The sequence below is a fragment of the Lygodium microphyllum genome, chromosome 11, assembly GCF_053477565.2.
Source record: "Lygodium microphyllum isolate KBCC chromosome 11, Lygodium_microphyllum_v1.1.10, whole genome shotgun sequence".
In the NCBI taxonomy this organism is placed as follows: domain Eukaryota; kingdom Viridiplantae; phylum Streptophyta; class Polypodiopsida; order Schizaeales; family Lygodiaceae; genus Lygodium; species Lygodium microphyllum.
This window is the reverse complement of record NC_141145.1, coordinates 67,219,566-67,291,654: the sequence shown is the minus strand read 5'-3', so window position 1 is coordinate 67,291,654 and position 72,089 is coordinate 67,219,566. Positions and strand designations below refer to the sequence as shown.

The 72,089-nt window shown below is 40.4% G+C and overlaps 1 protein-coding gene across 1 annotated transcript; it reads right to left on the bottom strand.

The window, feature by feature from the left end:
* Window positions 1–23,546: 23,546 nt before the first annotated feature.
* LOC148028910 (uncharacterized) lies at window positions 23,547–25,383 on the bottom strand. The gene is made up of 3 exons (XM_087687675.1): window positions 25,125–25,383; window positions 24,846–25,030; window positions 23,547–24,639 (listed from the first exon to the last, which is right to left on the bottom strand). The coding sequence occupies exons 2-3, from the start codon at window positions 25,000–25,002 to the stop codon at window positions 24,053–24,055; spliced, it is 744 nt and encodes a 247-aa protein (XP_087543801.1). The 5' UTR covers window positions 25,003–25,030; window positions 25,125–25,383; the 3' UTR covers window positions 23,547–24,052.
* Between the last annotated feature and the right edge of the window lie 46,706 nt (window positions 25,384–72,089).

Sequence of the window (72,089 nt, the reverse complement as noted above, 5' to 3'; positions counted from 1 at the left end):
ACTGATATCGTCATCGTCTTCCGTGAAATCTGCATTTCTTCATGGTCTTCATCTTCTGTCGCTCCCAAATAGTTGATGTGAACAATTGGCTTTTTGGATTGACAATTCGCCGCTAGATGTCTAGGTAGATGGCATTTGTAACAAACTATGGGTTTGGCCTTAGACACATTATTGGTAATAGTGGAAAGTCTAGAAATGTTGGGATTTGGCTGGAAAGATGGCTTAGGAATTGGATTTGTGTTTGATGGTAAAGCTGGGGGTCCTGTCCAAGATTTATGAAATGAAGATGGAAGAAAACGATTTTGATTGAGTCTTCGAAAATTTGAATTGAATTGTTTTGAACTGAAGTTACCATTAGTTGAAAATTGTGGTGGTTACTTCTCTCGTCATCGAATTTTGTCTTCAGCATTATGGGCCATGGAAATTGCATCTTCGAGAGTCGTTGGCTTGAACATGTTCAACTTCGCATAAAAATGTCCGAGTAGGCTAGACATAAACTTGTCTTTATGGGCTGCCTTAGGTACATCTTCGAGCATTCGAAGTTGCAATAAAGTATTCCAAAAATGCTTAGTATATTGTGAAATAGGCTCGCGATCCCTCTATTGCAGAAGATCCCACTATTTGATTTCTTTTTCGTGGAATTGAGGTGGAAGAAAATTCTACAAAAATTTCTTTTGAAAAGTCTCCTAAGTAGTAGGACAATCAATGCTTTTGCGGACAACAGTCCACCATAGGGATGCTCTATCCACTAAATGATTAGTGACACACTTAATTTTATCTTTCTCAATATACTGTTCTTCATGGAAGTAATCATCAAATTCACTGATAAAAGTAAGTACAGTCTTTCCATCGCATGACCCATTGAAAGTACGAAATTTGAATTTTTTTTACTTATCTTTGTTTCTTTCCGAATAGATTGTGCTTCAAGTGTCGCATCGATCATACGTCGTATAATATCTTCAGATTGCGGTCCAACTTGGTCGGCGGTAGATCATTGCAGATTGGGCAATTGAGCTTGCAAAGTTTGATGTGCTCTTCGTTCCTCTTGAAGCTGCATCATAATTAGGTCTAGTTTTTGTTCCATCGTTGGTTTTGGTAAATCACCTTCAGCCATAAAATCTTCCATGGTTTGATCAGACATCCTGAAAATCTTCCATAAAATCTTCCATGGTTTGATAAGAATTCATCTTTGTCACAACGCAAGTGTGAATAAGGGCTTGTTGGAGTTGCAAAATCGATTGGGAAAGAGTTGTGTGTGAATTGCTGCTATGGATAAGACTTAGGATTGTAATTTAAAAAAAAAAGCCTTAGTAAGGCTTCAAATTTTAAAGCTTTAGAAGAAAAAGCTTATCTAAATTTTTGATCTGCGACAGGACGTCAGGACATCATTGTCCGAATAAGCACGGTCGAGTAGATCCTGCAACCACAATTGCTAAAATTCGAGTGGTTAAGCTTTATTAGAAATCTTATTAAGCTTTATAATCTTCAAGCTTAAAGCTTAATCAATTGCTCTCTGTCAATAAGACTAGTTTGCAAAGAATCTTGGGAGGTGGTCCTCCGCTTGTAGAGGTTGGTCCTTTGCAATCCAAGTGCATAGCAGGGGGTTCTTCACCACTAGGAACACGCTGGTATTGACGGATTGCTGCGAGACTGACTGTAGAGCTCGATCATTCCAGGAGCTTTGCCTTCACGCAAGATGGTAAGAAATTGGAAGCCCTCGATCTCAACTTCGCTCTGATACCACTGGTGCATAGATCAGATGTATGCATACGTAGTGAGCGCCGAAAGGAACAAAAGAACTCTACTTTTGCACAAAAAACAAGAGAGAAGACTTGCACAACATGAAGCAAAAGACTAATTGGGTACAATCTCCCCCCATGCCTTGTGTGAGCGCTCCACAAAGCATGTATTTGATATATGATTCATCTGTAAGCTCAAAAAATAGCCCAAATTTACAATTAGTACACTTTAGCTTTTGTGTTTTCTTTTGTCCAAATAAAGAATAAAGCGGTTGGATGCCCAAAGAGTTGGACTGTGCCCGAATACAATGTCCAATAATAAGTATTTAAATCGTGCGTCCATACGCATACAAAATAATAAATATATGTCAAGCACTTCAATAAATAAGCACGTCAAAATAAATATTGGCACCAAGCCTAAGATGCACATCCATCAAAAATGATAATTTCTTCTAAATAACTTGAATACATGCTATCGCCCAATGCTTTCCAACGCCACCGGTGCCTGCTCTACACATCACCTGAAGCATTCACAATTGTTAGAAAAATAATAAAATTAAACCAACAAAAGTGAATACATAGCAGTCTTCAGCTACAAAATAAATAAATTGGTTAGAACTCAATCCTAACCTTAATTTATTACGAGTGCGCACTCTAAACTTATAAACGTCCATTAATTTAAATATGTATTTTGCGGAATCACCCGCTATGGAATCACCCACTTGCACATTAAATTAACGAGACGCCTGAAAAGGATAGGCGTCCCCATCGACTTTTCGCACAAGGAATCCACCTTGGGTATGAGCCCCGGAAATAAATATAATTTTACGAAATTCACCGCAAAACCTCACGGAATCCACCGTGGAATATGCCTCCTGGCATCATCATACCATAGGTTACTATACCTTTTCTTGATGATATGCCCATAAAAGGGTGCAGAGAAAGGGTCAAGTATGAGAAATGTATTTAAGGGGGTGTCACAAGTTTGTTACAGAACATATTTTTGATTGTGAGAAGATCTTATCTAGGTTAGAATAGGTAAGTTTTACTCTTTTTGGGCCAAAGTCAGTTCTTGGAGTTAAGGAAGTTTTTACTGTGGAAATATGTGTGGGCCTTAAGATCGGAGGCCTTCTCTAGTAAAGGTTGAAGTCATTCAAAAGATTAAGGAGACTTGTACTTCCATAATTGAGGCTAGACAATTCTTAGGTGCCTATTTTTTTCTATCTTATTTCCATTCCACACTTTGCACATGTAGCAGATGCACTCTATCACTTGTTGAGAAAAGGTCAAAAGTTTCATTGGCATGAATCACATATAAAGGCAATGAGGAAATTAAAACATTTTTTGTTATCAATACCCACACTAAGGAAAGTAAATTATGAGTGTGGAAGGCCTATCATTATTACAGTGGATACTAGTCCAACTGGAATTGGGTGGCCTATTGGACAAGATGATGAAGAGGGAAATTTATATGCTATGCGGTTTCGAGCCAAAGTCTTAAGTCCTCTCGACAACAAAAATTATCCATAGATTAAGAGGGAATTATGGGGAGTGGGCATTGCATTAAAGTCTGATAAAGAATACTTTATTGATGCATCAATGGTTGTCAAGACAGGCTGTCTATATTTGCTTGGGATGATCACTAGTTGCTCAACTCTAGATATTGATATGTTGTGATGGATTTCCTACATCAAGTCCTTGAACCCATATTTTTTCCATATTGTAGGTAAAGATAATCCAATTGCAAATACGTTGTCGAGAGCTAGGTATGAGGATGAAGAAGACATGATGTTGGTACAAATTTTTACTCCACTTCTTATGTTCAATGAGATCATTGTTGTTGTGCATCTTCTCTTGAATCATTTTTTGAAGACATGTATAATGCTAAGTGGCTACTTATTGACTGCTACTTAAGCACTTCGACTAAATAGGAGGGATAGACTGATCACGAGTTCAAGAGAATCGAAAAAAAACATATGATTATTTCTTAAAGAATGGTCATCTTTGGAAGCATCCAAAGCAAAGAAACATGACCCCACAAAGAGTAATATGCAATAAGGAGACTCAACAATAAATTATCAAAAAGTTTCATGAGATTCTTTGGGCTAGTCATCATCGAGGTATGTGGACCACCTTTACAAATATTAAAGAAAGATAATGGTGCAAAGGTATGTAAAGATGTATTGCAGTTTGTAGAGACCTATGCTACTTGCCAAAAGCATTCCAATGTGTGATATCATGATGGTCTACATCCTACCTATCCACCATTAGCCATGCATTACAAATGGGTGGTCGACTCGGTGACTATGCCTATTAAACTTTGGCATATGAAATATATTGTACTTGCAAGGGAAGATCTAACAAATCAAGTGGAAGGCTGGGGGAATTAAGAACAAAGGCTAAAAATGTAGTATGCAATTTTTGCCACAATGGTTGTGTTGGAAAGATAACTCTATAGATCAAGGAGAGTTGGATGTAGAAGAAGCTAGGGAACTCTTCTTGAGGTTGGACATAAAGCTTGCTCCCACTTTAGCACATGTAACCCTGAAGGCAATGAAAAACGTGAACATGGATACCCACCTATCATCGAAGATTTAGCCAAGGCATGCAAAGGTAAAATTTGAGAGTGACCAAGGCTACTTTCATATGCTTTATGAGCTAATCACACTACACATAGTATAGTGACTGGATATATGCCTATTGAGTTGATGTATGGCCAAAATTCTATTATGCCTATTGAGAATGTTATTACTACTTGGAGTGTGCTACCTTGGGAGAATGAGAACCGGGAGGACCTTCTTGCTTTGCGGATTCGATGGCTAGAAAGGAGGCGTGAAGACCGAGATTGCAACCATGCATTTAAAAGAAGCCATGTTAAAGAATAAAGATAGGTTTGATGACAAACACAAGCCTCATTCCAAAACCCATTGAGAAAGGAGATTAGGTGTTAGTCTATGATAGTAGTCTTGATGATCAACATAGTACACTCAGAAAGGTTTTTAAGAGATAGTTTGGTCCTTATATTGTGAAGCACGTATATGATAACATGATATATTCTTTGTGTAACTTGGATGGTATAGATTTGAAGATTCCCATTACACAAGAAAGGATCAAGATTTTGAAGTGATGGAATATAAGTCAACCAATTAAAAACATGTATAGGATGAATAACATGTTTATGTTGGACTTAGATGGTCAAGAGGACGATAAAGATGCAAGGATGGAAGATGAATATATTGATCCAAATGAAGATTAACCATGTGGCACATACTAGAGGATGTGTAGGTTCCAGAGGGGGTGGATGTTGTGTTATTATACAGACACAGTATGAAAAACCTTTGAGTGCATCATCATCCAATTTTTATTATTATTTTGGAGAGTCAATGTCATATTAGTCATTTTTGTTAGTGTCCATAGTATGGATGGTCCAAACTTATGGTACTTTTCGACAGCTTTAGCTTATTTTTAATATTTTAGACATTATTTTCTGTAAATATCCTAGAAAGGTGTAGAAAACTTCTAAAATAGAGTAGCGTGAAAAAAGAAAGTTAGTTTTTAGCTAGTTTTGGAGATCTAATGCAAAAATTAGTGCTTCCAAATTTGTGCCCAATGTGATCATAGTTTTTAGGTAGCAAATAGCACTTCGAACACGAGAAGGAAGAAGGAGCGATCAAGGAGAATTTTGGCCACATGTCTTAGGGTTTTAACCCTCCTTTTGGAGCCAAGAGAACCATTAACACAATATTAGTGAGTTTGGGAATCTCCTAATTCCCATTTTTTGAGTACTAAAAAGGTGGCACCCGGATAACATGCTGATAAGTTTCTCAAAACCATATGATGTGACCTATCTTTGGAAAGAACTTGAAAAATGGAATCTATTAAGCTATAGAGTGCTTGATTTTTGGAGTTATAGTGTTCAAGTTATGACAAATCCAAATATTTGACCATGTATCCCAAACTTATGGGAGATTCCCATATTTCCCAATATGGTGTTCATTAGATTTGTCATCTAAGGAGCTGCAGAGTATATGGTAGTATTTGGTACGAGTTTTTGGGTATAACAGGGTGAAACTAGACACGATGAGGAGAGACTCATTTAAATAGGCTTTCTTAATCAAGGATTGGTCTTGGGATTCTTTGAGCCTCTAATCTCTTGAGTGGGTGTTGTTTCATCTCTCATTGGTCTATACTCTATATAATCTCTATCAACCTCTCTACTCTCATACAAGAATTTTCTTAATCTCTTACTATCGTTAATCCTTGCTTAAGAATCTCTCTTATATCATATATATCTATCCATCCATTACTACTCTTATTCACTTCCACAACTAGAGATCGGATATCTTCTCTGCATATGCATAGATTATCTTGACATCGTAAAGGGTAGTTATAGGGATTTATGCATTCCGATTCATGTCTCTTGTCTATGGTGGTGTCACCTATCATTTCCATCAATAGATTGATGTGTACAAGATTTTGAGGTGTTATCTGTAGCTTTTGGATTATGTTCAATAGAGATTATTCATGTATTAGTGTGATTACTAAACATAGTATCAGTTTCTGTTAGGCTATCGTCCCATTTGCATGTGCCTTGAGTTTTGATAAGCTAAAACAATGTCTCACTAGTGGCCCCATCCTAAAGTTTCCAGATTTTACAAATGAAATTGAGGTCATTATCACAAATCCTAGCATCAAGGTAGTAGGATGTGTTCTTGCTCAAGATAAGCATTTAGTGGTGTACAATTTTCTTCTACCTATTGGACTCTCTAAATGAATGAGTTCTTTAGCCTTAAGTAGTAAGGCACTGAATCTTGAAGGATATTATTTTGGCTTTGTTACACTACAAAAGTATGCCCCATACATGTTCATGAGCTTGCAACAACAAGTAACATGTTTTTTACAAGGCTTGTACCCATCTCTCAATGGGAAGTTAGAAGCAATGAGACCTAGTGACCTAGAAGATGCCTTGATGAGGATACAACTGCTAGCAGCTACTATTCTTAAGCCATATAGTAGGCTCAATAGGTCTCCTTATGCCAAAAGAGCTTAAGTGAATTACCAACAAGGAAACTTTAATCAGGACCACCCAAATCTTACCAGTACTGCCAAAACCATGGTAACAATAATAAGAACAATAAGATTTCGAATAATAAGCTGCATTGATTTAAATACAACCAACTAAGTCACTTCCATGCTCAATTTTCCAATAGAAGAATGAATGCCTATGACAAAACTCATTGTAATCCTCCTATGTAAGGAAACTTCAATAATCAAGGATGTGAACACAAGGCAAGGTTTGGAGTTGTGGATAGGGAGCATGGCAAGGAGTAGGGCATGGAGTTGGAGCTTATTGTTGTGCTATTACAAGCAATGAATTGGATCCATCTTTCATAGAAGAATTCGAAAGAGGCTATATTCATACTTCCATCAACAACTAGGGTGTTCAATCAATTTTATATCAACCTAATCCAATCTAAACATCAAGGCATTGCTTTCCAATTCAAGATTGACTATGAAGCTATTCATTCTTTTGTTTCCCCTAGATATACAAAAGGTTCAATTACAAACTATCTAGGAAACTCATTGTAGAACTAGCAAATGGGAGGGAAGAAATATCAACCGAATCCATTATGTTATATCCAATTTCAATTAGGGGTATAGAAAACTATAGTAAATTTTTTAGTCTTGCCTTTAGGAAATTTTGACTGTTTGTTAGGAATGGAATGGCTACCACCCAATCAATCAAACATACATTGTGGGGAAGTTCAGGTCATGTTCAAAAATCTATTTGGAAAAATGGTTCAATCACAACAGAAAGTAAGTGAATGAAAGATTCATTTAGCCTAGGCTAGTTTGATCCCGAAAGTATTAAGAAAAGGACTTCTTATCTATCTAGTGACACTCAACCAAGCCAAGGATATTAAGGATGAGGATGAGCAGTCATGGCTAACTGAGGTCACTAAATATCCCATTTGCCAAATCTATGAACTATTAGATTGATTGGAAGGGAGAGTAATCTTTTCTAAGATTGATATAAGGTTTGGATATTATCAAATCCAAATAAAGGATGAAAATATACCAAAGATGGCCATCAAAACTAGATATGGCCATTAGGAATTCACTATAATGACTTTTGGAATGACCAATGATGCTACTACTTTTAATAGGCTAGTCCAAGTTATTTTCTAGCCTTACCTAGATGAAATTGTTATCACATTATTTGATTATATTCCCACCTATTCCAAGATAGAGAAAGATCATCTAGCTCATCCATGGATTGTCTTGGAAATTCTTTGAGAAAACAATTTTTTTGCTAAAAAGATAACATTTTCATTCTTCAACAACATGATTAAATACCTAGGATTCATTATCTCAAAGAAAATCATATTAGTGGACCCCGCTAATGTCAAGGTTGTCCAAGATTATTTGCCATCCTAGAGTGAGAGAAATTTGAGGATTCTGAGGTCTCAGAAGGTGATACATGATATTCATCAAATATTACTCGCTGATAGCAACACCCCTCATCGAATTTCCTAAAAGCAAGCAAAAATCCCATTGACATCTCAAGAACAAGAGAGTTTTAACAACTTAAAACAATGTCTCACTACTACCCTCACCTTAAATCTACCACCATATTTTACGAAGGAATTTGAGGTTATTACAAATGCCAACATTATGGCACTAGGATGTGTTCTTACTCAAGGAGGGGATCCAATGGTGTATATTGTCTCCTGCCTATGAGACTAAATGAGTTATTATACCTCAAGTAGCAAGTGCTGACTCTTGAAGGATATTATTCCCCCTTTGTTATGCTACAAAAATATGCACCTCACATGTCCATGAGCAAGGAGGTGGCATGTTTTTATCAAAGTCTTGAATCCATCTTGCAATGTGCACTTGGAAGCAATGAGATCCACTAACCTAGAAGATGCCTTGATGAGGAACAACCATTGGTCTCTACTCTTTCCACATGAGTTCCACATTATACAATAGGTTTAAGAGACTTCCTAATAAATCTTGCCCATTACTCCCCAACAACAATAGCAACAAAAACAACAAGAGGAATCAGAAGTATGAGCCATATTTCTTTAAATGCAACCAACCAACTTCCATGCTCAAAGTCCCAACACAAGAATGACACTACAAGATATAGGCCTTATACCGACGTTAAAAGTGATGAAAATGTAAATAACAAAATTTGCCCCCGTTGTCGCAAAAAGTGTCATTATTGGCGATGCCATAGAACAATCGGTATCAGCATCGGTGTCAATGTTGTTATTGGCGTCGGTATTAGCATTGCAAATGCAACGTTGATACCGACGCTCTGCGACACTAATAATGATGCCAATAATGACATGAGCAGTAAATTTGCGACGCTAATAGCGACTGTAACATGATTTTTCTTTTTTGTGGTAGGGCAGTATTTGGGCCATACAAAATAGTTTCTGCACTGTGTACAATGCTCGTATAAACAAAAACAAAGTATACTGAAATCATAACATTGATACATGAAATAAATACATGATACCATCATGAAAGCGACTGGTACAATCATGACAAGATATCACTACTACATAGAAAATGTCTACACAGATCAGACGACCAAAAAAGAAAGGTGTATGAGCTCCAGGGATCCAAGGGTGAGCTATATATCCTCGCCATCCAAAAGCTCGTCCCGCCACAAAGGAGCATCAAACAGACTCTGCAAAAAAAGAAACAACAACACATCGGTCCACCATACAATAATGCATTCTAATTAAACATGGTAACTACGGACAAGAAAGATGAGTGACTTATAAGGCCGCCACATCTATACAATCGATCAATCAATGCAATGAGACCGTGCCTCTCTGCATATCGAGTCTCAAGGCCGGTTGGATCGGATTTGTAATGGAGTGCTGCAAATAAAACAAAATACTAACTGTTAGAAACATGATTGTCAGTACAAAGGATATTGCAAAAAAATAAACAAGCAAAACAAAAGAAAAACTTACAAAGTCCTCCAAAAAACGTCCTAGAGAATCTGTAGCCTCCTCCCTCAGTCGGCGCCAGTCGTTCGTGTCTAGCCACTCAGGCTTTGCAGGCCCACTCTTGAGTGCCTTGCGTGTGTCCGATTGTCTGTGTGACATATATGCATGCATGTAGTCCATCATCCAGCCCGTAGAAAATCTATCTACTGAGGCTGGAATCGAAAAATCCTCATGCAAGGATGCTACTATGTAGTCCTTGCTCCCCTCCGGTATGTTCTTCCAATGATCTAAGACGTTGTGCCGAAAAACTTGTTGGCACAACTCTCTCATGCGAGCCATCACCCTCCTCTCCTCATCATTCGTGATGATGGCTCCTGACCTATCATCGACTAGATAGGCATATCCCCCTGGGGTATGCCCAAGATGGGTCCTCTTCCACTTACGTCCACGCTCTTGGGCATATCTAGGAGACCCCTGTGCATTCGGTGTACCGACCGAGGTAATATCTGTTGGAGTGGCACCCATAGGGGTGCCACCTGCAGACGGCTGAGCAAACGCCGGAGTAACTGGAGTAGACATCCCCACAGGTGTGACAAATCCTGGAGGTGACGCAACTCCAGCAAAACGACGAGATGGAGACACCGCGTCTGTGCCTCGACAGCATCCACCTGAGCTTGAGCCACGCTCCCTAGAACCACCACGAGAGCAAGGAGTCGCACCTGTATCCCATGCTGACCACGGGCTCACTGCCTCTGTATCTCTGCAGCATCCCCCTAACCTTGAAGCACTCCCTCCCTCTGGCCCAAGCGTGGACCTCGTCTGCTCGAAGCTGAAGCATCCGATCGCGCCAAAGTAGATCTAGCAGAGCGGCCTGACGATGTCTGAGACAGCTCTTGGTCTACAATGTCTCTGAATCTCGGGATCTGGTTTGGAGACTTGTACGTGAATATATCCTGTAACTCCTCATTGCTCATTCCTCGACTCATCCTGAAAATGTCATCTACACAGACAAAAAATGATGTTAGCATAATCAATTTAAATCATACAAAGAATGGTAATATAAATCCTAAAAAAACGATCTCACTTAAAATGTATATCTTATGTACCTTTATAAGTGATTAGTCAACAAATTGAGTAAGTGGATGCTCCAAGTATGAAGTATCTTATGGTCCCATGTCAATCTCCTGATACAACTCTGCATACACTAGAAGGTCGATAGACATGTCACCACAAAAGGATGTGTCCACCTCGTTCTCAAAGAATTCTTAGACTCCTGTATTTCCATCATTGTTAGCCGAAGCTGGCTCTCAGCTTTCGGTGGCCTCCACCCCTTGCAATATCGACCCCTCTATTTGCATATTGTCTTCATCTATGCTCGGAACATCGCTTTGATCATATACTCTCACACTTCGGGGAGCTGAAGGTAAAGCATACCACCATCAAGGTTGTCCAGGGTTTGGATAGAAGATTACCTGTTCACAAACACGTACAAGAGATTTTAAACTACCCTGACATGTACCATGTCGTAATACAATTAACAAACAAACGAGTTCATGCACCTGTTCACAATGGGCTGGCAACACAAAGATGTCTCGCAAATACGTCCATTTTTTTTCGAAATCTATTTCGAGAAATCTAGATGGACCTCGTCGCAAACTATTGCTTCAGCTCCTTCAAGTACCACTTGGAACCACTGTACATCAAATAATATCATGGAGAAGCTAAGGTAATCCACCATAACAATACTTTGCAAGTTCCCAAAATACTCCATCTCATCTATAACCGTGTTTGGATCCATTGCTCGTCGCCAGCTCTCCTTCTCGAACCTTGCCATGATATCGCAATCCATTGTGGAGTGCATTTTGTCAATACGCTCCACGCGAAAATGCCGTCCGTGCAACCATGCTACACTATATATATTGTACTGTACATTGAAACACTCAAATTAGATGTCACATATAAAATATAGATACGACAAATCCTAAACACCTCATCACCTTTGGACTACATCCCCTTGAAAATTCCCACTCCTCCATTGAGATCTCTGCCCCTTCGCGAGATGCTGCAGTCAAAGCTCCATGAAACCATCGCGTTGACATGAACTGCAGCATCTCCTCCATGCCCTCGGGATATCGAGTTGGTCGATGACACGTACTATGTCAAAATTCAAATCACGCTTCCTCCCGATCTTGCCTAGCGATCTGGTACTTGGCGAGCCACGTCTCCATAGAGGCATGGTTCAACATACAAAAGCGATTCACCTTCTCCTCCATTGTAGCATCCATTATTTTTTCTACCCCATTTCCAACCACCACATCTTCGGTTAGTCTATCATCATCCTTCAGCAACCATAAATAAGAAAAGGTCCATCAACAAGTGGCCGCATGGATGGCAAAATAGCTAGCACAATACTAAAAGATCTGTTGCCATCGTGCTACCAGTACCAGCCTCCAAACTTGCAGGAACAAAAGGGACTACAGGAGTATCAACACCATAGAAAAAATTGCAACTGGCTTCGGAGACAACTCAAGGGTATAGCAATAGACAATGTAGAGACACGACAATTGATCTTGGAGTACCAGAGTACCCTTGAGTTGAAACCGGTTGTAACAACAACTATTGGAGTAATGCCCATGATGCCATGCATGCTATCAACTCTTGATTCCCCCCAACTTATGAAGATGAAAGGAAACTAGCCTACTTACTAGGTCAAGGATTTTGACCTCCACTCATGCAATTTCTAAGGCATTTGACACCCAAAATCCATGGGATCCTATTTCTATTACAAACCATTAGGATATTTGTTGGGTCTCATCTCTTCATTCAGGGACTACCTGCTAAAGGTAATCCAACCAGATCGGCCCATTTTACTTGAGCTTGAAGTCGTCCTCACGTCCTATGCTAGGAGGTGGATAACCTTGTGGTGTATGTGTGTCGTTGCTAGGTGTAAACAAGTTGCACCAATTCTGTAGAGTAGTAAAGCCTTTCTATATCTAGACCTCACACAAGGGTATGTTGACACTTTCAACTTAACTACCTAGCATACGGACATCAATGAATACCATTCTAAGCTATAGTTAACTCGTGCAAAAAATAAATGCTCATATATTCCAATAACATATGTACAAAAATGTAACTACATACATTGTAACATAGAATATATCTTAGTAAACAGCTACTTAGAAGAAATACATATCGATGAATTGGACTAACTTGGCTATTCTCAGTAGTGATATACAATAGTAGGAGATGTTGGGAAAATTATTAGGTCTCAAACAGTGTTTAGGCCCAAACAGAGGGATGGAAGAAGAAGAATAGAGGAAGGCATAAGGATACAACATCAAGAGAAATGGGATGAACCAAGAATAAACACCATATTAAAGAATTTGGAAAATTTCCAAGTCCCAATTTCAAATAAGTGATAAATATTTGATCACATGGCTAAATCTTGATCCATATCAGAAAGTGAAATTTGGAAAGGTAGCTTATATAGTATTTAGGGTAAACTCAGCCTTTAAATAAGACAACAAGATTTGACCATGTGGTCAAATTTGGAAAGGTAGCTTATATAGTATTTAGGGTAAACTCCGCCTTTAAATAAGACAACAAGATTTGACCATGTGGTCAAATAATAAAGGTATTGGGGGCTCCCAAAGGGCATGGAAATTCCCAAATTCCCTAATATAGTGTTAATACCAGTGGTAGGACAACTCAAGGGTAGTAAAAATATCCAAAGAAGGCAAAGGAGAAATCCGAATCAAGAGAGAATCCACTTCATGCACTTGTCTTGATCAATAAAGTATGTGATCGAGTTCGAAGTCGTGCAATACTCCATCTAAATACCATTGAGAGCGGATTGGCTATGTATGGCTGTGTGTGTGCCTCTGCCTGCATGTAGGATTCCCAACATGAAGGATAGATATGCATACTGTAATAAGCAAGTTTTCAATTAGCTCCCTTTCTTTGATGTTTTGCTTGGTACTCTCGTAAGAGGTATGATTGAAATGTGTCCATGCATATATCTTCGGATGCCATATCTGGATATCTATCCACTCCCCACCACCAGTGAGACACACACACACACACACACACACACACATAGAGAGAGAGAGAGAGAGAGAGAGAGAGAGAGAGAGAGAGAGAGAGAGAGAGAGAGAGAGAGAGAGAGAGAGAGGGATCATAAAGGAGTAATGCAAATATTCCTAATGTCAGCACATTATTTGCATACATAAATTGGTTCCCACTAACACACTAGGTATCTATCACATCAAGGAATGGAAGGAAAAAAATAACCTTCCTCTCTTCACATGTTTAAACCACAAAACATGACCAATGCAAAGAAATAACCAAGAGGTGCTATATCCAAGTGTAAACTTGGTCTTGGCTACCACAATTCCCACAATGTAAAAATCTCACTAAGAGGGTTGGCTACATCCAAGTGCAAACTTGGTCTATCTTGCCATAATTCCCACAATGCGAATAGCTAATGCAATGCACGAATATCCCGTAATATTGTTCTCATATGAGTTTGGATCTAGCTTTGGGACAATAAAGAGTTTGAATCTTACAAGAAGGCATTGTATTAATATATCACTTTTCAATTATTTAATGTTGATTCAATGTAATATTATACATTAATTTTTCATATTTAAATCTAAAATAATATTTTCAAATCTATTTCATAATAGGTTTATTGTTACTATGTGTTACAATATTTTGTATTATTTCTTATGTAATGAATGGAGTATTCCATGTGACTATCGTATATATTGTCCTAAGAATGGCATATGTGAAAATAGATTGACAAAGGTGTAATTTTATAAGTATATGGCACTACTTTAGCATGTTATTTTCATCATATCTTGTAAAAAAAGATAGACATCACAGAAAATGGTACCTTTAATATAAAATATGATATCAATAATGTCACATAAAATGATTTAAAGAAAGACATAAAAAATGATCATAAATGGTGACTTTTAAAGAATGGTAGGTGTAGAAATTGCAACTTAAGTATTAAAAAAAATAAAATATCATCAAATTGGTAAAAATAATTTGAAAAGAAAATGATAGATCATGTAGGTAGTAATAAATGACAGTTATAAAAGATTGGTAGGTGTAGAAATTGCATCCTAAAAGTGCCATTTATAGTGTTATACGAAATGGTACTTTTTGGTTTCCATTTCTATTATATTTTTTATAGTGTTGCATACACCTTCCCAAGTAAAAGTTGTGAGTTCAAATATATGTACTCTTATGGTGGAAAGTGATATAATGCTATTTAAACAAAAAGGAAATGGTGGAGCTTCAAGGGAGAGCCTTATTTTTAGAATTATACTTGCCAAATAGGATTTTCTTGCATGCGATAAACACAAGGCAATTCTAATATGCAATGACTATTAGGAATATGTGCCCATGGAAAATTCACATGTTAATTTAAAGTTAACAAAAAGCAATGCGCACAATCATGCTATTTTGTGAATTTGTCATGACTATACAAGAGCTTCTAAAGAATATATGCCAATGGAAAGTTTACATTATTCTTCAAAGTTACCAACCTTCAATGTGCATAATCATCTTGTTTTATGAATATACTTGTCCATACGGTCCTCGTTTTACTATTTATCATTCTTTTGTAGAAAAAGAGGAGTAGATTGGTTCATAACACTTTTGAAAACAAAGAAATATTATTCGCATAGATGTACACTAGAAGATGTCCTTGATGAGTGAGGCAAACGTGAAACCTTTCGAAGTGAAAGTGGTGAGCTCAAATCTACACTCCTATGGTGCAAAGTGATAGAATGTCATTCAAATACCCACTCTTTCTAGAGTTATACTCACCAAATAGGATTTTCTCGCATGTGAGAAACACATAGCAATTCTAATATGCCATGATCCATTAGGAATACATACCCATGGAAAGTTCACATTATTTTTCTAAAAGTTAACAAAAAGAAATGTGCATAATCTTGCTATTTTGTCGATTTGTCATGATGATAAAAGAGCTACTAAGAATATAATATGCCAATGAAAAGTTTAGATTATTCTTCAAAGTTAATAAACTTCGATATGCATAATCATCTGGTCTTACAAATGCGTAATCATTTGGTTTTACAAATGTACTTGTTCACATGGTCCTTGTTAGTTGAGGTTTGACTATTTATCATCCTCTCTGAGAATTAAAAGAATGGAGTGTGTTATAACACTTTTACAAACAATGAAATAATATTCCCATCAAGGTTCACTTGGAGATGTCCTCAATGATGCAAACCTAAAATAGTGGCATGAGAAACGACGAAAAGTATCTAGTTACTAGCAAAGCAAGCATATCTCCATCTAAAAGTGGAGGCAGTGGATCTAAATCTACCTTGATGGCATAGGAAGGTTGTTACAGTTATCACTTGAGGGCTAAAGCCAGTTTGAGATCATAACATAAATTTTTGAGAAGCAAAAATATTTCATTAATTTGGTTCATAAGGAGTGGTTTTTAATAAATGTGAGTGATGATGAGTGGGCTCACACATTGACAAGCTATCTCCTATATTTTGATGTACTCTACAAACTTCTCGTGTGAATGATTAATCACCTTCAAAATCCAACATTATTTTGATTGTTTTGTTGAATTATAGTGTCATTCAGCTGTACCACTTGTCCTATGAGCTATTGTATATGAAGTTGATGGGTAGTAATCACATCATGGAAATTTTTAATGGTTGCTTGGCAAGTTGTAAATACTTTGAACACGTGATCATTGAGCGGCATAGTATAACCAAGTAACCCATTTTCACCCTCGCACATATACTTCAGCAAATTTGGATTCCTGAGAAAGTTGGAGGTCTATTGTTTAAGGGGTCAATTGGGTAGATTCCCCCATCAACCCACAAATCCACATGTTTCAATCCCATTTGCCTGTAACTCTACAAAACTTGAGGGTTGACACTGGTACGATGGGTTCTTTTGAAAAATGGGGCATATTTTATCTCTACCTCAATATATAGCTCCTTCTTTCTTATATTCATTTTACTATTAATCGAAATGGAGAGCCTACTTAGTTGTCACATGAGGTAGAGTGGAGATGCACAGAGAGGCACACAAAGGGAAAGGAGGGTGTAAGTAATTCACTCTGTTAATGAAGGTTGCATAAACACAAAGAAGAGGTCACAATAGAGCCATGAGAGAGTATAGATATGGGGGAAAATAGCTCAGAGGGTAGGGATGTCCAGGACTTTTTGTATTTTAGATATTTCTATTTTACCTCCAAAAACATCTTCAAAACACACCAAATTTGACTAGTTGGTTTGTTTTTTTACCAAGCTAGAATATAAAAAATCCCTAAAATATCTTAAAAGGAACTTTTGAAATTTCATTTTCCTTGTTCTTGATTAAAAAATCAATTACCTCGTACTACTAATCATTTTGCATTGAAAGCGAAGCACCACACTCCCGTAACTAACTCCTTTTTTAATATATGGTTGAAAAAAACTTCTTGAATGAGGAGAGAGAAGGGATCTAAGTATATCTTTGTAGATAATATAAAAAAGGAAAAAAGAGATTGCAAAAGTGGAGAGAGGAGGATTATTTTACTATTCTTCTCTTCTCTTTTCCTTGTTTTAAGGAGGAGAGAGGGGGGCTAAAAGGCCCATTTGTGAGTTCATTTTTTTCCTAATGGGGGAATCAAGAGTTGATAGCACTCATGGCATCATTGGCATTACTCCAATAGTTGCTGCTACAACCGGTTTCAACTCAAGGGTACTCCGCTACTCCAAGATCAGTTGTAGTTTTTGCTATATTGTCTATTTCTATACCTTGAGTTGTATCTAAAACTAGTTGCAATTTTTGTTGTGATGTTGATACTCCTATAGTCCCTTTTGTTCCTTCAAGTTTGGAGGCCGGTACTGGTAGCACAATGGCAACAGATCTTTCAGTACTACGCTGGCTCTTTTCTCGTCTATGCAGCCACTTGTTGATGGACCTTTTCTTATTTAGCCCAAGAGGCTTATGTGTACTTGCCAACTTTACTTTTGGTTTTCATTCTCCATTGTGTAACTACGTTGACTTGTGGCTCAGCTATTTGATTTTCACATGTTGATAGCTAGCAATTGAGTCTGCTCCTACCTCTATTGCTTTTGGTGTCATATTGTTGGATCTCTAATGGCCTTCCTACATTAAAAAAACCATTTTTTTATTTAGGGAGTGACAATATCTTGCTCGACCTCCTCGATTTTATCCTCGTCCTTGTGTCCTATGGCAGGAGGTGGATAACCTTGTGGTGTATGTGTGTGGAATATATAAGCCTTTCTATACCAGGACCTCACACAAGGGTATGTTGACACTTTCAACTGAACTACCTAGCGTACGGACATCAATGAATACCATTCTAAAATACAATCAATTCGTGCAAAAAACATATGCTCATATATTCCAATAACATATGTACAAAAATGTAACTACATACATTGTAACATAGAATATATCTTAGTAAACAGCTACTTAGAAGAAATACATATCAATGAATTGGACTAACTTGGATATTCTCAGTAGTGATATACAATAGTAGGAGATGTTGGGAAAATTATTAGGTCTCAAAGGGTGTTTAGGCCCAAACAGACAGGTGGAAGAAGAAGAATAGAGGAAGGCATAAGGATACAACATCAAGAGAAATGGGATGAACCAAGAATAAACACCATATTAAAGAATTTGGAAATTTTCCAAGTCCCAATTTAAAATAAGTGATAAATATTTGACCACATGGCTAAATCTTGATCCATATGAAATTTGAAAAGGTAGCTTATATAGCATTTATGGTAAACTCCACCTTTCAGTAAGACAACAAGATTTGACCATGTGGTCGAATAATAAAACTATTGGGGATTCCCAAAGGGCATGGAAATTCCCAAATTCCCTAATATAGTGTTAATACCAATGGGAGGACAACTCAAGGGTAGTAAAAATAGCCAAAGAAGGCAAAGGAGAAATCTGACTGAAGAGAGAACTTCAAGAGAGTGGAAGTCTCAGGTTCTGGCACTTTGTTCTTCATCCTTCTATAGCTTGCAATCTCCTTGCAACCATAAAGTCCTTCTAACATAATCTTTGACTAATATGCTACCTTGCAATTACTATGCCATTGTTGGAAAAGTCTATGGCCTCTTTTCATTGCCTTGCATGAATGCTCCTTCAAGTTGCAACATAAGCCGCTAATGAAGGAGGAGAAGCTCCGGGACGAGAGAAGGATGAAAATGGAAAAATAAAAAAAGAACTTCCCCCTCTTATACTACATCAATCAAGGTTTTAGGGATAGGTTATTCTGAAAATGAACCAATCATTTTGATTAGGATAAATTTAAGACAAACCATGTGGATTGTGTGGATCTAATTTGAGTACCTCGATTGAAGTATGTATGGTTGAGATTTTTCTATACCTTGACCAAGTTAGGAATGATTCAGATCCTTTAATACATCAATTGAGACAATGAATGGTCACGATGAAGTAGGACATACATACGTACGTACATACGTACATACATACATACGTACATACATACATACATACATACATATGTGTGTATGCATGTATGTATGTGTATATGTATATGTATATGTATATGTATATGTATATGTATATGTATATGTATATGTATATGTATATGTATATGTATACGTATATCATGCTTGCAGCATCCATAAAACTCAAATGAGGTACAAATGTATAAGATTAATTAGAACCTTGATCAATGTGTAAATGACTGGGATTTTCTTTGACATATCTAAAATAAGGTATCAACAAGTTAGGATTAATGATCATTTCTACTTTTAAAAATCATTTATTTTTAAAATCCATGCACATCATGGTTGGTTTTGATTGGCTTCAACACAAGGTCCTTCTTCATGCTGTTGACCTAGACATGGATTCAAGTCCTTCATGGTGCTAAGTTGGACAAACCTAGCAACGTGCTAGACCTCAATTAAGGTGCATAGTGGCACTAACCAATAGTGATATGCAATACTTTTTGAATGCCACATGTACCTTGACCCAGGTCAAAGTCTCCAAAATTGATCACCTTGATCATTCAACCACCCATATATGGCAATGGGAAGTTTCATAATTTTCCAAAGCTAACACAATTCAATGTACATAATCATCTAGTTTTATGAATATGCTTGTCCACATGGTGATCATTAATTTAGGTTAGATTATTTATCATCCTTTGAGAAAAAATGAAGAAGATCATAACACTTTTAGAAAAAATATATTATTCCCATTGGCGTACACAACAAAATCTCTTCAACAATGCAAACTTGAAGTGGCATGAAAATAATGAAAAGTCCCTCATTATTACAAAAGAAGCATATCTTTCTCTCAAAGTGGAGGTAGTGAATTTGAATCTACCCTCAAAGGACTAATCCTAAAATGTTGTATCTTCTAGAGAAATGGATTGATATAAATCATCAAAATTTCACACTAAACCCCAATTGAGTATACAATTTTCCAAGAATAGCAAAAGTTTTGGACGAACATGTAGGATTTAACCTTAGCACCCTACAATATTTGTACCATAAGTAGGGTAGATGTCAACATTTGAACCATAAGTGGGATGTTGCAATAATTAATATGGGATTCTCAATGAGATACCCAATTCCATTGGTGCTACTATCAAAGTTTTGATTTCCCCCTTCATTTGTGTAATTTTTGGAAGGTGATGGCTATGAAAACTAATAGTAACATGCTCAAGGGGTTTACTATATATAGATTATCTAGATCACATGCGTTTAAGGCCTATTTATAAATATCCTTATCTAAAGATTTTCTATGAATAAAACACAATCCTTTTTTATTCAATTTGTAAATATCCCCTTTATATTACCCCCTTCTATATGTAAAAAATACATAAAAATGGTATTTTAAAAATCCCCTATTTTGAACCCACATGATACATACATATATCCATGAGTGACCATGCGAGGTAACACATAACTATTGGGATAGAAACTTGATGTAGTTCTAAATAGAAAATAAGAAATCAAGATAAAACTACACACATGGATATCCAAGACAATAGTACTTAGAGATTTTGATGTAGCTTCGGACACCATGAAAAAACCCACAGAGACACAGAGACAAAGAGTAGAGTAGAGTAGTTTATTATCGTCCATGGAAGGCCAAATTATGACCCATGGGACCTTTCCACATATAAAATGATTCTCCTCCCCTGTGGTAGGAAAGGGTAGCTACAGTGAAAGAACGATCTATGCAGCGTGGTTCTCTCGAAAGCGTAACATGCGGGTGATGAGAGCCCCTAACTTCGATATAGGAGTAGCAGTCAGAAACTGGTGAAGTGGCCCTTGTAAAGGGATATCAAAGTTAGCATGCATGCGTGTATATGCCAAGCATGTCTTAATCATATGCTCCTCTGACTCTACACTCTGTAGTCCACACATCTTGTATAACCTCGTCTCTCTTGCATGTCCACTTCATGCACCTGTCTCAATCAATAAAGTATGTGATCAAGTTCGAAGTCGTGCAATACTCCATCTAAATACCATTGAGAGCGGATTGGCTATGTATGGCTGTGTGTGTGCCTCTGCCTGCATGTAGGATTCCCAACATGAAGGATAGATATGCATACTGTAATAAGCAAGTTTTCCATTTGCTCCCTTTCTTTGATGTTTTGCTTGGTCCTCTCGTAAGAGGTCTCATTGAAATGTGTCCATTCATATATCTTCAGATGCCATATCTAGATATCTATCCACTCCCCACTAGAGAGAGACAGAGAGAGAGAGAGACCGATATCATAATGGAGTAATGCACATATTCCTAATGTCAGCACATCATTTGCATACATAAATTGGTTCCCACTAACACACTAGGTATCTATCACATCAAGGAATGGAAGGAAAAAAATAACCTTCCTCTCTTCACATGTTTAAACCACAAAACATGCCCAATGCAAAGAAATAACCAAGAGGGTTGCTATATCCAAGTGTAAACTTGGTCTTGGCTGCCACGATTTCCACAATGTAAAAATCTCACTAAGAGGGTTGGCTACATTCAAGTGCAAACTCGGTCTTGCTTGCCATAATTCCCACAATGCAAATAGCTAATGCAATGCATGAATATCCCGTAATATTGTTCATATACGAGTTTGGATCTAGCTTTGGGACAATAAAGAGTTTGAATCTTACAAGAAGGCATTGTATTAATATATCACCTTTCAATTATTTAATGTTGATTCAATGTAATATTATACATTATTTTTTATATCTAAATCTAAAATAATATTTTTGAAAAGTATTTCATAATAGGTTTATTGTTACTATGTGTTACAATATTTTGTGTTATTTCTTATGTAATGAATGGAGTATTCCATGTGACTATGGTATATATTGTCCTAAGAATGGCATATGTGAAAATAGATTGACAAAGGTGTAATTCTATAAGTATATGGCACTACTTTAGCATGTTATTTTCATCATATCTTGTAAAAAAAGATAGACATCACAAAAAATGGTACCTTTAATATAAAATATGATATCAATGATGTCACATATAATGATTTAAAGAAAGACATAAAAAATGATCAAAATGGAGGCAATCATAAATGGTAACTTTTAAATAACAGTAGGTGTAGAAATTGCAACTTTAATAGTATTTTAAAAATAGAAAATATCATCAAATTGGTAAGAATAATTTGAAAAGAAAATGATAGATCATGTAGGTAGTAATAAATGACAGTTATAAAAGATTGGTAGGTGTAGAAATTGCATCCTAAAAGTGCCATTTAGAGTGTTATACGAAATGATACTTTTTGGTTTCCATTTCTATTATATTTTTTATAGTGTTGCATACACCTTCCCAAGTAAAAGTGGTGAGTTCAAATATATGTACTCTTATGGTGGAAAGTGATAGAATGCTATTTAAACACCCGTTCTTGTAAACAAAAAGGAAATGGTGGAGCTGCGAGGGAGAGCCTTATTTTTAGAATTATACTTGCCAAATAGGATTCTCCTGCATGCGATAAACACAAGGCAATTCTAATATGCCATGACTATTAGGAATATGTGCCCATGGAAAGTTCACATGTTAATTTAAAGTTAACAAAAAGCAATGCCCAGAATCATGCTATTTTGTGAATTTGTGATGACTATAAAAGAGCTTCTGAAGAATATATGCCAACGGAAAGTTTACATTATTCTTCAAAGTTACCAAACTTCAATGTGCACCTCGTTTTACTATTTATCATTCTTTTGTAGAAAAAGAGGAGTAGGACGTCGGTTCATAACACTTTTGAAAACAAAGAAATATTATTCCCATAGATGTACACTAGAAGATGTCCTTGATGAGTGAGGCAAACCTGAAACCTTTCGAAGTGAAAGTGGTGGGCTCAAATCTGCACTCCTAGGGTGCAAAGTGATAGAATGCCATTCAAATACCCACTCTTTCTAGAATTATACTCACCAAATAGGATTTTCTCGCATGTGAGAAACACATAGCAATTCTAATATGCCATGACCCATTAGGAATACATACCCATGGAAAGTTCACATTATTTTTCTCAAAGTTAACAAAAGGCAATGTGCATAATCTTGCTATTTTGTCGATTTGTCATGATGATAAAAGAGCTACTAAGAATATAATATGCCAATGAAAAGTTTAGATTATTCTTCAAAATTAATAAACTTTTATGTGCATAATCATCTAGTCTTACAAATGAGTAATCATTTGGTTTTACAAATGTACTTGTCCACATGGTTGTGGTTAGTCAAGGTTTGACTATTTATCATCCTCTTTGAGAATTAAAAGAATGGAGTGGGTTATAACACTTTTACAAACAAAGAAATAATATTCCCATCAAGGTTCACTTGGAGATGTCCTCAATGATGCAAACCTAAATTAGTGGCATGAGAAACGACGAAAAGTCTCTCATTACTAGCAAAGCAAGCATATCTCCATCTGAAAGTGGAGGCAGTGGATCTAAATCTACCTTGATGGCATAGGAAGGTTGTTACAGTGATCATTTGAGGGCTAAAGCCAGTCTGAGATCATAACATAAATTTTGGAGAAGCAGAAATATTTCATTAATTTGGTTCATAAGGAGTGGTTTTTAATAAACGCGAGTGATGATGAGTGGGTTCACACATTGACAAGCTATCTCCTATATTTTGATGTACTCTAGGAACTCCTCGTGTGAATGATTAATCACGACGTTACAATACCCTTTGGTGCAGAATTGTCACCTTGTTATACGTACACAAAAGGAGCCCATTTAATTTATATGTCCAATATATAAATCCATACATTTAGGCACAATTGATGTAGGATTCTTCTATTGTGCACTCTATGGGGCTACTATGCATTCCTCTGAGGGGCTACTCGTGTCTTTGCAGAATCCATCAAAAACTTCAATAGGTTGCTTTCATCCATAGAGAGGAGACTTGTGTCCCACTTTGGAGGAGCATGGTCGTCATCAATTGTGACCCAATACGCACTTTTCTTGGTGAAGGACTTGTTAGAGATGAAGAAAAGAGGGATTCTGTTAGCATGGTCAGCAAGTCCCACTTGTTTGAGGCTGCTCAGGAAGCTATTCTCCACATCCTTGCGGAGCCTCATGCTTGCTTCAATGGCGTGCATCTCAGTCGTGGCATTGGTGAGTACATTGCTGACAGCAATATCGCATTTGGTGCGCACAAATGCACAAGGTCTCCCATATTGAAGGGCCGCCTTCACGATCTCGAGGTCCACTTCCAGGAAGCGATCACTGGTGAGGATGAGGATGGCATCAAAAGCATAAAGCTTCTTGTCGGAGAAGTAAGTGGCTGCGGGATGAGATTTTGTGCCAACGCCAGGAAAATCCCAGAATACCATGTGAGGCGCCTTTGGGTGGGGGTAGCTCTTCACTACTTGTGTGCATTCTGTCTGTCCGACGGGTGCCGCACCTACCAAAGCAGAATAATAATTACCGCCTTGCAAGCTTTATTACAGGTGGTAGGAGATCGGCTGCTTAGCGGCAATTAATTTGGCGGACTAGCTAGTATATATGAGATATCGACAGCCAGGATGCATGGTAGAGCTAGGAATACAGGAGCTGCTCATGCATGGAATATGGATGGTCGATCCTGAGCGTCTTATATACTATATATACCTGGACGGTTGTCGGGGACGGATCGGATTCCATTGATGAAGGAAGATTTGCCCACGCCGCTTTGCCCAGTCACCGCAAAGTTGTAGTGATTGGCGCAATCAACTCCAAGCTCTTTTCTAGCCCGCTCTATATTGAGCTCCACTGGAGCTGGGGCCATGGGAGCTGGCCTAGAAGAACGAGGTAAACTGCAAAGCGATCAGCAAGCATCAGCTTGTAAAATAGAAACTCATCCACGTACAGCTAATTCAGCTTCAACTTCAGCTTGTAAAATAAACTCACTGAATGATCGCTGCTGGCCGCAGCAAAAGGTCGGCGAGGAGGGTCCTGAAAGGTCGTCTCAAGTAGCTCGCCTCCTACGACTGGTAAGGCGACTCTCTCCGTCCAGCTCTATCGTAACCCACCATGTGCGACAAGAGGAGAGAGTACACAAATTACAAACTAATTCGATTAATTTCTATGGAGGTGGAGAGAGAGAGAGAGAGAGAGAGAGGCAATGAAGTAGGAAATGTTCTTCCCGTCACCTTTTGTAGCTCTTCACTTTTTTCCTTAATTCCGTCTCATTCTCGGTCATGATAATACGCATCATCCACCAAAGGCATCACTATCCCCATCTACCTTGAATTGACTGACCTCACTCACAAGCACTTTCTCCATTTTCCTTTCCACTCCTAAGGAGATGGACTTCAAGAGAAACCTATGGAAAAAATCTAATGAGTCTTTTTGAGTGAGTGAGTCATGTACATGAGAGTACTTTGTGTGTGTGTATAGATACACATGTCCTTATTTTGCACACTAAAGTCTAGCCATCATGCAAAATTATCACTTCATCATTAATTATATGTCAACCCATCAAACAATATCTTCTCTACAGGGCACTATTCATGAATACCCCATCAGAATGTACCCTGGTGAGATCAATGCGGTGTTTACTCTCTCCTCACTCAAGTATGCCACAAGGGTTGAATTTTCCATCTTTGCTTTTAGGCTGGTTATACACCAAATGGTAGCAAGTATTAACCAATCAAATTACTTCTTTAGGGACTGTTTCGTTAGGGGACATTTGGACTCAAGTTTGGGCCTTGTAAAAAATTCCACCTCAACATGGAGAGAGGTAACTAAAACATTAAAAAAAGGCTAATTTTTCAAAAAAATTAATATTTTTTAAATTTTAAAAAAAATACACAAATTCACCCATAGCCATTAAGTTGTCAATTAGCCTTAAATTAAGAGTTTAGAGGTCAGTTCTTGGAATTAAATGCCCAATGCTCAAAACTTGAAGGCTCGTATATGAATCGATTGGAATTAATGACGTAGTCTCTTTTTATCAAAAGATGAGCCAAAAGACTACGTGAAGCCTTGAGCTGTGCCCACAACATTATATTTGGAAGCTTTCCATGTATTCTCTCTCATTTTTTTGAAAGAAAATTCACAAACATTGCAAACAAGGATAGATGAAGCTAAATCAATATCACAAACATAGATGGTAGGGGTGGAATCAACAGGGATGGCTAGGGTAGAATTAACACCATGAATGGAGATGGTTGGGGTGGAATCAACATCACAAAAGGTGATGACGATGTCTAGATCATCATCAAAGAGATACAAGAGAGAGGCATATTACCTCTATGTCGAGCTTGATCACAAGTATGAGCCATTAAGTAGGAAAAACAAACCACGTCTCATGTCTTCTACATCCACAGAACTTTGTAGGTTGCAAGGAAAAAGGAATATAGATCTATGGACTGATGGGAAACTATATCCAAAAGATCCTTTGCATAACTTCAGGCCTCTCTTTAGGGATATTACACTACAACAAAAAGGCTCCATAGACGCGCTTGTAGACGCAATATTTGAATTGTGAAAAAAAGTGTCGGGCGCGTTTATTAACGCGTCTACAAAATCGCGTCTAAAAGCACGTTTATGATCAGAGTTACACGCACACTTAGATGTGCCTATAGATGCTTGTATAAACACGCTACGTAAATATATAATCATATTTATAAAAAAGTGGATATATTCATATTGTGCGTTTATACACGGTGTATCTACGCGTCTAAAACCGCGTTTACTCTGAAAGTTTTTGACGAGAATAGACGTGCATTTATCCTGCAATTTAGACGCGTTGACAGACGCGCAAAACAGAGGTATGGAAAAAAAACCAGAGAGCATGTGGCTTTGCAAGCCACATGCAAGCCACATGCTCTCTAGTTTTTTTCCCCCCATCAACATCAAATTGTAGACTTAGGAAAAATAGAGAAATATTATTTCGAAGATTGGATACTAAAAACAAAACAATGTATGTAGCACACGAAATTTCATATATATAGATGAAACGTTTTTACATTATGAGTTCTAGTGCTTGTGACATCATGGTCGCAAGCACTAGCTGAAAGTAATACATATCAAAAATGAAAATTACAAGCCAAGGGAAGGCATGCATGCATGGGGCTCCTCTATATCTCCTTAGAAGAGGCATCATCATCGCTACCACCACCGCTACCTGTGCCGCTGCCGTTGCCGCCACCGCTACTGCTAGTCCCCCCTTCGCTATCCTCAACTGCATCAGGGTTCGCATACACAAAGGATTAAAGTATATAAATACCATTACAAACAATAAATTAGAGTTATCTTTACTTTTCATATAAAAAATAAAACATACCTCTTTTGGTGGTGGAATCCTCATGGCGCGATTATATTGCTCCTCCGTGATGAGTCCCTCCTCGTAGAAATACTGCCAAGTGGACGCCTGGTTATGACCTCGATGGTAGCCTACCTCTCTAGGAGTAGGCATCCTACCAACGATATGGAACTATAAAACAATTTGAACATACAACATATTAAAGCACACTACATAATGAAGTGAAAAAAATTACAAAATTTAATTTAAAAAAGAAATCAAATAATACTTACAAACTCAGCCTCCCATGACTCCCTGCCACCCGATCCATAATGCGATGATCCCATGGTTGCCATTTGGATACGTCGCGCCTCTGCATACTGGCGACTTGTCATTTTCTCCATTGCTCTCTTCTTGGCCTCTTTCCACTCCTTGCGGTGGCAATTGGGTGGTTGGCCATATCCAGGGCGCCCCTGCTCTTGTCTCCGCAATGACTCCTTGGCGCGCGTCATAAGGTGAGACCTCTTGTTGTGAAGTGCGTCTCTCACCTTTGACCGTCCCCAATCATCTGAGAATCATGAATTCTTGGGATTAGGGTACCTTTTATGTACTGCTCACAGCACCTCTTGCCACAAACCATTTTTTTGGTGCTTGAAGGGAATCATGCAATCTTTGTATGTGGCATGCACGACACTCCTCAAGTAGGCTATTACTTCCCTCCCCTCGAAGTCATGCAAGATACCACTAACATCAGTGATAGAGTAATACATTTGTGGAGGCTCACCTCTCTCATTTTCCGGTGAGGGTGATCGAGAGCCACCACCCAGGCAACCCCCACAAAGCCCTCGACCTCCTCGTCCTCCAGCACCACTCTCCCTCCTCCCTCGACGTGCACTACCCTCTACCTCACTCGATACACGTGCCTCTGCAGATGTACGTGCTTCGGCCGATCCATGTACCTCAGCTGATCCATGTGTAGGCAAAGATGTGATAGGTGTCCCAGACATCACACTGAAAACCTCATCTGCAGTGGGAGGGCGACCAAGATAATTGGTCATCTCCCCCATGAATTGCTCCTTGTTGAATGGGGTGCTGGAGGATCCAGGATTCCACATGTACACAAGAAAAATCATATTACCCTGTGTAGATAAAACATATTACATACAACATCTATACCTGCGTCTCTGTGCGCGTCTATACCTGCATCTTTGTGGACGTCTATCAGCGCGTGTATCCTCGCGTGTACACTGCAAAGCACATGCGCCCGCACACGCGCTTAAAGACTCGCCCCCAGAGAAATTTTTTTTGCATCTATATCTGCGTCTACACTGAGATGTAGACGCGCTATCAGACGCGCTTGGTCGGCTGATTTTAGCAGACGACCGCCATTATTGATTTACAAAATGAAATACATAATGGAATCACAAATCCTAAATACACAGATAGAGCAGAGAGAGGAAGATAGAAAGAGAGAGAGAGAGAGAGAGAGAGAGAGAGAGAGAGAGAGAGAGAGAGAGTCACCTTGGGTGTTTGGTGTGGTGGGTGGTGGCGCTTCTTCATTCTCCTTCTTCCTCCCCTTGGTAAGTTACCCTCCCTTGATGCTTGCTTCCTTGCTTGCTGCTTCTTCTTGTTCTCCTCTCTCTTGTTCTCTCTTTCTTCCTCTCCTTGGCTTTTCTTTTTCCCTTCTTGTGTGTTTGAAATGAAAGAAGAGGTGAGGCATGAAGAGACTAGGTAAGGCATGAAGAGACTGCATGTCGGCCAAACTCAAGCTTCAGAACTGCAAAAAATGTAGAAAAGAAAAGGCAGTGTTTGAAAAGAAATGATTTAAGTATGATTTGAATTTTGACGTGTGCGTCTATTTTTGCATGTATAAGCGTGTCTATTTGCGCGGAATATAGATGCAAAAGTCGCGTCTATTTACACGCACGTTTACACGCGCTTATAGACGCTGTGATAGATGCACCCGACTTTGCGTGTCTAACATGCGCATCTATGCCTCGTTTCTGTTGTAGTGTTACATCCTTAGTAAGCTTCATTGGAAATGGTTGTAATTTCCTTTTTAGGATACACTCAACATTTGATGCCATTAGCAATGTACACAAGCTACAAAGAGATTTGTTGGAGAAAGAGAATGCCTCTTTGAGGCAAACATTAGAGCAATGTAAGCACCAGTTACGGCAAGACAAGGAGACTATTTTCGAGGAGAAACAAAGAGATCAATCAAGGCTTAAAGAAACAATATTGGGGGTTCACATCAATTGATCAATAGGAGATTGAGATTTTCCTGAGAGGGAGTAAACTTAGCTCAAGTAATATGCAAGCTTTATTGGACGAGGCATGTATATCTAGCAGGGGATACACAACTATTAACAAATCTCTTTACAGGAAGCTGAAGGAGTCTAACCTGCAAGGATCGATATTGCCGAACCCAACATCACTCAAAAGAATGTGAAAATAAGTAAATGATCAATTTTGATAACTCTTGGAAGCTCCATTTCATATCAAAGATATGTATCATTTAGCACAGGGAAGGTGATGGTTTACAACAAATACAACAATATATTTCACAACTTAGAGGTCATATAGTTATACTCTATTCAATAATTTGAGATGACTCTAGATGAATGTGATGGTCTCTTGAAATTTGTACTCAAGCTCAATGAGTGCTAGATTCTGAAGGATAAAAAGCTAGAATGGGTCACCATCACCCTGATGAATAGGGCACTCAATCCAACAATTTCAAAGCACAATCCAAACTGGTTTACACTACAAGATATAGGCCTTATACCGATGTTAAAAGTGACAAAAATGTTTATAAATAAATTTGCCCCCGTCGTCGCAAAAAGCATCGTTATTAGCAATGCCATAGAACAGTCGGTATCAACGTCGTTATCAATGTCACTATTTGTGTTGGTTTCACCGTCGCATTTGCAAACACTAATACAGACGCAAATAACAATGTTGATAACAATGCTTTATGACACATTTTGCGATGCTAATAGTAATACGTGCAATAAATTTACGATGCTAATAGCGACAGTAACAGGGGGGAAAAAAATTTGTGGCAGGGCAGCCACATATAGCACTATGTGCTTTATTTGGGCCATACAAAATAGTTTCAGTAATGTGTACGATGCTCATGTAAATAAAGGCAAAGTGTACTTAAATCATAACACTAATACATGCAATAAATACACGATCGCATAATGAAAGTGACCAATACAATCATGGCAAGATACTACTACTACATAGAAAATGTCTACATAGATCACATGACCAAAAAAGAAGGGTATGTGAGTTCTAGGGATCCAAGGGTGAACTATAGATCCTTGCTATCCGAAACCTCGTCCCGCTGCAATGAGCATTGAATGGACTCTGCAAAAAAAGAAACAACTACACATTATCCACCATACAATAATGCAAAACATAGTAACTACGAACAAGAAAGACAAGTGACTTACAAGGCCGCCGTGTTCCATACAATTGGTCGATCAATGCAGTGAGATCGTGCCTCTCTGTATATCGAGTCTCAAGGCCAGTGGGATCACGATTTGTAATGGAGTGCTGTAAAAAAAACAAAACAGAACTGTTAGAAATACAATTGTCAGTACAAAGGATATTGCAAAAAAATAAGCAAGCAAAAAAAAAAAGAAAAACTTACAAATCCTCCAGATATGTCCTGTGGTCGCCACTCCCAAGATGATGGACCACTCCGGTCTCTAGTCATGCCCTTGCCGCCTCGTGCTGCTGTCTCCAACGTCCTGGAGAATCTGTAGCCTTCTCCCTGAGTCGGTGCTAGTCATATGTATCTAGCCACCCGGGCTTTGAAGCCCCAAGCTTGAAGCCCCACTATTGAGTGCCTTGCCTACGTCAAATCGTCTGTGTGACATGTATGCACGCATGTACTGAAAAACTTATTGGCACAACTCTCTCATGCAAGGCATCAACCTCCTCCTCTCATCATTCATGATGATGGATCCTGACCTATCATCTATAAGGTAGGCATAACCCTTTGGGGTATGCCTAAGATGGGTCCTCTCCCACCTGCGACCACTCTCCTGGGCATATCCAAGAGACCCCTGTACATTTGGTGTACCTACCGAGGTAGTATCTATCGGAGTAGCACCCAAAAGGATGCGACCTGCGGACGGTCGGAGTGATTGGAGTAGACGTCCCGACAGGTGTGACAAATCCTAAAGGTGACGCAACTCCAGCAGAACGACAAAATAGACACAGTACGTCCATACCTCCACAGCAACCACTTGAGCGACGCTCTCTCAAACTGCCACAAGAGTGAGGAGTAGCACCTGTATCCTGAGCCGACTGCGAGCTCATTGCATCCAGATCTCTGTAGCATTCCCCTGAACCACTCCCTCCATCTGGCCCAAGTCTGGAGCATCGAGCTCGTCTGCTAGAAACTGAAGCATCAGAGTGTGCCAAAGTAGATCTAATAGAACGGCGTGACGGTATCCGAGACAGCTCCTAGTCCACCATATCTCTGAATCATGCTATCATCTGATCTAGAGACATACGTGTGAAGACTGTAGCTCCTCCTCACTCATCCCTCGACTCATCTTAATGATCTAAATATCTACAAAGGTCACCTGCACAGACAAAAAATGATGTTAGCATAATGAATATAAATCATACAAAGCACGGTAATATAAATCTTAAAAAAATGATCTTACTTAAAATGCATATCTTATGTACCCTTATAAGTGATTCGTCAACGAATTGAGTAGGTGGATGCTCCAAGCATATGAAGTACCCTATGGTCCCATGTCAATCTCCTGACACAACTACGCATACACTGGAAGGTCGATAGATATGTCACCACAAAAGGATGAGTCCATCTCATTCTCAAAGAATTCTTGGACTCCTGTATTTCCATCATTGTTACCCGATGTTGGCTCCTCTACATACTCCAAGCTTTTGGTGGCCTCTGTCCCTTGCAATATCGATCCCTCTATTTACATATTGTCCTCATCTATGCTGGGAACATCACTTTGATCATATATTCTCACACTTCGGGGAGCTAAAGGTATAACATATGACCATCGAGGTTATCGTGGGTTTGGATAGAAAATTACATGTTCACAATCATGTACAAGAGAGATTTAACTATTGTGACGTATACCATGTTGTAATACAATTAAAAAACACATGAGTTCATGCACCTGTTCACAATGGGTCGGCAACACAAACGTGTTGTGCAAACGTCCATTTTTTTCGAAATCTATTTCGAGAAATCCAGATGGACCTCGTCGAACTTTCACTCTAGCTCCTTCAAGTACCACTTTGAACAACTGCACAATGAATAGGATCATGGAGAAGCTACGATAATCCACCGTGACAATACTTTGCAAGTTCCCAAAATACTCCATCTAATCTATAACCGTATTTGGATCCATTGCTCGTCGTCGGCTCTCTTGCTCGAACCTTGCCATGATACCACAATCTGTTGTGGAGTGCATTTTGTCAATATGCTCCACGCGAAAATGTCGTCCGCGCGACCACACTGCACTATATATTTTGTACTGTACATTGAAACACAATTAGTTGTCGCATATAAAATATAGATACGACAAACCCTAAACATGTCATCACCTTTGGACTACATCCTTAGACTACATTCCCTCGAGAATTCCCACTCCCCGGTTGAGACATCTGCTCCTTCATGAGAAGCTGCGGTCAAAGCTCTATGCAACCATCGTGTTGGCATAAACCGTGGTATCTCCTCCATGCCCTCGAGATATCGAATCGATCGATAGCCCGTACTACGTCAAAATTCAAATTGCACTTCCTTTCAATCTTTCCTAGCTTGCTGGTATCTAGCGAGCCATGTCTCCATAGAGGCATGGTGCAACATATAAAAGCGATTTAGTTTCTCCTCCATTGCAGCATCCATTCTTTTTTCTACCCCATTTCCAACCACCACATCTCCGGTCAGTATATCATTGTCCTTCAGTGACCATAGCATATTGTTGCCTGAATCCATCATTAGTAGCCATTGTGAAATATGCACTAGCACCTCAGACACCAACCAACCTTCAGTCATGCTACCTTCTGGCCGAGCTCGTTGTCACACAAAGCCTTTTAGGGTTTTCATGAAGCGCTCCAAGAAGAACATCCATCGCGTATATGGATACGTTCAGCAATCTCCACTTCATCTACAAGATGCACACGAAGGTGGATTTTTATTGTGAGCATACTGGTAGGCAAGTATTTCTCAAAGAGACAGACCATCTCCACTGCTCCCCCTATCTCATTGATTCAATGGAGGACGTTTTAATCTCCTCTTGTGAGATCCATTGCACTAAAGTTGACAACTTGTAAATTGCCCCGCGTATTTCTGGAGTAAGGCATCTTGCGATCACGATCGGTAGTACAAACTACCACAAACAAGAAAGCATTATGAACAATGACTACACTCTAAATAGCAAAATATGCAGCCACTTACAATCCATTCGTAGTACAAACCTGACATATCTTATGCCAATCATGGGATTTTAGCCCTGATAATTTGTCGTCTTTAGAAAACGCAAACCTGAGAGAACGCATCATACCCATTGGAGTGTGGATAGAATTGACTATTTGCTTCACAATGCGCTCTTCTTTAGTGAAAAAAACCCAAGAAGCGCGAGGTAGCTGCAAGTGACCATCAGCACTCGACTGCGGCTAATGCGTCTCCATCTTGCCTACCTCCTTCAAATCCATTCGTGCCCCTACAGTGTCTCTCTTTCTTATGATGTGGCCCCATAGGAAGCTGCCCACATTCTTGAAAATATGCATGGGATCCAACAAGTGGTTGATCTCTAAGTGGGTCCAATATGGCAACTCGTAGAAAACTGAGAACCGTCGCATTCCGTTTGGATTTGACTCTGTGTGGACCATTTTTAGCTCGTACCAGCTTTGGGCATTCATATGTGCTGGAGGTCGTCCAAGAAAACCTTCCCTGAGTTCATGACCCTCTGGCAAGAAAGCGATGTGTCCTTGATATACCATCTTCTTCATGGTTCGTGACCTTCGGGAGTCTAACTGTGACTCGCACAATGAACATGCATGATAACCTGAGGTAACCAGACTTGTCCCAATACCTCTATCCAGTGAATATAAACTTGAACGAGCTATGATAGATATTACCAATGAGAACAGAAGCCTACTTACCTGAGCACTCTCAAAATCCTGGAATGTCATGCATGGTTCACACGAGAATGGCTCGAATATTGGTGGACCGTCGACCATTGCACTTGCTCATATCTTGCACGGTGACCCCCTCCTCTCACAAAATCTTAAGCTCATCGAATAATGGATGAAGATACACATCCATATTTTTTACTTTGTAGCGGTCAGGAACAAGTAAGCTAAGGATGAGATGTCCTTTCTTCATAGAAATCTTTAGAGGGATATTGTAGTTGACAAGGACTATAGGCCACACACTGTAAGAAGTTGAGCGTAGACCGAATGGGTTTACGCCATCCATAGCAAGACCGAGCCAAAGATTCCTTGCCTCTCTGGCAAAGCCTGGGAAAGTAGAGTCAATGTGGCTCCATGCGCGTGAATCTGCTGATATTTGTTGAACTCTATCTTTGGACCTATTCTGTGCATGCCACGTTGTCAAGCTCGCCATGCTGAACGTACGAAACATGTGGTTTATGTAAGGGATAAGCGAAAAGTGTCTAAGAACTTTTTGAGGGATGGTTTGCCCTTGCAAGTCCTGTCGATACCTGTGAGCACCACACTTTGGACATATCTCCATAGTCTCGTATTCTCCTCGAAACAGTATGCAATCGTTGATACATGCATGGATGCTGTTGTAGTCCATGCTAAGCTTTCATAAAACATGTCGTGTATCATCACGAGACTCAGGCATGGTATTTGCAAGTGGTATTATATGATACTTTAGTAACCTGAAAAAAATCATAAAACACCTTGGAAAAGTACAAATGTTTTTAATGATAGTGCCAAAAAGAAATCAACGAAGCATACGTACAAGGTACCTGAACAAATCGGTCACACTTGTATCACTCCACCTGTATTTTGCTTGCACACTTATGAGTGCAAGCAGTGTCTTCAGGTGAGATACTCGGCACCCATCATATAATGGTATTGATGCTTCTTCTCTAAGCGGATCAGAAGTCTCGATATCCATGGGCATCAATGCATCGATCATTGCCTCCATCTCAAGCTCCAAGATTGTAGGTAAGTCTGGAAGGCTGCATGTCTCCTCTGGTATTGACGGTATAGATTGGATAGTACCTTCCAAGTGGTGGATTGGATCAGGTACTCCTTCCATGGCATGCCCACAAACTCTTCTAACTAGCCGCAAAGGATGCACTCCTTGGGGCGAGATGTCATCTTCCTGGATAGAAAATTTGTCAGCCACACCCAATGTTTTTGTATATGGTATTCAATTAGCTTGCGAATACAATGCATGATTGATATACACTTTTCTTGCCATTTGCTCATAATCTGAGATCGCCTGATCAATGATCTCAGATTGAAACTCGCCGAAGTGTCGTAGGTGTTCTCTAAACAATCGATGTTTTCGTCTAATTGCCAGCTTACATTGAGAGCAAGGACATGGGACACGCTGATTAAGATATGCCTTGCAATCTCTTGAACATCACGACCTTCATTGTTTTTCATTTTGTCTACATTATGACAAACGATTTGTTTTTGTTGTCATTCTTTTTTTCTTTCTTAAATTGTAGCAAAATTAACGTACGTAAAGTCTCCACCCACCCACAAATTAACGTATGTCGGAGTGTTTCCCGTCTCGTGGTGTTGTATTGGACCTCACCGAACCTCACCACCACTCTCGCAAATATTATTGTTGTGTCACATGCTTGTAATATGTGTGTATTCTAGGTTATGTCTGAGAATTTTGAAACCTTGCATTGGATATTCCACACGACAAATATACTCCAAATAATTAGTGAGCAAAGAAACAGGAGAACCTTGGACATGGAAGGATTTGGAAGATTCAAAGTAGAGTGGCATCTAGCATGTGATTTGAAGACTCTAAAGTGCATGTACAATGTCTCAAAAGGGGCCAATTTGAAGAGCCTATGCATGTATTCCATGCATGCTACAAAGGAACTTAAAAAAGGAATTGGAAAAAGGCACTCAAAGATCCAAGTTTGAGAGCAATTTTAAATAATCCCTTATCTTGAGTTCATATCTACACAATGCATGGATTGTGCAGGATCATTGAGAAATTACTTTTCTTGCATATATGTTTTGCTTGGAAAATGCGACTTAGATCTACGTAGATCATGGCAATTACAGGACTTGAGAAGACATTATCAGACATTGGTTTGCATGGTGGAAATGTGAAGATTAAAAGGGACGAGAAAAGATCAAAGGATGGTCGAGACATGCCAAACAAACTCTCTGTTGGGGGTTTGAAAACACAGAGATTTTTATCTCCACCACCCTTAGATAGTCCTAGTCAAGTAAAACATTCCACTCAAAGAATTAAATTCAATAAGTAGAAGTGTATCCACAATGCAATTGTGGACCACATTGACGGTGGTGAAGTACAATCATGCAAGGCGGCCAGTGTTTGGAAGTCTTTAGATACAATCTTTAAGTTTTGCGACATGAAATCATGAAACTCAGATGACTATTAGGACTTTGAAACAACATTGGACAAATTTAAAAATTCAATGGTTAGCACATGGACACATCAACACACTACCCACTACATGGCATGCTATCTTCATAATATTTGATAAAGGATAATTGCTTAATCATAGGTGCATGAAGCATTAATTTGGCGTTCTTTCTTATTCTTTGATAGCACATATTATATAACCACACCTCTTGGTTCACCAAGGAATATGCCCATTTATTAGTGTGGTCAACTCAAGGTATGGAGAAAACCCATTCTTAAGCATGTACCAGCAATTACAGTCATACAAGACATGGTGGAGGTGTAGAGAAAGCCAATAGTTTAAAAGATTTACACCAATGTACATACAGAAAGCTTGTACATAGATCTAATAGAAAAGAATCACTAAGAACATCTAAAAACAACAAAGCAATGCAACATTTGGAGGGACAAAGAAGAAAAGAATCATGGGAGAATTCTCATGCATCAATCAAACATACTATGTGGTGACAAACTAGACAAAGGCTAGGAAAAACTTGGATATCCATAACCAACAATTCCTTATAAATACTTGATGTGTTTGTAGAAATTATGATACAAATGAATACTAATCAATTATCTATTTTTGGAAGAAACATTTTACATAACAAATATACAACTCACTTTGTCACTCCTCTACTCATGGCCTCTTTGAAGATGGCCCAGCTTCTTCTGGTAATTAATGCTCTAGCTCATTTAAATACTATTGATCAATTTTTGGAATTGATCTACTTCTAAGCAAGTGCTTTTTTCCATATTCTATAAGCATATTGGGATCCTTGATCTCACTCATCATCCCAAATGATGCATACACACTACGACAAAAAGGCCTCATAGAAGCACATTTAGACGCGATTTTTGAATATAGAGAAATTCTTATGGGCGCGTCTATCCGCCCATCTATTTGCGCGTCTACCATTTTGCGTCTATATTGGTGTGTATCAACGAATTTACACGCACAAATAGACGCGCAATAGACGCACATATACACGCGCATATAGACACCCTGGTAGACACGCTTTTACAAGCACTGATAGACGCGAACGGAAAACAAAAAATGTCAATTTTTTTTAAAAGATATTTAATTTATTTTTTAAATTTGAATTATGAAGCGCCTGTATAAGCACGTGTAGTCTGTACTATAGACACGCTGTCGTATTGCTGCGCATTCGAGGTGTGAAAACCACCCAAAAGTCGTGTGTGTGATTTGATACTTTGTACATACTTAGTTGTTATGTTTGCTCTTTTATTCTATGCTGAAGACGGAGAAGAATAAGGAGTTTTGGTAGACTGGTAACTCGAGATGCCATCTCATGGGCTACATTTATTTCAAGATATGTCGATTATGGGCTTCGTGAGGATGTTTCCAACATCTACAACTAGATGTACTATGTGTGAAATGGCAGTAGTATGGGCACAGAACCAATTAACCATGATGAGTCTGGAGAGCTTATCAAAGCGTATCTTAGCAAGATGTGCGAATGCCTTCAGTGTGATCAAGTTTCTTCCATGCTCACAGTGACCTTTACGATAGGAGGGAAACATTTTGATCTTACGCTTGAGTAGTATATCTTGAAAGTTGGAGAGGGTAATGAAATGTAATATGTTAGTGGGTTTATGGGTCTGGATGTTTCTTCAAGGCTTCTATGGATTCTTGGAGATGTTTTTATAGGCGTTTATCACACGGTTTTCGATTATGGGAAAAACACGTGTAGGCTTTGCAAGGAAAGAGCTTTGTTTTGAATCGAAAAGGGGGGAAAAAAAAGATGATACTCTGTGGCTAATTAGAGGAGAGCCCAAAAGGAGATGATTACGGGAACAGAGGAAGAAAATAGACGGATGAGGAGAAAAATAGAGGAAGGAGGAAGAGGAAAAACACGCAGGAAAAACAGGGAAGGGAGCTTTTTCAATCAAGGAGGAAGATAGATGGTACTCTGCGGCTGGACAGGGAAGTTTTACGCTGGAAATGGGAAATCAGAGGGAATCCTGTACTCGGAGGAGATCAACGGGAGATGGAGGGAGATAGACAATTTTCGGAGATTCACAAGGGATGAAAAGGCTCTAACGAGAAGAAAACATGGGACGTTTGATTCAGGTGGGAAGGAGAGGATCGTCGTCTGGATTTACAGGGCGAGCTTTGCGTTCAGAGTGACTGCGAGGAGGAGTAGGCTTGCTGAAAGGAATGAGGGGGGGATTAATTAAGGAATCGTCGGGAAGGAGTAGGACAGGTCGCACCTTTGTTTTGCATCAATCGGCTTGTGTGCTGAAGACAGAGTAAAAGTCGACAGCAGAAGAATCACTGCACCAACAATAAGAGCCGAAGGGACGTAAAGGAAGAATCAGAGTACGTTGCAAAGAAGCTGGGGACGAAGATGAAGATTTTGCGACAATTGGATGATGCTGCAACAACTGCGGTGACGATCAACGAATGAAGACCACCTACACCTTTGTAGTAAGGAAGATGTTCCTATGACGTTGCTGATGAAAAGAAGACTGACAGGCTGAAGAAAACAAAGTCGAAGGTGTGACTATCTACAACGAACTTAATAGTCAGGCGGACGGCAAGCAATTGGCACGAGAGATGACGACTGAAATCAGAAGACGAGATGTCGGAAGGAAGATAGTGCAAACTCGATTAAAGCTGTGGTGAAGGATAACGAAGTTTGACAAACTTGTGAAAGCCATAGCCAGAGAAGAGGATGCATTAAACTTGAAGTAGAGTCTAAATCATCAAGTGTTACTAGTCGATGGCACAAATTGAAGACAGGGGCAATAGCAATCGAGATGTTTTGAACAAGCACGGGCAGGCCTATTTAGCTTCGCATGGTGCACATGGCAGTACTGATAGTGAACACAATCTGGCCGCAATGGTCCATGATTTCATTGAAAATGGAAGCTATGGATCGGACCTTGTTGAGATCAGTGATGGTGAGAGTGGTCTCCCTTTCGATCCAACAGAACTTTTGAGAACCTTCAGGCCCTGAAATTCAACTGAACTCCCTTGGAAAGGGAGCTGCTGCTCCTGGTCTTGAACAAGCTCTCTCTTGTCATTAAGGAAATTGATGTGGTGTGCCCAAAGCCTGGAGTGGAATGCAGAGGAGCATGTATTCGTTGTCTGCAGAGTGAATTTTAGATCATGGGATCTACATGCCAATAACTTGCAGGGAATCATCCCCTCATCTTTTGAGAAGAATCTCCCAAACCTCCTCAAACTGGACTTGTGAAATAATAACCTCGTGGGAAGTTTCTTAATAACAACTATGCTTTGTATCCAATCTCTTTTCCCTTCTTATTATCCTGGAACATAAACTGAAATCTGTCTGAAAGGAAAAATTGCAGAACAGGGTACTTTAGCTTGCCTTTTCCTATGGTGTTGAATTTACTTCAGACAAATACAAGTGTTGCAAACTCCCTTGGAAAGCCGTTCCTTACACAAATATCACTTATTTACCTGTATGACATGCTGAAGCCTAAACAGAATTTATTGATTGAGTTCTGGAATTGTTGTATGGTTATTATGACATTGGATTATTCATTTGATTGATCTTCCATCTTGACATATATCAAGGTCTTCTGAAGACGCGACTTTGCTTTCACAAACCCTTCGACATCTTTGGTGAACCCGACGTGAAAGCGTCGCAGCAATTTCAGGATGGGAGATACTTCAGCCTCTATTTCAGCTTCTTCTACAATTCCAGCTGCCTCTACTTCAGTTCCATCAATGACTGCTGCGTCAAGTACTTCAACGGAGGATCTAAAGCAGATTTTGCAGAATATGTCCATGTATATGCAGCTCCAAAATCAGTAAACACAATTGTATATGCAGCAGCAGCAACAATTGCATCAACAGCAGTTGTCTCAGCAAAGGCAACTCTATTCGGAGCAGGAGAATGCAAACAGCGTCGACTAAGGCTATTGAAGCAGTTGAAAATGAGAAGAAGCTATTTGACGGGCGTAATGTTTCAGCATATTTGAAGACATATGAGATCAAGATGGGGTTTTTTGGAGTTCCTGCTGGACTTATGAGTAAGTACTTCCTTCGTCTTGTCACACCTACTTTGAGGACAAAAGTGACTAATCTTTTTATTCAAAATACACATTGGCAAGATTTTAAGAAGGCCTTGAAAGAAGAATACTTCCTTGAGGACTTTGGTATGGCTACTCGGCGGTCATTCCGAGAGTGGGTCTACATGCCAAACAAAGGTCTCACTGCTTCGGAGTTGATTCGAGAATTCGAAGAGAGGTATAGTTAGCTTGATGCCATTGAACAAAGAGCATTGGACGTTGAAAAAGTTGAGCTTTTCTTGCAAGCTGCAGATCCTGCTCTTCAAGAAGAATTGGGTGAGCTTCTTGAAGATCGCACGAAGCCTATGGGTCTTAAAACTGATTGGCAGGATGCTCAGGATGCAGTCTCGACTTTGACCAAGAGGAGGATATGGAAGACTCGCCTACAGAATGGTTCCATGACACCTACACCATCATCAGCTCCTATGCCTACTTCTATCCCTGTAATTTCTTCTCCTCCTCAGCCAGTTTCTTGGCCTATGCCAGTGCCTACTATTTCCACTCCACCTATTCCTCCTGTTCCACGACCGATGCCTACACCTTCTGCTCCAAAACCATCCGCTCCATCGGTGCCTACCTCTCTTGATGACATAATCAAAGGCATCACAGATTTGACACTGGAGTCAGTCAAAGCGGAGTTGGTGGGTAAGTTGAAGGAGCAGTTTGCTTTGACTGCGCCTACTACTTCTTCTAGCGCTCCTAGTGCACCTAGGAGTGCTCCTAGTGCACCTAGGAGAGATCGGAGATGTATTTGGTGCGATAGTACGGACCATCAGCATTGCAGGGATTGTGAATCTTTTCAGGATGCAAGGAGGCAGAATTTGGTATATTGGGGACAAGATGGTAAGATTTGGTTGACTGAGACAGGAGCTCCACTTGCTATCAACTTTGGTAAAGGTGGAATGAAGAAGTTAGTGGATGACATGGCTGCGCGTACTTCTTATGTGACAGCTAGAGGTGATGCTTCTGCATATGGAGTACAGATTGAGAAGGGATCAGAGACTCAGTCCGCACTATGGACTTATGCTATGGAGACTGCAAACAAGGGGAAAATTCAGCAAATTGTTTTGACTAGTGCAGGATCTAGCATCAGATCAGAGACAGGTTGGGACTCGCCTGTTGATAGGTATTCTATTTATGCTTATTTGGCTAAGTCTCATGGTGCAGATGTATTTGTTGAGGAGAAACGTAAGAGGAATGAAGAAAATCCAAGTGCAGCTAAGAAGACTAGAGGGGGTGAGTTTGTTACTCCACCTACTGTAGGACCGTCTTCAAGACCAGGGCCAGATCGACAGATGGAGGATGCTCAAAAGAGAGAAAAGAGGCAAGAGCCTAGAGAGAGAAAGCAGCCAAGATTTAGATTGATGTCCGATATTGAGACATCTATAGACATGAGGAAAATCTTTAATGATAAGATACTTGGCAGTGAGGTGACTTTCACTATTTCTGAGATTTTGGGCATCTCAAAAAGAGAGTTTCAGGATCAATTTCAGGAGGTCCTGAAGAGGAAAAGACATGCATTGGCTACCACTGATACACAGGGAGTTTTGATTGGGGAGTTGGATGAGGATGAGGATGAAGTTATGGTTGATAATGCTTCTGTTTTTCCGCAGGTAGAGAAGAGGGTTCAGCCTATGCATTATGCTAAAATTGATGAGCCTGTCATGATACCGCGTAGTCACTTTTCGCGGAGCCATTGGGCTAGGGCAACTAAGAGACGATGGTAAAGATTGGAGAGAAACAGGTGCCTTATGTTGCATTGGTTGATCATGGTTCAAAGATTAATCTCATAGTTCGTGGAGTTTATGAGAGTAACAGATGGCCTATGGATGTAGAGCATGGGTGGCGTATGAGAGCCGCCAATAACACTGCAGGTGATTTGTATGCTGCCTGTCCTAGTGTCAGGGTTTCTATTGGTGATGTAGAGGAGGATTTTCATTTCTATGTGCAGGATTCATGCTCGTATCCCATAATTCTTGGATAGCCATTCATTACAGAGATGCGCATGGAAACAAAGGTCATGGATGATGGATCTGCTTATGCACGGATTTGCAGTAAAGATGGTATGAGAGCAGTTCAGTTTATGACTGTATGTGTGAACCATGTTAGAAATAGGGATACTCTCAGAGATGCACCCTTGCCCACTGTGAGGGATTCGGGTTTTCATTAGGTACCGCCGTTTCGCGAGACGACAGTGGTACAGAGGAGAAGAGATTGGAGTTCTCGCCTCCTGGCAGCAGCGTTTTCTCCTCCGGTTTTGTTGGGATTTCAGCAAACAGTTCGATGAGTTATCAGAAGACTTCTAGGTTGCCTAGAGCTGCCAGGCACTATATATGCAGGAAGGAGAAAATTTTGAAAAATGCAAGAATTTTGGAGGATGATGAGCACATAGATGGGATGTATGACAGTGTGATTTGTGCAGATACGATGACAGAGATGGGAGATATGCTGAAAACTGATATGCTGAATTGTCACAGTAATGTATTAGTGCAGTCCGTGGACATGTTTCATGAAATTGCAGATTTTATGTCACAGATTGAGTCAGAGGCTGAGGTAACTCAGCAAAGAGTGTTGAGTGCTGAAGAAATTCAGCAAACAGAGTTTCCAGTTGGTTTTGATCAGCTTTCAGAGAGACAGAGGGCTGAAAATTTTCAGCCAACAGAGTTTACTGCTGAAATATTTCAGCATTCAGAGTTTGGGGCTGTTTCTATGCAGTCCATAGAGCAGAGGGCTGAGAATATTCAGCCATTGGAGTGCAGAATTGCTGATTTACAGCAAGGTTTATGTAATGCAGAAGAGCATAATGAAGCCAGGGTTGACACGAAATACAAAACTGTGGATAAGAAGGTGAAGCCGGTTGTTGTACCGCTTCCACCTGACAGTGATCAGCAAATAGAGAGGGCTGCTAAACAGCAAATTTTGAGGAATCTGGAGCATATTGGTCATAAATTTTCAGCAGAGACTCTTGCTGAATTGAAAATTGGAAATGGTGATTTCTTGTTACCCATAGAGAAGCAATGCTTTCAGGAGATGCTTGAGCGTCATGGAAGGGGATTTGCTTTTTTTCCACATGAGATTGGATGTGTGAATCCTGATATTGTTGCTCCTATGGTCATTTTTACTATTCCTCATATTCCATGGAATCTCCGACCTATTCCAGTGCCTAAGGCACACTTGCCAAAGCTGATTGATTTATTGAATGAGAAAATCAGGATGGGAATCCTTGAGCCTTCATCTGCACCATACTCAAACAGGTGGTTTACAGTTCCAAAGAAGAATGGTACTCTCCGATTTATTCAGGACATGCAGCCAGTGAACAGAGTTACTATCAGGAATGTTGGTATAGGTCCAGTTGTGGATGAGTTTGCAGAGGCATTTGCTGGACGTGCCATCTATTCTTTGAGTGATTTGTATTCAGGATATGATAAGTTTCAGCTGGCTTTGGAAAGCAGGGACATAACCACTATGAGAACTCCTATTGGGCTTGTCAGGACGTGTACCTTGCCTCAAGGTGCCACTAATTCTGTTGCGCATATGATGAATGCCATGCATAAGGTCCTTCGTGATTACATATCTCAGCTTACTATGCCTTTCTTGGATGATGTGCCCATTAAGGGGTGTGCAGAAGAAGAGAAGAATGAGAGCCTAAATGAGCAGGGATGCAGATACTTTGTGGCTGATCATATTTCAGCATGCGAGAAGATTTTGGCCAGGTTAGAAGAAGTGAACTTGACACTTTCAGGGCAAAAATCTGTTTTTGGAGTAAATGAGGTTGTCATTGTTGGACATATGTATGGATATTATGGCAGGAAACCCTCACCTGATAAGGTGAATGCTATAGGCAAGATTGCAGAGTATTGTTCTACTACTTCAGAGGTACGGAGATTCATTGGTGCTTGTGTGTTTTATATGATTTGGATACCTCATTTTGCACACATAGCAGATTGATTGTATCAGCTGCTTCGAAAGGGGTAGAAATTCTATTGGAATGAGAGCCACACTAGAGCCATGCGGAAATTGAAGAAGTTATTGCAGAATGCTCCTACTCTCAGGAAAGCGGATTATAATTGTGAAAGACCTATTGTATTGACAGTTGACACTAGTCCAATTGGCATAGGTTGGGCTGTGGGTCAAGATGATGCAGATGGAAATAGGTATGCTATTCGGTTTGGGGAGAAAGTCCTAAACGAGAGACAGAGGAGATATCCGCAAATTAAGAGGGAGTTATTGGGGATTGTCACGGCTCTCAAATGTGACAAGGAGTACTTTATTGGAGCTTCAGTTGTGGTAGAGACAGATTGCTTGCCATTGATTGGTATGATCACGAGTTGCTCTACTCCGGATATAGCTATGTTGAGATGGATTGCATACATCAAGTCATTAAATCCGGAATTTAAACACATAGCAGGGAAAGATAATCCAGTGGCAGATATGTTGTCTAGAACCAGATATGATGATGAGGAGACTCTACTTGCAGAAGAGGATGATGCAAAAATTTCAACCACTAAGGTTGATCATGTTTGTCATGTCTATGATATTGTGGCTTTCATAGAAGAACTCTATGTTGGAGATTGGTTGCAGATTGGCAGGTATCTTAGTACACTAAGCAAAAGAGATGAATGGACAGATGAAGAGTTCAAGAAGATCATAAGGAAAGCCTATGGTTATTTTCTCAAGGACGGATTTCTTTGGAAGCACCTGAAGAAAAGAGGCGGATTACCTTTGCGGGTTGTCTGCGATAGAGAGACACAGTTACAGGTGATGAGGGAGTTTCATGAGAGTCCTTGGGCTAGTCATAGAGGAGTATGGGCTACTTATGAGAAAATCAAGGAGAAATATTGGTGGAAAGGCATGTATAGAGATGTTTCTCACTTTGTTGAAACTTGCAGAGACTGCCAGATGTATTCAGTAGTGCGTCATCGAGATGAGCTTCATCCGACCTATCCACTATGCATTCATTATAAGTGGGTAGTTGATTTGGTTACCATGCCTATGGGTCTATGGCAGATGAGATACATTGTTTTGGCTAGAGAGGATCTTACCAATCATGTTGAGGGCAGATCTTTGAGAACGAAGACCACTAGTGCAGTGTGTAAGTTCTTATTGGAGGAAATTTTCTACAGGTATGGTTGTGTGGGTAAGATCACTACGGATCGTGGTGAATTGGATGCAGATGAAGCTAGGGAGTTTTTCTCTCAGCTAGGAATCAAGTTGGCTTTAACAACAGCATACAATCCAGAGGGAAATGGAAAGAGTGAAAGAGGGCATCCGCCGATAGTGAAAGCATTAGCCAAAGCATGCAGAGGACGGATTGGAGAATGGCCGAGACTTCTACCATTTGCTTTGTGGGCTGATCGTACAACTCATAGTGTTACCACAGGATATATGCTTGCAGAGTTGATGTATGGTCAGAAACCTGTTATGCCGATTGAGACTTGTGCTTTGATTTGGTCAGTTTTACCTTGGCAGGAGGATTTGATGAGAGAAGAGCTCTTAGCTCTTCGGATTCGACAGTTGGAGAGGAGACCTGAGGATATTCAACTAGCTATTGACAGGTTGAAGGTTGCTAGACTAAGGAATAAGGAAAGGTTTGACAGCAGGCATCGCTTGCAGCCTAGAGCAATAGAAGAGGGAGATTGGGTATTGGTCTTTGATAGCAGCCTTGAAAATCAGCATACTGCACTTCGGAAGATGGTGAAAAGATGGTTTGGGCCGTACATAGTCAGACATGTCTTTGATAATGCAACATATGAGCTGAGTGAATTGGATGGGACAGTGCTTAGAGTGCCTATTGCTGGAAAAAGAATCAAGATTTTCAAGAAAAGAGATGATGAGGATTATGCATTGGAAGAATTTTCAAGAAAAGAGCAACGAGAAGAAATTCCAATGGAAGAGACAGATGATATGACAGATAATCTTGTTGATCTACCGGAAATGCATAATGAAGAGATTGATCTGTTTGTGGATCTTGATGATAATGATCATGGGTAGTTGGACCATCCGGAGGATGCGCAGGATTAGAGGGGGTGGATGTCGTATTGCTACGCATTCGAGGTGTGAGAACCACCCAAAAGTCGTGTGTGTGATTTGATACTTTGTACATACTTAGTTGTTATGTTTGCTCTTTTATTCTATGCTGAAGATGGAGAAGAACAAGGAGTTTTGGTAGACTGGTAACTCGAGATGCCATCTCATGGGCTACACTTATTTCAAGATATGTCGATTATGGGCTTCGTGAGGATGTTTCCAACATCTACAACTAGATGTACTATGTGTGAAATGGCAGTAGTATGGGCACAGAACCAATTAACCATGATGAGTCTGGAGAGCTTATCAAAGCGTATCTTAGCAAGATGTGCGAATGCCTTCAGTGTGATCAAGTTTCTTCCATGCTCACAGTGACCTTTACGATAGGAGGGAAACATTTTGATCTTACGATTGAGTAGTATATCTTGAAAGTTGGAGAGGGTAATGAAATGTAATGTGTTAGTGGGTTTATGGGTCTGGATGTTTCTTCAAGGCTTCTATGGATTCTTGGAGATGTTTTTATGGGCGTTTATCACACGGTTTTCGATTATGGGAAAAACACGTGTAGGCTTTGCAAGGAAAGAGCTTTGTTTTGAATCGGAAAGGGGGGAAAAAAAAGATGATACTCTGTGGCTAATTAGAGGAGATCCCAAAAGGAGATGATTACGGGAACAGAGGAAGAAAATAGACGGATGAGGAGAAAAATAGAGGAAGGAGGAAGAGGAAAAACACGCAGGAAAAACAGGGAAGGGAGCTTTTTCAATCAAGGAGGAAGATAGATGGTACTCTGCGGGGCTGGACAGGGAAGTTTTACGCTGGAAATGGGAAATCAGAGGGAATCCTATACTCGGAGGAGATCAACGGGAGATGGAGGGAGATAGACAATTTTCGGAGATTCACAAGGGATGAAAAGGCTCTAACGAGAAGAAAACAGGGGACGTTTGATTCAGGTGGGAAGGAGAGGATCGTCGTCTGGATTTACAGGGCGAGCTCTGCATTCAGAGTGACTGCGAGGAGGAGTAGGCTTGGACTGAAAGGAATGAGGGGGGTATTAATTAAGGAATCGTCGGGAAGGAGTAGGACAGGTCGCACCTTTGTTTTGCATCAATTGGCTTGTGTGCTGAAGACAGAGTAAAAGTCGACAGCAGAAGAATCACTGCACCAACAATAAGAGCCGAAGGGACGTAAAGGAAGAATCAGAGTACGTTGCAAAGAAGCTGGGGACAAAGATGAAGATTTTGCGACAATTGGATGATGCTGCAACAACTGCGGTGACGATCAACGAATGAAGAACACCTACACCTTTGTAGTAAGGAAGATGTTCCTATGACGTTGCTGATGAAAAGAAGACTGATAACTGAAGAAAACAAAGTCGAAGGTGTGACTATCTACAACGAACTTAATAGTCAGGCGGACGGCAAGCAATTGGCACGAGAGATGACGACTGAAATCAGAAGACGAGATGTCGGAAGGAAGATAGTGCAAACTCGATTAAAGCTGTGGTGAAGGATAACGAAGTTTGACAAACTTGTGAAAGCCATAGCCAGAGAAGAGGATGCATTAAACTTGAAGTAGAGTCTAAATAATCAAGTGTTACTAGTCGATGGCACAAATTGAAGACAGGGGCAACAGCAATCGAGATGTTTTGAACAAGCACGGGCAGGCCTATTTAGCTTCGCATGGTGCACATGGCAGTACTAATAGTGAACACAATCTGGCCACAATGGTCCATGATTTCATTGAAAATGGAAGCTATGGATTGGACCTTGTTGAGATTAGTGATGGTGAGAGTGGTCTCCCTTTCGGTCCAGCAGAACTTTTGAGAACCTTTAGGCCCTGAAATTCAACTGAACTCCCTTGGAAAGGGAGCTGCTGCTCCTGGTCTTGAACAAGCTCTCTCTTATCATTAAGGAAATTGATGTGGTGTGCCCAAAGCCTGGAGTGGAATGCAGAGGAGCATGTATTCGTTGTCTGCAGAGTGAATTTTAGATCATGGGATCTACATGCCAATAACTTGCAGGGAATCATCCCCTCATCTTTTGAGAAGAATCTCCCAAACCTCCTCAAACTGGACTTGTGAAATAATAACCTCGTGGGAAGTTTCTTAATAACAACTATGCTTTGTATCCAATCTCTTTTCCCTTCTTATTATCCTGGAACATAAACTGAAATCTATCTGAAAGGAAAAATTGCAGAACAGGGTACTTTAGCTTGCCTTTTCCTATGGTGTTGAATTTACTTCAGACAAATACAAGTGTTGCAAACTCCCTTGGAAAGCCGTTCCTTACACAAATATCACTTATTTACCTGTATGACATGCTGAAGCCTAAACAGAATTTATTGATTGAGTTCTGGAATTGTTGTATGGTTATTATGACATTGGATTATTCATTTGATTGATCTTCCATCTTGACATATATCAAGGTCTTCTGAAGACGCGACTTTGCTTTCACAAACCCTTCGACAACGCGTATAAACACGAATTATCTGCAATTTAGATGCACGGATAGACGCGCAAAACAGAACTAGAAAAAAAAAAACTAGACTCTTTGGTTTTTTTTTCCCCCTCCCATACATCAGATTGTGCATTTGGGAAAAAGACAATGTATCTTACGGGCACGAGAATTGAAAATAAAAGTCCATGTATTCATTATATATCAAAAGCATTTACAAGGGAAGTTTAAGTGCTTGCGACCTAAAGCGTGGCCGCAAGCAGTAGGCTCAAATAGATATCATACATATACAAGAAAAGAAGGCCTCATGAGGAGGTATGGTGCTCCTCTACGAATCTGAAGAGGAAACATCTTTGCTAGTACCACCATGGCTACTAGCGTCCTATCCCCCTTCTTGCTATGCTCCACATCCGAGTTTGCCTCCACACACAAAAGATCAGGGTTGCTTACATAGACAAGGTGGAGAAAAAGTTATAATTAGCTATACTTTTAATAGGAAAGTAAGAAAAATATACCTCCTCTGGCTGTTGAATCCTCATGGCCTGGTTGTATTGGTCCTCAGTGATGAGACCCTCCTCATAGAAGTGAAGCCATGTCACTGCGCGCTTATGACCTCGATGGTAACCTACCTCTCTAGGAGTAGGTATCCTACCAACGATGGTAGTCTACAAAACATTTAGATATATACAAATAATAATGAGTCACAATATATTAGAATAAAATATATAAAGAATTGAAAGAAATATAAATTTAAAAAAACTAAAAATCAAAATATATTTACAAACTCTACCTCCCACGACTCTCTGCCGCCCGATCCGTAATGCGACGATCCCATGGTTTCCATTTGGATCCATCGCGCCTCTGCGTGTTGGCGACTCTTCACTTTCTCTGCTGTTTTCTTCTTGGCTTTCTTCCACTCTATGCGGTGGCACATAGGTGGTTGGCTATAGGCTCCATGCCCCTCCTCCAGCCTCCACAGTGAGTCCTTGGCTCGTGTCATGAGGTGGGATCTTTTGTTGTGAAGCATATCCCTCACTTTTGTGCATTCCTGATCATCCGAGAATCGCTGACCCTCAGGATTTGGGTACCTCCTATGGACTGTCCTCAACACCTCCTTCCACAAGCCGCTTTTCTGATTTTTGAAGGCAATGAAACAATATTTATACGTGGCATGCACGACGTTCCTCATGTACGCCATTACATCCCTTCCCTCATCATCATGAAAGATGCCACCAGCATCTGTAACTCTATAGTACTGGCGTACAACCTCCTCTACGTGATCTACTGGTGAGGGTGATCGCTCGCCACCTCCTAGGAAACCCCCACACAAGCCTCGTCCTCCCCCTCGACTCTGCCTCCTCCCTCTCTGTCAACTACCCTCTGCCTCGCTGGATGCACGAGCTTCTGCAAATGCACGTGCTTCTGCAGATGCTTGTGCTTCAGCCGATGCACGTGGAGCACGTGGAGTACCTGCATATGGAGTACCTGCATGTGGAGTCCTTGCATGTGGAGTCTGGGAAGTAGTGCCAGGCAAAGACATCAGAGGCGTCCCAAACATGACACTGAACACCTCGTTTGCCGTGGGAGAGCGGCCAAGGTGTCTGGTCATCTCTCCCATGAAGTCTTCCCTACTAGGAAAACCTCTAAAAAATGCATTGACCCCCCTACCAAAGGAGGCCAATGTATCATTCATGTGATCCAAATCCGGGTCATTGCTAGATGAACCAAGATACGATATCTGCAAAAAAAACAAGGGAAAAAGACAAATTTATTTGCATACAAAAAATCGTATATTACCTACATTTTCAAAGAGCTTTCTTTAGACATTGAGCATAAGACTTAAGTGCTAATGATTCTCATAAACAAGAAAACTGATAAACACAAACATGGGATTGGTCACATTCATCATTGCATAAATATATTGTTTCCTATCAGAACTGGGAGACATTGGCGCGTGTATCCCTGCGTCTAAATTACAGGTTAAACGCGCCCTTAGACGCGCTCCAGAGTGAACCTTCTGTCCAGTGCGTCTATCTTCCATCTAAGATGCAGCACAGATGCACTGTCAGACGCACATTCCAGGTCAATGCGCGTGTATAATCGCGTGTAGACTGCATGCCAACCTTCTGTCCAGTGCGTGTATCATTGCGTGTATACTGCAGAGCATACGCGCCAGCACACGTGCCAGCACATGCGCTGTAAGACGTGCCCTTAGACACTATGAGAGGAAACATTTTTCGCGTCTATATCTGCATCTACATTGAAATGTAGACGTGCTATCAGACGCACTCGGTTGGCCGATTTTAGGCCGACGACCGCCATTGATGATTTACAAAATGAAATACATAATGAAATCACAAATCCTAAATACACAGACAGATAAGAGAGAGGAAGAGAGAAACAAAGAGAGAGAGAGAGAGATAGAGAGAGAGACTCACCTTGGGTGTTTGGTGTGGCGGGTGGTGGCACTTCTTCTTTCTCCTTCTTCCTCTCCTTGGTAAGTTACCCTCCCTTGATGCTTGCTTGTTTGCTTGCTGCTTCTTTTTGTTCTCCTCTCTCTTGTTCTCTCTTTCTTCCTCTCCTTGGCTTTCCTTTTTCCCTTCTTGTGTGTTTGAAATGAAAGAAGAGGTGAGTCATGAGGAGGTGAGGCATGAAGAGACTAGGTGAGGCATGAATAGACTGCATGTCGGCTAAACTCAAGCTTCAGAACCGCAAAAAACGCAGGAAATGAAAGGCGCAGTTTGAAAAGAAATGATTTAAGTATGGTTTGAATTTTGACATGTGCGTCTATTTTTGCATGTATATGCGCATCTATTATTCAGGTAGACGCGAGTATAGACACGAATATAGACGCGGAAATAGACGCCAATATAGACGCATAGGTAAACACAGATATAGACGCGCATTTAGGCTTTATCATAATTTTTTGTTTTTAAGATAAGTTTTGATAGTGTATTCTTATCATAAGTTTTAATGTATTTATGATGATTTTTGTGTATTTAAAATCAAGATCTTATGTAAACATATGAATGACAAATATTTTGATGTTGTCATGAATTAGATTTAATCATGTCGACGTCGTCATCACCTAGTGCGGTGCAAGCTGATGAGTCAATGAGCACATCCTCAAGTGAGGATGAAACATTGCGTCACATTCATAATCGAGATGCATGGCTACGACGAAAAATTAAATGCATGTGTGATCGTTGTCGAGGGTGTATTTTTCGAGCACCTCGAATTGCAATGTCACACCTCAGCTTGTATGGAGAATTGGGACCGAGAAAAATCACCGATATTCATTGTTTTTTTTTACAACTAAAATTGCATGTCTATGTTACGGGAATTATATATCAACGTACATGAAACTCCCTTCTGTGGGTTGAGCAGGATGCGGTGCCACATCCTCAGATGCTCCCTCCCGGGTGTCGAGAGGCTGCAAAACGTCGACGCGAGGAGGCAGAGTCTTCAAGAAGAGTAGAAACTGACGACCATGATAGTAGCCCTCATGAAATGCCCCATCAAGTCGTAGAGGATGAGATTTTGGACAACATGGTACACCATCTATTTTCACAACCGGTTCAGGGAGAAGGTCACTCTATGAAGCCAGATGATCCACTATATGTAGCATCATCTACTCCATTGTATGAAAGTTGTACGTACTCCGTTCTTCGTGCGTCCCTCGAGATACTTAACTTGCAAACAATTTATGGATGGAGTAATTTCAGTTTGGATGCGTTATTGAAGTAGGTATCAATTCAGTTTGGCTTATGAATCATAATATTAATTGTTCTATTTTGAAATCAGACAGAAATATATGTTGGTCGTTTTTTAACTCACTTTTAAAAATATATGTAGATTATTATCACAAATGCTTCCAAAAGGAAACAAATTGCCAACTAAGAGAGAGCAAGCAAGACATTACTTGACATCTCTGGGAGGCCTCGATTATGTCAAGATCCATGCATGTGTCAATGATTGTGTCTTATTTCGTGGGATTCATGAGTTCGCACGAGAGTGTCTTGTTTGTGGCGAATCAAGATACGAAGTGGAGATGAAGTCAATGGATGTGCCTCGTAAGGTTTTGCGACATTTTCCAATTGTTCCACGTATAAAACTTATGTTCAAGTGTAAGTCTATTGGAAAGCTCATGTCATGGCATGCTAGTCATCATTCAAGTGATGGAAAATGGAGGATCCCTGTAGACACACCGGCATGGCAACATATAGATAATTTGTGGCCCGTTTTCAAAGAAGAGCCAAGAAATTTGAGATTTGGTTTAGGTATGGATGGAATCAATCCATTTGGCATCAAAAGCACATCATACAGTGTATGGCCAGTGGTATTGGTGAACTATAATATTCCTCCATCCATGGCAATTAAAAAGGGACATGTAATGTTGTCCCTTCTGATTCCTGGAAAGCACAAGGTAAAAAACATGGACATTTACTTAGAGCCTTTGATTGAAGAGTTAGAAATGTTATGGGAAGGTATTGAGGTGCAAGATACAAGTGCATCTGCACCCTCTAGAGATTTTGCATTAAAGGCCATGTTGTTGTGGACCATGCACAACTTTCCAAGATACGGAGAGTGTTCAGGTACATGTATATAACTCTATATTTGAAATTCAAGACTTGAATCAATTGCATTTTATTAATTCACTTGTTTTTTCAGGTTTAACCACGTCAGGATATCATGCATGTCCTATTTGCGGTCCCTCTCTAGTTTCCTCTAGGCCTGCACATTTAAAGAAGGTTATCTACGACAATCATCATCGATTTCTTCCTATTGACCATCCCAAATATGTTCTCCCTACTAATGGAATGACTCCACAATCTCTAACCATTCGAGATTGGAAGGAGAGATGGATTAATGCCGACAGCCACCCTCCACTCGGCATGAGTCGGTAAGAAGTGCATTTCTCTCGACTGACTTTAAAGTATTTAGCATGATGAATTGTTTACATAATATATTGTTTGTTTGTTAGGTTCTCTATATTTTTTCGTCTTGCGTACTGGATTGAACTCAAGATCAAGACCCCATGCACATATTCAAAAATGTTGTATCTACATTATGGGATCACTTGATAGGGGCTCGTGATTCAGTTAATGTAAGGGAGGATTTACGTAACATTGGTCGTATGAGACGAGCCTAGCCACGCATTGGACCCAGAGGAAAGATTGAGCTACCCCATGCACCTTGGATGTTGTCAAAGAACGAGGAAAAAATAGTGAATGAACAAATATATAGCTTTCGAACACCCACAAGATGTATGAGATGTCTCAAGGGAGCCTTCATAAAGAAAAAGAAAAGAGGTGTGGAGCAACTATCTAGTTTGAAGTCCCACGATTGGCACAAAATGATTCAAGTAAGGGTATCTCTAACCATGAATATAGTAATTAGTGGAGTAACTATGTGTAAACTTTGGTACGTATGATGACTTTTTCCTCAACTAATCATTTGATCTATGAATATTGTTTACATTTAGTTCGTACTTCCTACTAGCATATCCCATTGTGTATCCAAAGATGTACGTGATATCATTTACAAGATGGGAGAGCTTGTGAGGTGTGTATACATTGTATTTTTTCATTATGTATCTTTGAATTTCTACACAAAAATAAACAAGCATATCATACATCTTGACAGATATGTGAGAAAGCCACACTCTAGATTTTTTTAACATGGTGTGCAAGTAGCGACACAACATCCACCCCCTCCTAACTTGCACATCCTCTGGCATGTGCCAAAGTCTTACAGATTTGTAGTGTCAGAAGAAGTATCTTTTGCCATGTCAATGCCTTTATCTTCTACCTCTTCTTCTTCCTCTATGTCTTCATACTCTTGAATTATATCCAAGTCTTCGAACTCATATATTGAACTTTCTATTCGTTTGAAGAGCTTGATTCTTTTTCTAGCTACGGGTATCTTTATGCTAGTCCCATCCAATTCAATTAATGAATATGTGGCATTGTCATGAATGACCTTTACCACATACGGGCCAAACCAACGCTTTACCATCTTCCTAGAAGTAGTGTATTGATTGTCTAGGCTGTCATCATAAACAAGAACCTAATCATTTTCTTGAATTGCTCTTGGCCAAAGTTGATGTCACTTATCAAATCTTATTTTGTTCTTTAGTCATGCTGTCTTTAGCTTCTCAATAGTTGCTTGAATATCTTCAGGCCTTCTTTCTAGTAACCATATGCGCAAAGTCAGTAACTCTTCTCTATTGATGCCTTCCTCCCAAGGTAGAAGACTCCATGTGAGAATAGATTCTTCGATTGGCATAATTGGTTGTTTTCCATGGATAAGCTCAGCTGGCATATAGCTAGTCACTGCAGTATGAATAGTCCAGTCAGCCCATAATGCAAAAGGTAGCATTTTAGGCCATTCTTTGATCTTTCCTCTACAAGACTTTGCTAGAGCTTTGAGAATAGGCTAGTGCCCTCTCTCACTTTTCCCATTGCCTTCAGGGTTGTAGGCTGATGTTCAAGACAACTTAATACCCAATTGAGCAAAGAAGTTGCGTGCCTCATCAGTATCCAACTCTCCTCTATATGTAGTTACTTGACCCACACAACCATATTTGCAAAACACATCTTCAAGTAAAAAACAACAAAAAACTTGAGTGGTCTTGGTTGTTAAGGATTTACCTTCAAATTGATTGGTTAGATCCTCTCTTGCAAGCACTAAATATTGCATATTCCATATTCTTGTAGGCATGGTTACAAGATCAATAACCCATCTATAATGTATAGTAAACGGATAAGTCGTTTGTAACCCATCTTGATGCTTGACCATCGAATACATCTGATACATATAACAGGCTTCAACAAAATGTGCTATGTCTCAATACATGTTTTGTCACCAATATTTTTCTTTGACTTTACTAAAGGTTCCCCATATGCCTCTATGACCAGTCCACAGGCTTTCATGAAATTTCTTCATTACCTGTTGCAATCTTTTGTTACCTAAAACTCAAACATGCACTCCTTTCTTATTCTTTGCATGCTTCCATAGATTCCCTTCGTTAAGAAAAAAACCATAAGCTTTCTTGTTAATATGCTTGAACTCTTCATTAGTCCAAGACTCCTCCTTCTTCATTGTGCTCAAATATTGGCCAATCTTCAGCTAATCTTCTTCATAATATTCTTTAAGGAAATGAACTAGAACTTGAGCAATGCAATGAGCATGTTGGCTTCTAGTTGACCACCCTTCTTCCATAGATAGATCTTTGATCTTTGTTGTAGAATGCTGATTTACAGCAGTACCTTTTTGTATTCTTACTATACTTAATGCTATACCATTAAAAAGATCAGCTTCACCTAGAAGATTCAGCTTTGGGTTTGTATACGCACCAACTGATGTAACGTGTCTACTTGTAACTTCAGGACACGTCTTAGCAATCCATTGAAAAGGATGTCTAGAAAGCTCCGCCTGGCACTCCTATGGAATGTTACGGGGTTTCCGATCTAGGGCTTTCCGCGTTTGCCACGTAGAGGAAGTATTCCGGCTGTTCCCACTTATGATCGACCTGAATTAGGATTTTGTAATATATCAAATGGAATAATGCAAAAAAAAATTATTTTCCCTCCCCAAAACCGACTGTCGTGTTGTAAGGAGAGGGAAATAGAATGGAGGACTAAGCTCCTTGATGGAGCTTGGCGCCTTCCACTGCCATGCACATTGACACATAAGGAGGGGGAGGATTCCCCTCCCTCCCCTATTTAAGAGAGGGGTTGCTGCCTCCATGAAGGGGGTGTGGAAGACGACGCTGCCCAGACTCACCGTATGGAGGAGCTGAAGTGAGGAGGAAGAGGCGGACGAGGAGGAATATCGCTGAGAGCGCCGCCACCTACAGCTGTCGACCCCGGTTCACAGCGCGGCCTGCCCATTGCCAACGCGGCATTGAAACACTCCCCTGCCACGTTGAAGCATAGAAGCTTCTTAAAAGAAGCTTCAGCTTCTTAAGGGGGATTAATTAAGCCCCCTTTCACCCCCCTCGTGTCCCCATTTGTTTCTCTCTCCCCCCCCCTCGGTTTTATCTTCTTAAGGGCCTTTCACCCCCTTGTGTTGCCCTTCATCTTTCCCCCCTGGGTTTTAAAACCCCTAAGGCCTTTTTCCCCCCGTGTCCTAAAATCCCTCCAAGATCCCCCTTCCTATACCTTTCACTCCCGTGTCCTAAAATCTCCCAAGGCCCCCTTCTTATGCCTTTGGAACCACACACACCCCCGGGTTTTAAGCCCCCTCATCCCATGGGTGTTGGAACCCCGTAATTTAAACCTTTCCTCCCCCGTATTTAACCCTTAAGCCCCTTTCTTTTGGGCTTGTTACTTTCCTCCCCACATGTGTAAAACCCCATAGGGCCTTTTCCTTGGGCTTTGTGAGCCTTTCCCTCCCAAAAGAACTAAGACCTTAAAGGTCTTAATACCCCATCCTCGTGGTCAAACCCTTAGCTGGTCCTTGCCTTTCCAAAATACCCTTGGGACGTGGTTTTTTTTTCTTACTCGAAAAAGAGAAGAAGAGTTTTGACGCGCAAGGGAGCAATGGTGGAATTCCGAAAAAGAGTGTAAAGCTGCTTCCACGTTTGAAGGACTACAATTGCAATGCCTCCTAAGAAAGTCCAAGGAGTAGCTGTAGGAGGGTCATCTCCCGGTATCCATGTGGATATCTCACCCCAAACCTAGGTATTTCCTTCCTAATTTTATATCGTCGTAATTCAATCATGCAAGATGAATTGTTAGGGATAGGATATATTTTTGTCCTAGTTGTTCACAATGAAGGAATTCAGTTTAATGGAACATGAAAAATAAATAATGCATATACACAATTTTTCAAATTGCTTTATGCATGGAAAATGAAAATCATGAAAGGATTCTTACAATGCATAAACTCTAGGAAATTATCGTTGCTAACTGCTTAACTTAGCAAGGAAAAGGTTGCTTATTTAGCATGAGTTTGTTTGCAAAGAAAAGGGAAGATTAGTTGGATTTAACCTAACCTCAAATCGATAAAGTATAGGATTGAAAAGTCAATTCACCGTAGATAACAAACCATACGGAAGTAATCTCGAAATTACCTTCTAGAGTTAACCAAATTAAACTTAAAAATACCTATGCTACGAAATATTCGTTGGGAATGAGTTAAAATTCCAAGGAAACATCTATACCTTAAATACTTGTCCACGTTTCCTGAATGTAGATTTAGTAAATTGTAATCGAAAAAGAAACAAGGGTTTGTCCCTGAGATTCTTACAAGAATGAAGCTAGGAAACCCTAGGTCTAACAACTTCAGCTTAAAGAAACTGAAACAGATTGTTTCGTGACTCCACTATCGCATAGTACGATGCGGGACTTGCGCCGCAAGTACGAAGTCATATGGTCTTGTGATTGAATCACAAGAAGAAAGGCCGAATTCTCGCAACAAGGTTGGCGGATCCTTACGCAAGATATCTTGCAAGAGGATGTATACTTTGATATCCTTCTGAGTGAGGAAGATTAATTGGAGATTAAAAACTAAAAACTGAAGTATCCAATGAACTTTAAGGTTTGACCAAGTTGGGTTAATATGGTACGCCCTAACCCAGAATATATGGGATCTTGCCAAGTTGCAAGACACCCCGAATCGAGTGCTCGATACATTCGAAAGGAAGGAATCATTCCTTAGCAGTTTGCCAACAACAAAATCGATCAATGGAAATGTTTGTGCTTGCTAGAGGTTTTAGAGCACTGTTTGACTTGTTTGACCAATGAATTACAAAATAAATAAGTATCTATACTTCAGGTTGAAGGCCTGAAGGTGAGAGGCAGCTTTAGTTACCTCAACTCCCTGCTTGACCCTAATCAAGGGGATTGTTGACCGCACCGGGAACGTGGACCGAACCCGCCACGAGAGGTCTCTCGATTGAGCGCTACTTGGAGCAGGAGGACGCTTGGGTGCCAAGGGGCTCTGGTCGTAAATCCCTCGCCTTCCAGGTCCTGCACAAGAGGCTAACATGACTCGAGATTTGATCTCAAGGCCCGCATACTAGTTGTCGGGCAAAAACTTGGAATAGTGATCCTTGTGGATTGCTGGATAGCCTTCGGGCGGATTGTGGATAAGCCTACGGGTGGAACTCTTGTATTTCAAAGTTAAATATGATGACCTATTAATAAAGAACTTATCTGATATTGTTTTTCTATGTCAAGTGATAAGATTACGTGAATGAACCAGTGCTTAACGGGTTAATTAAAGAAGCTGGTTGTTACATGTCCAACTATTGTGTTAGATAATTACATAACTAAAACAACCTGAGGAAAGTGCGGAGGATGGGCCATGGGTCTGTCCTATGGTTGGGTGGTCCCGGTTGGCCATGAACTTTTCTCAAATCACGAAGAACAGCGGGATGATCGTCAAAGGACACGAACAACAAAAGCGTTGACCTAGAGTTATGTCTTATCCCGATTTACGCTTTTTGAGGGGAACGGAATGGGACTATGCCTTATGGCAGAGAGGTTGAGCTTTGCATCCCTCTCGTTTCCCATTCTCCTTGAACCAAGTGTTGCGTGAATCCGCTTCGGACCTCGCCTTTCTACGTAAAGTAGTTTTCTTGGATCCGACGCTAGTTGCTGTTAGAAAATGACCAATCACGATAACCCTAATTCAGGTCCGGAATACTTCCGCTACGTGGCAGACGCGGAAAGCCCTAGATCGCAAATCCCGTAACATTCCATGGGAGTGCTGTTGAGATATCAAGCTCCATACTCGTGATACGCCAGGGTGACCGTTGTGTATTTATGTCACCGACTTGTCAGTTGCAGACGCGGTTGGTACACCGCCCATGAATAATAGCTACATGACAGCTATCCTTATCTACTCTAGTTCGTGGCTCAGTTAGTATGCCACCTTAGTTAGTTGAGTTTGGTTCAAGACCCATATATAGGGTTCTTCTATTTCTTTGTATGTGAGTTCTTTTGGCTTACACAACTAAGAAGAGAAAAACTGTTTTCAGCCTCCACCCTTGTGTGTATTCCCCCATTGTGCAAGCAAGAAAGCTTCAAGTGAGAATCCCTCCTTCTCTCCCACAATCTTGACATGGTATCAGAACCTTGTTCGTGGTAAGGAGCTCAAGAAAGCAAGCCAAGCTCGCGGTGTTCTGGTAAGAGGAGCAGTGTTGCTTTCATTTTTTGTTTTAGGAGCAGATCTCTGTAGGTAGCACAGCCGGAAAGTGCAGGAGTGCATTGTCTCAGGTTGAGACGCCCTTCGCGGTGAAGCAAGAGGGGAGTATATGCTGCGGGCAAGGGCTTTAGCCTTGGCGATCTTGTTTTTTTTATTTGAGGCCATTTCGGGGCCTGTTTTGGAGGCGGAAGTTTTCTGCACGCACTCAGGAAAAGGCCCAGTTTTATGCTGTGCAGCCACTGTTCTACAGGTCGGTGAAAAGTTACTGTAGAAATTGCATCGTATGCTTGTGCGCAGAGACATTGGGAGTTACAGAATCATCCCTGTTGCCTATTGATGCAAAATCGTCACTAGGAAGTGACTGTGTGGTCAAATACCACTTTCGTCAGTTTTGCAGATTTGCCTTTGTGAGGCTGAAGCTGTGTTCTTTGCAGTGACATAATTTTTTGCAGTGTTCTGTAATGGCGTCTGATTCTCTCTCACAGATTGTCACTGAAAAGGCTGACAATAACAACTTCCAAGCATGGAAGTTTAGAATGACGAATTTTCTTATGGGAAAAGGATATTGGGAATTTGTTGCAGGAAATGAAGAAGAACCAGTTCTTCCTGATGTTCCCAATCAACAGCAAATGCATGCATTTCAAGCATGGCATGAGAGAGCCAGGAAAGTTATGTACTGGCTGTCTATCAGCATTTCAGACTCTATGATTATGCATATTCAAGATGCAAGTACGCCAAAGGAGGCATGGGATACTTTGTCAAAAATGTATAGCAAAAATACGCAAGCTAGGAAAATGCAGCTCAAGCAAGAGCTGCATAATGTACAAAGAGAAAATATGAGCATCAATGACTACCACATGAAGGTGAAGAAGATTGCAGATGCACTTGCTTCCATTGGGTCGCCAGTGGAAGATGATGATTTAGTTTCTGTGACCTTGAATGGTCTAGGAAAGGATTATGCACAGTTCCGAACATCCATTTCCGTCCGTGAAAGATTTCCTGATTTTGAGGAGTTGATTGCTCTTCTAATTTCTGAGGAGTAGAGAAATGGTGGTGCATCTTCTTCAGGAGGAACTTCAAAAGAAGCTGTCTTCTACTCAAATGATGGAAGAGGTAGAGGCAGAGGTAGAGGAGGCTGATATGGAGGCCGTGGTAGAAATCAGAATATACAGCAAACTCAAGAAAACCAGTCCTATGGAGGAGGACGTGGTAACTCTAGAGGCAGGGGGAGCCAAAGAGGTCGTGGTGGATGGCAAAGAGGCCAAAATGCAAATAGTAATGTTGAATGCTACTACTGTGGTAAAATGGGTCATATGGCTAAAGACTGCTATAAAAAGCAGAATGACATCATGAATGGAAAACTTTAACAAGGGAATTATGCATCTTCTAGTAGACAGGGTGATGACAGAAATGAGCACTTGTTTATGGTGCAGCACATGAACAATTCTGTGACAAGTGTAGAAGAAAGCAATGATGTATGGTATGTTGACTCAGGTGCATCAAACCACATGACAAGTCATGCAGAATGGATGGAGGATGCAAGAAAAATGGAAAAACCAGGATTTGTGGAGACTGGTGATGATACTGCACATCCTATTGTGCAGATTGGAAAAATTCCTTTGTCTATGCAGGATGGGAAAAAGAAATACATGTCCGATGTATTTCATGTCCCGAATATCACCAAGAATGTGGTTTCTGTTGGTCAAATGGTTGAGCAGGGCTTGCAGGTCAGATTTAATCCTCATGGATGCTTTGTTGAGGATATGAAAAATAAAGGTCGCTTGATAGCAAAAGGAAAGAAGAAGGGCATAATGTTTACGTTGGATGCAAACATGTCTGAATTGAGTGCAGCAATGTTTGCACATGGGACCAGTGTAGTTGTAGATATTGATATCTAGCATAAACGCATTGGTCATGTTAATGTACAACGACTTAAATCAATGCAGGCCCAAAATATTGTTGCAGGTTTGCCTAAATTCAAGGTTGCAGAAATGCATAAGGTATGTGAAGCCTGTCAGTTTGGAAAACAGGCAAGGAAACCATTTCCTAGACATGTTCAAGAGAGTGAGAAGCCATTGGAATTAATCCACTCTGATGTGTGGACTACTAAATCTGCATCTCTTGGAGGCTATCATTATTTTATCACTTTTATTGATGACTATAGCAGAAAAGTTTGGGTGTATTTTATGAAAAAGAAAAGTGAAGTTTTTGGGCATTTCAAAACCCTTAAAGCTATGGTTGAAAAAGAAACAGGCCTGTAAATAAAATGCCTAAGGTCAGATGGAGGGGGAGAGTACCTCTCAAATGAGTTTACAAGGTTCTTGCAGGAGCATGGCATAAAGCAGCAATATTCATGCAGTCATACCCCACAACAAAATGGAATTGCAGAAAGGAAAAACAGGCATATTGGAGAGATATATCGTGCCATGCTCAATGAAAAAGACTTGCCAGATTTTTATTGGGCTAAAGCAGTTGCAGTCTACATAATGAACAGGACTCCCACTGCAGCAATACATGGAATGACTCCAGAGGAGAGGTATACTGGTAGGAAACCAGACATTTCTCATTTGAAAATTTTTGGTTGCATTGCCTATGTACATGTGCCAGATGAGTTGAGATCCAAGTTGGATCCAAAAGCTGAGAAGTGCATCTTTATTGGTTACTCTCTGCAGCAAAAAGGGTATAGATGCTATAACCCTTCTACTCGTAAGTTTACAGTGAGCAGAGATGTTATTTTTTATGAGATGAGTAGCTGGTATAAACTAGTAAATGTGATTGATGATGTAGATGTACAAAATGGTAATGCTGCACAGAATTCACAGCAGCAGTCACAAAATATTAGTGGACCTGGAGCGTCCTCTAACAGTGGTTCACATTCTTTGCCATGGACAGGCATATTGAGATCAGGAGAATCTTCTCAAAGTAATGCAGATAGTGGTATGCAGGTATCACAAAAAGGAAAAGAGAAGGTTGATCAGCCCATGTTTGATGTGAATGCAGGTCACTCTTATGTGGATGGTGAATCCAGTGGCTCAGAACAGAGCATTAATGATGAGTTGGGTATTCCTTCTATTATTACACCTGGAGTAAGGAAGACCAGGGATGTTTTGAGAGCACCTGGGAGTGAACCTACTCTACGCAGGTCTACGAGAGCTAGGTATCCTGTGGATAGGCTGAAATATGATGGATTTACAACCATTCACTATGCATATATGGTCAAAGTGATACAGGAACCAGAACCCACTTCTTTTGAGCAAGCCATGGGAAAAGAAAAATGGGAGAAAGCCATGGATGAAGAAATGGATGCCTTGGAAGCAAATGCTACATGGGAATTGGTACCTTTGCCTAAAGGTAAAAATGCAATTGGCTGTAAGTGGGTTTATAAGGTGAAGCACAATGCAGATGGTTCTGTGAACAGATACAAGGCAAGATTAGTAGTCAAGGGGTATGCACAAACATATGGCATTGACTATGAAGAAACATTCAGTCCGGTTGCAAGGATGGCAACCGTAAGAGCAGTCATTGCTATGGCTGCATCAAAGGGATGGTCTTTACATCAGATGGATGTAAAGAATGCCTTCTTGCATGGTGATTTGCAAGAAGAGGTCTATATGGAGCAGCCACCAGGTTATGTGCATGATGTTCATCCTGAGTTTGTTTGCAGGTTGAAGAAAGCCTTGTATGGCTTGAAGCAAGCACCTAGAGCATGGTCTGACAAGATAGGATAGTATCTTGTCACTATTGGCTTTCAGATTTCCAAGGCAGATTTCTCACTTTATGTGAGAAAAACAGAGAAAGGTATTATGCTACTTGTCATTTATATTGATGATTTGATTATGAAAGGTGAGAGTGATGAAGATATCCTTCATGTGAAAATGCTATTGAAGCAGAAGTTTGAGATGAAGGATTTGGGAGAGCTGCGTTATTTCTTGGGCATTGAGGTGATTAGATCACCAAGTGGGATACAGCTCTTGCAGAGGCAGTATGGATTGGACATGCTGTCCAAATATGGGATGACAGGCTGTAAGCCTATTTCAGTTCCTTTAGAGCAGAATGTGAAGCTGAGCAAAGATGCAGGTGGGCTTCTAGAAGACCCTACTATGTACAGACGCATAGTAGGAAGTTTGATTTATATGACTATTACCAGGCCAGATTTGAGCTATGCTGTTGGATTGGTAAGTCAGTTTATGCAAACTCCAAGGAAACCACATTTGGATGCGGTTAGACACATACTCAGGTATGTGAAGTCCACATTACAGTATGGACTATTTTATGAGACTCGGGTTCAGATACAGTTGCATGGATACACTGATGTTGATTGGGCTGGTAGTATTTCTGATAGACGATCTACTAGTGGATATGTGTTCTCTTTTGGGAGTGCTGCAGTCACTTGGAGCAGCAAGAAACAGCCTACAGTTGCCTTGTTGAGCACAGAGGCTGAGTATAGGGGTACAGCAATGGCTGCATGGAGGTGGCTTGGTTGCATAAGCTACTTTATGATATGCATCAGTCTATAGATGGGCCAGTTGTCATTTATTGTGACAACATGAGTAGTATACACTTGGCAAATAACCCAGTCTATCATGCTAGAACAAAGCACATTGAGGTGCATTATCACTATGTGCAAGAGAGGGTTTTACTAGGTCTTATTGATCTAGTTTATGTCAGCACTGAGGATCAGGTAGCTGACATATTCACGAAGGCATTGGGTGCAGAGAAACTGTGCAAGTTCAGAGACCTGCTTGGTGTGCAGGAATTGGGATTGAGCTTGAGGGGAAGTGTTGAGATATCGAGCTCCACTCGTGATACGCCAGGGTGACCGTTGTGTATTTATGTCACCGACTTGTCAGTTGCAGACGCGGTTGGTACACCGCCCATGAATAATAACTACATGACAGCTATCCTTATCTACTCTAGTTCGTGGCTCAGTTAGTATGCCACCTTAGTTAGTTGAGTTTGGTTTAAGACCCATATATAGGGTTCTTCTATTTCTTTGTATGTGAGTTCTTTTGGCTTACACAACTAATAAGAGAAAAACTGTTTTTAGCCTCCACCCTTGTGTGTATTCCCCCATTGTGCAAGCAAGAAAGCTTCAAGTGAGACTCCTTCCTTCTCTCCCACAATCTTGACAAGTGCCAGGCGGAGCTTTCTAGACATCCTTTTCGATGGACTGCTAAGACGTGTCCTGGATGACACTAGTGGACACGTTACAGTTGGTATTAGACCCGACCAACAACGGAATTGTTTTTATGAAATTATAATAAGATGAAGTAAAGCAAATGTTACTGTCCAAACATTTCCTTACCTTCAATGTTGTCTTGCAGAATTACGAAGCGTGGAACAAGTTCTTGGTATTTCGAGTCATGTTTATTACTACAATGCATTCCCCGCTTTATAGACAAAGGATTGGGATGATGAACATCCTGAAGCAGATCTATAATCCATCACCTTTGTACATGGAACGAAGATGGATGGGTGGTTCAGGAATCTACTATATAGCCGCCCACCGGTTTGCTTATCTACAGACCAACCTAAAGAGGATCAAGTGGTTGGAAGACCTGAAAGTCGTGAAGCTATTCGTTTTTGTGGAAGCTCACGTAAATTCGACTTTACATATTCGAGGTCGGAGGGTTGAGATGAACTCATATGTATATGAGGAAGTAACCCATATAATCCCCGCCGACAGGATTAAAGTGTTAGGCCGCCATGAGAAGTATGGATTCCAATGAAAAGGATATCCTGAACTTCCAATGACTTACCGATTCCTGAAGATCCATGACCCGAAACCTTATTATTATACAGTCCCTATAGATAAATGTAATACAACGTTGTTCTCCCCAAACTAAATGTAACAATTGGCTTATCATCGCATGAAACATTGTATTCAAAAGGGCTATGCCCATATAAATACAAATAAAGACTTCTTTTTATGTCTGATTGTGCATAAGAGTTGATAAAAAGTTAAGTAGCTACATTGGTTACATGATAATGGAATTGAAGATGTAATATAAGTTAACGACGATTATCGTATAATAACGTTAAGAAAACCTTTATTCAGGCACAACCCTAGGTACAAGTTCCTAATTCGCCGCCTACATCAAGTACTGCTATAATCCAGAGAAGAAGTTCCTTCTCATGCAGATTAAGCCACCCGAGTTTGACAGGAGAGGCAGATTCGTCCAAATTGATGCTGAAATTGGGATTGAATCCATGGAAGATTACTTCGAAGCAGCCGGTACTGCACCTGCCAATCAGGCTATGCTCGACAAGTTAAAGCTCACCGGCGAAGCCAGACTTTGGTGGAAGCAATGGTGCAGGGATCAAGGGATCACAAAGGGATCGGTTATCTGGGAGAAGCTGAAGAAAGCCGTGCAAGGAAGATACTTGCCACCTGCATATCGCACTCAGAAGATGAATGAGTTCTATGAGCTAAAATAGCTGGGACTCACTCTTGACGCATACTACTTTAAATTCATCTCACTTTTAAAGTATGCACCACAGATGGACATGACACAGCAGGTGTCCAAATTTTGTGCGGGTTTAAATCTACCAGTAAATACCCATCTCAAATCTATGCATCCATCAGATATTTAGGATGCACTCATTCGAGCAGCGCCTATAATTCAGGAGGTACAGTCTAGATCAAGGGTAACAAAGCTTGGTCTTACAATGACCCGAACAGAGGAGCATTCAGACCTCAAATTAAGAGAGTTCAAGGTCATAATCAGGGACAAAGAAAGAAAGCAAGGAAGAATAATGTCAACAACTTTGTTCCTACTAATGGCCGAAACCTTCGTTGTTTCCACTGCAACGAACTCGGTCACTTCAAGAGGCAATGTCCCAAGCTTGGTGGAGGACATCGCCAAGCGCCTTTCCAAGGAACAGAGCATGGTCAAGGAGCCGCTACCCGAGGAAGAGGAAGAACCGCCTGCATTGCCAATAGGCAAATGTGCGAAGAAGAAGAAGAGGAAGATCCGACCATGGAAGCAGAATTCGAAAGAGCGACAGTCCATGCCACTTCACACAAGAAAGGGCCGAATCACCAGTTCTCGGTGATTTAGACACCGTCGGACTATCAAGTTAAAGGTTTCAAGACTTTGATTGATTGTGGCAGTACACATTCCTTTATCTCACTAGCATGTGCAAAAAGATTAGGAATAACCATGGTAGAAGCACCTACCCTACTTGTGGAATTGGCAAATGGTCGTGAGATTACTTGTACCAGGCAAACTGCTAAGGTGGAATTCTTTCTGGGAGGAAAGAAGACTTCAGTCAAATTCAGAGTCATGAATTTAGGTATCCATGAGTGTCTACTCGGAATGTATTGGCTTAAGCCTAACGATGCCCACATTCACTATGAAAAGCGTCAAGTTTCCTTTCGAAACTCTGAAAGGGAATTAGTCACAACTCAAGGTGAGGCTGGAGTGCCGAGAATCCAATTGGCCAAATCATAAAAGGAGTCAGAAAAGGATTACCTGTTTACTTGATCAAACTCAACAAATTAGATCAGAAGCAAGAGTCTCATGAAGGACCTTCTTGGCTAAAGGAATACGCGAACATATTCCCTGAAGAGTTGACTAAACTTCCGCCTCAAAAAAAAGTGGATCATGAAACTAGGTTAGTACCAGGAGCTGTGCCAATTGCAAAGAGACCTTATAGAATGTCCATACCAGAAGCAATTGAGCTGAAGGAATGACACTTCAACTATGTATTGATTACCGAGGGTTGAATCAATCGACAGTCAAGAACAAGTATCATATTCCTAGAATAGATGAGCTTCTTGATCGTCTCTAGGGTGCGAATATCTTCTCCAAGATTGATCTCAGGTTAGGTTACTATTAGATAAGGATCAAGGAAGAAGATATCCCAAAGACGGCCTTCAATACAAGATATGGGCACTTTGAGTTCCTAGTTATGTCATTCAGGCTTACGAATGCACCTGCCACCTTCAATAGGTTAATGCAGGATATCTTTAGGCCATATCTTGATGATTTCATGCTTGTCTTCTTCGATGACACTTTAGTCTATTCTAAAAAGGAAGAAGATCATGAACGCCAACTTTCAATTGTCCTTGAGACAATGAGGTCACATAAGCTGTATGCTAAAATGAAGAAGTGTGCATTCTTCAAGTGTCAGATTGAATACCTGGGATTCATAGTATCAGCAGAAGAAATATCAGTGGACCCAGCCAAGGTTAGAGATGTGCTTGAGTGGCCAATACCAGTATCCGTCAAAGAGATACGTAGCTTTCTTGGATGGATAGGATGGTATAGGGTCTTCATAAAAAACTATGCTTTAATTGCAACACCTCTGACAGACTTACTGAAGAAGCAAACTTCCATTACATGGTCAATGCATGAACAAAATAGCTTCAAGAGATTGAAGCAAATTTTGGTATCAGCACCTATTCTAAAACTTCCAGACCTCAATAAGGAGTTCGAGGTAGTAGCTGATGCTAGCATTCTTGCCTTGGGGTGTGTACTTATGCAGGAAGGTCATCCAGTAGCATACTCTTCAAGGAAATTGAAGAGTCATGAAGAGAACTATGCTACGCATGATCTAGAATTACTAGCTGTCATCCATGCTCTAAAGCTTTGGAGACACTACTTGTTGGGTAACAAGTTTACTCTAGTAACCGACCATAAGAGTCTCAAATGGATCTTTACCCAGAATGAGCTCAACATGAGGCAACGTCGATGGATTTAAGTGTTAGAGGAATATGACTTTGAAATCAAGTACCGACCAGGGAAAGAGAATGTAGTTGCCGATGCACTTAGTCGCAAGGCATTCCTAAATTCCCTGATCTTGCAGAATCCATCAACGGCCAGACTTCTAGCTACAAAAGTACCTATGCCAAACAACCCTATACTTGAGTTAGCTAGAGAGGAAGCATGCCATGATTTGGACTACCAAAAAATGCTAAAGGAGATCTCTATCAAGGAGAAGAACCAAAAGTTGCAAGTTAAGTATCAGGAAATTTCCATTAATAATGGACTTGTCTACTACAGAACAAGGCTGTGTATACCAGCAAGCAAGTCACTTAAGCAGAAGATATTGTGGGAAGCTCATGATTCTACTTTCGCAGGACATCCTGGCTATGCTAAGACTCTTAATGCAGTTAGGAAGAGCTACCATTGGGAGAGGCTCAAAGGTGACGTTCTCAAATATGTCACTGAGTGTTTGTCTTGCCAACGTATCAAAGCCGAACATGTCATGATGCCAGGGAAACTGCAACCGCTTGACATTCCCCAAATGAAATGGGAATTCATTAGTATGGATTTTGTTGTAGGCCTACCCCAAGTCCAAGGAGGATACAACTCCATCATGGTTGTGGTTGACATGCTTACTAAGGTTGCACACCTTATTCCAGTAAAGACAAACTATAAAGCCTCAGACATTGCAAGATTGTTTATCAAGGAGATATTCAAGCTACATGGTTTACCCAGAAGAATCATTAGTGATCGTGATTCTCTTTTCACATCACACTTCTGGAGAGCTATCTTTGAAGCTATTGGGACTCAACTCTGTTTTAGCACCACCTACCATCCCCAAACAGATGGCCAAACGGAGCGAGTAAATCAAGTCATCGAGGATATGCTTAGGACATACTACTGTCGGGATCCGAAGAGGTGGATTCAATACTTGCCTTTGGTAGAATTTGCATACAATGCTTCTTACCAGCAAAGTATTCAGATGACCCCTTTCCAAGCATTGTATGGTCATGATTGTCGAAGTCCCCTAAACTTTTCTGATTCAACCCTAAGGGTTGAAGCTTCAAGGCTAATGTTGGAAGAGATGGATGACCAAATAAAGTCAATAAGACAGGACATACAAGCGGCCAAGGATAGATAGAAAGCATACGCGGATTTGAAGCGTCAAGAAAGAGTTTTCGAAGAAGGAGACATGGTCTTCATTCACGTACGCCCTAAAAAGAGTTCTCTATCCTTAGGAGATTGCAAGAAGCTAAGTCCAAGGTATTTTGGGCCATACAAAATCCTCAAAAGCCTAGGACCTAATTCTTATAAATTGCAACTCCCTGAGGACCTAAAAGTTCATAATGTATTCCATATCAGCCTATTGAAAAGGTATGTACATAATCCTAACCATGTACTTGACGATCAACAAATTGTAATGCCTAGTCAAGGGGTCCTTGAACTAAGGCCTGATAGGATCTTAGATGTTAGGGAGAGACAATTAAGATCTAGAACCTTGAGAGAATGCCTCGTCTAATGGAAAGACTATCCCGAAGAGGATCCCACTTGGGTAGATGTAGGCACATTCAACCATCAATATCCCCGGTTTATCTCGAGATGAGGACATCTCGATTCCTCTAAGGGGGAGAGAATGTAATATATCAAATGGAATAATGCAATTTTTTTTTAATTTTCCCTCCCCAAAACCGACTGTCGTGCTGTAAGGGGAGGGAAATAGAATCGAGAACTAAGCTCCTTGGTGGAGCTCGGCACCTTCCACCGCCATGCACATTGACACATAAGGAGGGGGAGGATTCCCCTCCCTCCCTTGTTTAAGAGAGGGGTTGCTGCCTCCATGAAGGGGGTGTAGAAGACGACGCTGCCCAGACTCACCGTACGGAGGAGCTGAAGTGAGGAGGAAGAGGCAGACGAGGAGGAATATTGCTGAGAGCGCCGCGGCCTACAGCCGTCAACCCCGGTTCATAGCACCGCCTGCCTGTGCCAACGCGGCGTTGAAACGCTCCCCCTACCACGTTGAAGCATAGAAGCTTCTTAAGGGGGCTAATTAAGCCACCTTTCACCCCCCTCGTGTCCCCATTGATTTCTCCCCCCCTAGTTTTATCTTCTTAAGGGCCTTTCACCCCCTTGTGTTGCCCTTCATCTTTCCCCCTGGGTTTTAAAACCCCTAAGGCCTTCCCCCCCCCCATGTCCTAAAATCCCTCCAAGATCCCCCTTCCTATACCTTTCACTCCCGTGTCCAAAAAATCTCCCAAGGCCCCCTTCTTATGCCTTTGGAACTACACACACACCCTCGGGGTTTTAAGCCCCCTCATCCCATGGGTATTGGAACCCCGTAATTTAAACCTTTCCTCCCCCGTATTTAACCCTTAAGCCCCTTTCTTTTGGGCTTGTTACTTTCCCCCCCCACGTGTGTAAAACCCCATAGGGCCCTTTCCTTGGGCTTTGTAAGCCTTTCCCTCCCAAAAGAACTAAGACCTTAAAGGTCTTAATACCCCCTCCTCGTGGTTAAACCCTTAACTGTTCCTTGCCTTTCCAAAATACCCTTGGGACTTGGTT

Excerpts from the sequence above, each read along its gene's own strand:
- LOC148028910 (XM_087687675.1), bottom strand. The coding sequence starts at position 25,002 with ATGGCCCCAGCTCCAGTGGAGCTCAATATAGAGCGGGCTAGAAAAGAG. Across the intron at positions 24,640-24,845 it reads CGTCCCCGACAACCGTCCAG|GTGCGGCACCCGTCGGACAG; the intron begins GTATATATAGTA and ends CTGCTTTGGTAG.